At 43.5% G+C, this 57,016-nt stretch overlaps 1 protein-coding gene and 1 long non-coding RNA gene across 2 annotated transcripts; both read left to right on the plus strand.

Annotated features, from left to right (window-relative positions):
* The first annotated feature begins 23,070 nt into the window (after positions 1-23,070).
* Positions 23,071-29,593, plus strand: Tmem200c (transmembrane protein 200C). Its single transcript, XM_021218215.2, has 2 exons — positions 23,071-23,523; positions 26,329-29,593. The coding sequence occupies exon 2, from the start codon at positions 26,426-26,428 to the stop codon at positions 28,322-28,324; it is 1,899 nt and encodes a 632-aa protein (XP_021073874.1). The 5' UTR covers positions 23,071-23,523; positions 26,329-26,425; the 3' UTR covers positions 28,325-29,593.
* Positions 29,594-45,783: 16,190 nt separating this feature from the next.
* LOC115062514 lies at positions 45,784-48,607 on the plus strand. The gene is made up of 4 exons (XR_003842467.1): positions 45,784-45,844; positions 46,794-46,934; positions 47,336-47,437; positions 48,477-48,607. It is a non-coding gene; the product is annotated as an uncharacterized LOC115062514 (long non-coding RNA).
* The last annotated feature ends 8,409 nt before the right edge of the window (positions 48,608-57,016 follow it).

Here is a 57,016-nt window from a genome sequence, read left to right on the forward strand (position 1 = left end):
GGGAGGGGGGAAGGGGGATCTGGGTGAGGGGAGGAGGGGATCTGGGAGAGGGAAGGAGGGGGATCTGAGAGAGGGAGGAAGGGGGATCTGGGAGAGGGGGGGAAGGGGGATCTGGGAGAGGGGGGAAGGGGGACCTGGGAGAGGGAAGGAGGGAGATCTGGGAGAGGGGAGGAGGCAATTGTTTGAGTGAGGGTCTTGACTTTCACAGACTCAACCAGAATCAGGATGGCTTCAGAAAACCCTCATTCCTACTCTTGGGTTGGAGATGAGACTATTAGGCATTTACCATTTCTTTGCCACACTCACGGTCTTCACATTATTGCTGCAACAATGTCGACCTGCTTATCAGTTCAGAACTCCTGCACACCATCCTTCTGACCTGAAGTTCTAAGTCTGAAATGGGTTCCACAAAGTGCGGTCAAGGCACTGTTTATGGGTTGAGGCTTCTTGCTAGTCCATGGTGGCCTTGGCCCACTCCTAGAATCCACTGCTTCCTATCCTTGCGGCTTCTTTCAAGCCACAGTAGAGTAACTTCAAACCTCTGTTGAGGCTGACACTCTGCTTTGGTTATCACTTTCCCTCCCCTTTGACTCCTTAGAGGTCCCTTGTAATGACTCTGAGCATACCTACGTATTCTAGAATGCTTTCCATGAGAATCTGCCCTATATGGTAACATGTGTCCAGGTCCAGGGGACTTGGGTTGTGATGGGCAGGACCCCTGTTCTGTTCACTATATTCAACACGTATGATGTACAGGTATCCATATGCATTTCCTGTTGGAATTTAGGGACACACATACACTTCCTTTTAGAATGCAAGGTCATATGTACACTTCCCGTCAGAATGTAGACTTAGAGGACTCCATCAACTTCATGACATCCAAAGAGGGGCCGTTCAGGGAAGCTTGTCTGTATACTCCAGAGTCCACAGCACTTAGGGATTTTGGAAGCTCAGGCCTGATCCTTTTTTTCATATTACAGCTGAGTAGAGGTACTTATCCTCCATATTAAAAATATACATGGCTTTCTTTTCTACCTATATGAAGTTCAGAGAATGTGTGTGTCTGTGTTAATAATATGTGCCAATTAATAGTATTCTTTTAAGGGTTGGATGACTTCATAAAGAATATTTCTCATTTACTCTGAAAGGGAGGAGAGAAATCAAATCACATAACATACATCTCCTTTCTCACTCAACAGTACACTGTGTGCTAAGGAAGTAGAGATGAACAGAGACATGAGACACTTAGTAGGTCTATTTGAAAGTCAGGAGACAGATTTCAATAAGCCAGAATCAAGAAAACAAAATGACTGAACACTACTATCAAGACCATGAAATAGATGAAGGGCTCCAGGATTGATAATTAACTGGACTTTGAGAAAGGCCTCTCCGAGAACAGTTTCTGTTATGTGAAAGGCCAAGAGGCAACTATGTGAAGAGCCACGCAGCTTGTTGAAAGTAGTTCTAGGGAATAAATGAAAAAAAAATCCTAAGATAGTAAAGAGATGATAGTATAAAAGAATAGCAAGAAGACATGCTTGATATGAGAATGGCGTGTAGATAGCAGGTCACAGGAAGGATCCCATGACCAGTAGGTAGAAACACATTCCAATTTAGTCAGAGGAATGATAGAAAAATATTGCCATTTGTCTAATACCATCATGGCTTCTGTCCTGAGATCACCTTGGAACTGGAGTGGAAACAGGAAAGTCACCGCAGGACAGAACAGTCTCCAAGGCAAGGGGGCCGCTGAGACGACCTGAAGGGTTCTGTGCAAGATCATGGTGTGATGGTACAACTGACAAAATGCTCACAGGCTTTGTGTGGTACAGAGGAAGATGTAAGGATTCAGACTAGATTTGTGTAACTGTGCAGATGGAGTATCAAGAAGAGCAAGAGAAGAATATATTTGCAGAAGAAAGCTAGTAATTCTCCTTTGGATAATTATTATTAAATTACCTCTTAGGCAATTAAGTTTGGATATCAAGTACATTCTTCAGCAGAGTATAACAGGAGGAAAACAAATGCAACATTAAACTTGCTACACACTACATGCTACCTACTACATGCTATACTCTACACGCTACACACTATACAATACACAATACATGCTACACGCTGCACACTACACACTACAGACTATACAATACATACTACAACTACATGCTACATACCTCATAGTACAGAGTACATGCTGCGTCCTATACTATACAATACACACTACAAACTACACACTATACAATACACAGTACACACTATATTTTACATGCTACATACTACATTCTACGCACTACACAGTACACACTAAATACTACATGATAGACAATACACACTACATACTACATGATACACAATACACACTATACATTCCACACTACACAGTCTATGCTACACAGTACAGGCTACATGCTGCTCAGGTCACTCCTTCCAGAGGCATACTCCCAACACAGAACACTTCCTCATTTCCTTATCCCAATTCTTGGGATAACCACCCTTGCTTGCTAACGGAGATGCATGTGTGACCAAGAGTCTTCAGTGCGCAGTCACGAGAACTGCAAAATTCCAAACTGGTTGGGGGAACTTAGATGTCCTTAAGATTTGACCAGCACCAAGTGCAGAGGCAACATACAAAACCTAGCTTAATTGTTCCTTTTAATTAGGTTATTTTCGGGAAAAACCTTGTGACCCAGGAGCTTGTGTACAGCCCAAGCTAAGCTTATCATCCTTCTGCCTCTACTTCCTATGAATTTATTATTATGAAGGCAAGATGAGGCTAATAAGTGCCGAGTCTAATTTTTCCTTCACAGGAAGAAACATGACACACACGTGTGCCACACGGGCCAGCACTTCTCAGGCCTCAGTGTTCTGCCAATCTCTGGAGATCCACATGACAACACGAAGCCTTACCCAGGCAGTCAGGTAGAACTTGAGATTGTGTCCAACAGGCTCTACGATATTGCCACGGCTGCTGGATCAGGAATGATCCTCTGAGCAGTGGGGAGAATAAACTGCTATCATCCCACTGAACAAGGCAGCACTTCAGTAAACAGCAGTAAAGATGAAAGAGTCCCACAGATGTCCCCTTCTCTGGTGGAATCTTACACTGATGAATTTATCATACAGCACTGAATACTCATTACCGAATGTGAATTACCAGCCCATGTCTCTGTGGCTTCTTTTCCAAACAAAACAAGGGACAATATCCTGTATATCTCTGTCACCTGCTCCTTGAAACCCCATTCTTCTGCATGCTACAATGTAACTGTCTCAGGGAGCTGGGAGGTACCTAATAGAAAAATGACTGACGAGCTGTCAATGCAGGGCCCCAGGTTTGATCTCATCATTTTAAAAATCATCAACTGAAGAAGAATATCTGTTGGTTGACTACCAACAGTTTTTCTTAGCAGGGATTATGGACCAAGGGTCATTAGTTATGTGCCTATGGAAATGACAGCGTGACTTTTGCCCCAAAGCTTACAGTTTAAGCCAGATAGGTTTACAGCCACACTTCATGCAATAGAGAGATAAAGTCAATGTGGCTGTGTCAATAATCTGGGTTAATTGCATAATGGAATTCTTCTAGAGTTCAGTAATTGAATAAAGAGGTATTTCAGAGCACCTGGACCTCTTGCTGCTTCCGAATTACAAAGGATTATGGAAAACTGTATATATTCATAATGAAAACAAATTAAGCAATAATCATGAATATTATCCAAAATAATAAAGTCCCAGCGAGTAGATGCTTGGTGTGTGTTCTCCAGAACCCTTTAGTGATTGTTCTTTAATCAGTTGCTCCATCAGATGAATGCTTCTCTGCTTTTCAGCATGCGTGGCAGCATGATATTATACTTCCTTGTCTGGAATTCGCTCACAGCTGAGCACTTCCTTCAGATACCCCAGCAATGAAAAGAACATTTAGTCATGTAGGGAAACAACCTCTGTGTGGCTGCCACTTGGAATTTAGTCCTGAATTACATACTGTAATTGAAACAAGTCCTTTGTGTGAATGACCGCCTCCTCTCTAGGGGCCATCATATCCCCTCCACTCTCATGAGGAGCACAGTTCTGGCGGCAGAACTCTGAGGGTGGCCCACTGCGGGTTGCTACAATGTTGCTGCAAATGGTAATCCAGTCTCAACCTTAGCAGAGGACAAGTATCCAAGCTGAGTTCTCTGAGGATACCACTGAGTTGCTCCCCAATGATATCCTTTACTAACAATTTGTCAAAGGCTCAGTCTTGTGCTTAGTGGAGTGTTGGGTTCAGGTAGGCACACACGTAGGGGTAATACCTTTCCAGGAACTCTATAGGCCAACCAGAGGTAGCTCCCACTTGTTCAGATTATGAACCAACTCCCAGAGAACACCTGCACTGAAAAGATTTCAAAGATATTTCTCAAACGAATGCACTAATAAATGGAGGGATCATCTAAAAGGCAGCTTGGTGGGGAGCACAGACCACCAAAGTCTGTATCTTCCTGGTAAGAAAGCACTTTGTACAAAGTTACAATCTATGGATCTGTTCCTAAGCAACAGGTAATGCATTGTCTTGTGGAGAGTCCACTTTGCCTGTTTTAATGTGTACCATCAGCTCCAAGTGGCGGTGATTACAGTATTGTCCAGTAGGGAAGGTGCAGAGCGATGGATACATTGTAATCCACTGATGCTTAGAACTCTGAACTGTCTCTACACACACACACACACACACACACACACGNTTTATAATAGTTAGAAATGCCCCTGGTATAGGCCTTAAAAAAGAAAAGCACCCAGCAATTTTCTTCTGTGCCATATGTCCGGAGTGGTAGCAAAAACAATCACCAGTGTGCTGTTTGGCCATTCTGCTTTTCCTTGTGTTTCCCTGAAAGCTAAGTCCAAGGAAGAGACATGGAAGGAGGGTTGAGCAGCTAGGTAGACTAGTCAAAAGGAGGGAACACCTCTGGGTTAGATTCCAGTTTCCATGAGGACAGAGAAGTGGAAATTTTTTTCTGTAAGGGGGTTTCAATAGTGAAAACCCATGAATGGCAGCTGGACCAGGGGATGGGAAAGAGAAGAAATATTTCTTAGTGCAGTCAGGTTCCAAATGACATTACAGCATTCAACACTGTTTAATAACAATGAAATGGACTCTGATCCCTGGTTTATAAACCACAGAACTCTGCTTTCAAGGACTTATTCAACATACAGCCTGAGAAGGGACAACTAGGCTTCAGGCATGCACGTAAAGGCTAGGAGAACAGAAGCTGGGGACATGAAGCTGTCAGCAGAATCCTGGAGTCCCAAGAGATATAACAGCAAGAAACCAAAACTCTCATCCTTGAAAATTCTGTCCAGGGCTCACTGCCACACACCTTCCAAATACTGAGGCACAGCACATTCTACGGGACCAACTGCTGCGGGACTCCCAGCCCACCTGTGGCACCTCACTATTGAGTGAGATCGTCTCCACACCATGGTCGTTCACTGCCAGTGAGCTGAAGAGGGATTTAACTGTGGGGCAGCAGATCTCAGTGTCACCAGCCAGGCTGGACATTAGCAGACACTTCTGGGAAAGGGCCAGAAAGTAAATACTTAGAGTCTGGGTGCCATCCCAGAGGTGAAACTGACCATACTATTTGGATAGTTACATAACAAGAAAGGCAAAAACTAATTCCACTATGGTTTTACTGATTAAATACAACTAAAATACATCATAGCATCCTTATAAAGTCAGTCTGTAGTAAGAAGAATTAAACTCTGGGTTGGGAGGGGCAATATTTCATTTCACTAGGGTTATGAATTAGTGGTGCCTATCATGGGATGGATTTCTAGTCCCCACCAATAATATCCATAAAAGTCTGCAGGTTATAGCAAATGGTAACAGCAATGTGGACTGGCCACTCTGGCCAGACCTGGGAACTAAAACACATATAATAAGGACGACTCCCAGTATACTAAATCAGAAAAATCTGTAATATGCAGCTACCAACTTGTGTCTTAGCACAGACTGTAAGACTTCTTTCTGTTTCTGAGACATAGGAAGGGGGTGAGGTGGGATTGGAGTTGTCAGGGAGGGAATTAACTGGATTAAAGATATTAAAGATATTAAAAGCTGCCTGGCCCTGAGATGTTGACACAGAGTAGAGAAGCAGGCTAGCCTGTCACCCCACACACCGTGTCTCTCTGTGTGTAATACAGGGAGGTGGGGGTTGGGAGGGCGTCCCAGAAGGCAGTTGCTGGGGGGCCTCAAACAAAAGCAAGGAGGACCGGGATTGGTCTGGTGAACAGGGACAGGCAGGACAAGTTGCCCACAAGAACCCAGATGCAGCCCTGGGTACAGATTCCTACGTAGAGAGGTCCTGTGTCCCAGTGCAACAGAAGATGTCCACCTGCACTGCACTCAGGACCTGGGAGTCTGTGCTTCCTGAGTCAGGCTAGGCAAACCCAGTGTCGCCTGGTTTAGAGGAACATTTAAGAATCACTGGTTTCTATTGTATAGCATTGTTTCAGTTATCCTGGGTTTCTTGTTTTTCCATATGAAGTTGAACTGTACTAAAGAGCAATCATAATAAAAACTTCATGGTATTGGTAATGTTGCTGCTTCTAACTATGTCTGCATGTAGAAGAATGTAAATAGATCCATGTTTATCACCCTGCAAAAACCTCAAGTCCAAGTGGATCGAAGACCTCAACATAAAACCAGATACATGAAGTCTAATAGAACAGAATGAGGAGAATAACATTGAATGCACTGGTACAGGAGACAGCTTCCTACACAGAGCACCAATGGCTCAGGCTCTAAGATCAAAGTTGACAGATGGGACCTCATGAAACTGAACGCTTTTGTAAGGCAAAGGGCACCATCATCAGGACCAAACGGCAGCCTACAGAATGGGTAGAGACTTTCCCCAACCCTGTATCCAATAGAGGACTAGTATCCAAAATATATAAAGAACTCAAGAAATTGGACACAAACAACCCAAATAACCCAATTAAAAATGAGTTACAGAGCTAAACAGAGAAATCTCAACAGAGGAATCTCTAATGGGTGAGAAGTATTTAAAGAAATGTTCAACATTCTTAGTTATCAGGGAAGTACAAATCAAAAGGACTATGAAATTCCCCTTACACCCATCAGAATAGCTGAATGACACCGGGCACTGGTGGCACACACCTTTAATCCCAGCACTTGGGAGGTAGAGGCAGGTGGACTTCTATGTCTAAAGCCAGCCTTGTCTACAAAGTGAGTTCCAGTACAGCCAGGGCTACACAGAGAAACCCTGTCTCTAAAAAAGTAAAACAAAACAAAACAAAAAAAAAAAAACACAAAACAAAAACAAACCTCAAGTGACAGCACATGTAGGAGAGGATGTGGAACATGTGGGAACATGCATCCATTGTCGGTGGGAGTACAGACTTGTACAAGCACTCTAGATATCAAATTGGAAGTTTCTCAGAAAACTGGGAATAATTTTACCTCAAAGCTCAATTATACCGTTCCTGGGCACATACCCTAAAGATGCTCCACCATCCCACAAGGATACTTGTTCAACTATGTTCATAACAGCTTTATTTGTAACAGCCAGAAACTGGGAATAACCCATTTGTCTCTCAACTAAAGAATGGACAAAGAAAATGTGGTTCATTTACACAATGGGATACTACTCAGCAATTAAAAACAATGACAACATGAAATTTGCAGGCAAATGGACGGAACTAGAAAACATCATCCTAAGTGAGGTAATACAAATCCAAAAGGGCATGCACAGTGTGTACTCACTTATGAGTGGATATTAGCTATAAAATACAGGATACCCATGCTACACTCCACAGACCCAAAGAAGCTAAACAACAGGGAGGGCCCAAGGGAGGATGCTTGAATCTCATTCAGAAGAGGAAATAAAATAGTCATTGGAGGTTGATGGAGGGAGGAAACTGACTGAGAGAGGGGATGGGGAAGGAAACAGGATGGGAGATGTGGTATAGGGAGAGATGGGAAGAGATGGCCTAAAGACTGAATGGAAATTCACTGTGGGTGGCAGTGGGGGAAGTCATCACTAGGGTATGCTACAAACCTGGGATGGGGGAAGCTTCAGGGAATCCATGACGGTGACTCTAGTTGAGACTTCTAGCAGTGAGGGATATGGATCCTGAAGTGGCCACTTCCTGTAGCCAGTCAGAACTCCCAGGGGCAGGGTAGGAATAACAACCCACCCAAAAACCTTCAACCCAAAACTTGTTCCTACAAGAAGTGCAGGGACAAAGATAGAACAGAAACTGGGGGAATGGCCAACCAAGGACTGGCCCAAATTGAGATGTATCCCATGGGCAAACATCAATTCATGACACTATTAATGATTCTTTGTTACTCTTACAGACATGAGCCTAGCATAACTGTCCTCTGAGAGGCTCGACCCAGCAGCAGCTGACCAAAACAAATACACAGACCCATGGCCAAACCTTAGAATCAGCTCAGTAGGGAAGTCTTGTGGAAGAGTTGGGGGAAGGATTGAGGAACCCAGAGGGTAGAGGGACTCCACAGGAAAGTCAATAGAGTTAACTAACCTGGACCCTTGGGGACTTCTAGAGACTGAACCAAAGGGCATACATGGGCTGGACTTAGGCTCCTGCTCATATGTAACAGATTGGTCTTCATGTGGCTTCCCCAACAACTGGAGGAGGGAGTTACCCTGACTCTGTTGCCTGGCTTGTCCTAACTGTTCCCCTAAATGGTCTGAGTGGAAGAGGATGTACCTAGTCCTGCAGTAACTTGAGGTGCCAGGGTGGTTTGGTACCAACCTCTCCCTTCTTAGAGAAGAAAGGGGCAGAGGCAGTAGGGGAAGGGCTATATGAGGGGGAAAAGGGGGACTGGGAGGAGGGAGAGCTATAATCAGGATGTAAGCTAAATAAATAGATTAATTAATAAGAAAAAAGAACTACTGGTTTAAAGGGTCAGAGATAGCCCACCCATCCTGCTAATGCCATGCAAAGGTCAATCCCAGCATTTAGCTCTGATGTTAATCCAATGAGCTTGGGTACCTTCCCACCTGCCATTATGCTAGAGATTTAAATCAAGGACCTCAACACTTGGTAAGCAAGTGTTCTTCCATTGAACTGTACCCCATCTCCACTGCCTGTAGTTTTAAGATAGATTTACGAGGTTTGTGAAATTCAATTGAGAAACATGGCCCATCTAACCACACTTGTCCTGAGATTTTTAGACAAAAAAGAGGAAACTCCCCCTGGGAAGTAAGCAGCTCCAGGGCTGAGCTCTCAGATGCTGTGTTCAGCAGGGCCACCTGGAGCTCTCAAATGGAATCGGTGGCTTTTTCACCCCTGAACTGCTACCTGAGCTCCTCTGGCTAGTGAAAGATAAATGGAGCTACCGTACAGGAGCTGTTTCCTGATGGAATGGGCGGTCTTGGTGCCATAATCATTTTATACAATTTATAAATAACATTCTGTAGTAAACGCTCAAGAAGTGCAGAGGCTGACCTCTGGTCAGGTCCAACTCTTTCTGAAACTGTCTCAGCATCTCCAGGGCTCCAGTGGAGATAATCTTATCCAGTCTCATTGGCGGAAACTGTGTTGAGAATCAACTGAAGTTTGCCACGGCCTCTGCAGCAGACGAATGCTAAAAATTATTATTAAGCATCATTGTCCTAACAGACTGACAAGCTGATGTTTATGCTGACAAAAGGAGTGGAGAGAACCTCTTGTTCATGCAGCATCTCCCCTGGGGCTAAATAGACTGTGTCCCTGTCCATCTGGCTCCTTTGAGCATACTGACGATGTTTGCTAAAAAAAAAATTCATACAACTCTTCAGATACGCTGGATGGTAAAGCTCTGCAGACATTTTAAACACGATCCCACTGGCCTGCTCACACTATTTAGAATTCAAAATGTTGGGAATCTTAAGAGGTTATGTAACAGGGATAGGCAGCTGGGGCAGTGGGAATCTTCCAGAAGCATCTTGGGTCTCCTATTAAGAGGAACTACCTGACCCAATTAGCTGGGTGAATCCTAGAAAGTCTGAATGGCCCTGAACCGGGTTCGCAATTTTTTTTTTTTTTTTTTTTGCGTGGGGGTTTGCATCATAATTCTAAAGCTCCCATGATGCAAACCCCAACGCAAAAAAAAAAAAAAAAAAAAAAAAAAAAAAAAAAAAAAAAAAAAAAAAAAAAAAAAAAAAAAAAAAATCCTATTGCTGCTGTTAAATGGTGTCTCAGACCAGGAGTCCAGCATGGTTTGTCCTCAGCAGTACCCTAGCCTCTTGTTTCTCCATGAGAATCCTGCCCAGGGCCAGAGAGCAAATGTGAAAGTTTCAGAACAAAGACCCAGCACCTGAGTCAACAGCTTTCAAGGAAGACTGAGAAAAGTTACTTTCGGAAGAAGATGAAGGTGAAAGCGTGTCTTAGAGTTTCTATTGCCATGACCAAAAAGCAAGGTAGGGAGAAAACGATTTGTTTAGCTTACTTCCAAGTCACAGTCACCGAAGGAAGTCAAGACAGGAACTCAAGCAGGGCTGAAGCCTGAAGGCAGGAGCTGATGCAAAGGCCAGGGAGGGGTAGGGCTCGCTGGCTTGCTCCTCTTGGCTGGCTCAGCCTGTTTTCTTATAGAACCCAAAACCACCAGTCCAGGGATGACCCCACCCACAATGGGCGGAGCCCTCCACCAGGAAACCCTAATTGAGAAAACCGCTTTACAGGTGCTTCTCATGGAGGCATTTTCACAACTGAAACTCCTTCCTCGCTGATGACTCTTAAGTTGTCTCCAGTTGACTCGCAAAACCAGCCAAAACCGTTAGGAAACACATTCTCGGGGCAAATATTCCTGAGTCTGCTCTGCAAAGCTTGGAAGTGAGAGAGGGCAACTTCTTCCCCACTGCCTAGCAAACAGAAAGGAATGTTAAAAGTTGGAAGAAATAAAACCACAGGGAGCCATTGGCCAGAGACTGCGACTCTGAGAGGTTCCTTTGGTTGGCTGGTCCAGGAAGGCTCTTGCTGTGCAGCTAGAGTTGGCTTCCAAATTAGGACGCTCTTGTTGTGACCTCCTGCGTGCTGAGACTGAAGATGTCCGGGTGTAAAATGCAGGCTTTTAAAAGGAAAATAACTCTTTTACATAGGTTTGCTGGGACTCAAGAGCAAAAGCTCTGTAGATGGCCTGCACCCTCCCTTCTCTCTCCCGGTCCTCCTCAAATAAAAATCATTTTTCCCAAGTGAGGTACAGAAATAAGAACCCCCCTTCTTCTCCTCTGGTACCAGCCATAAAACATACAAATATAGCTCTTAGCTTCCTGTCACCTCACAGTGTAAAAGCTACCTGTAAAGTAACTCTGCCCTGCCCTGTTTGATTGTAGGTCCTCAAAGACCCATTCTTTGGGGCGTCTTAACCTAACCTGCATGTGTGATAGAGGAAAGCTACGCCTGGAGTCCCAGAAGGGTGAAGATGGGTCTTTCTGAGTTTCTAATCTAGTTTAAGTACTGGAAACCTTTTTTCAATATTAAAGATAACAGCCCTTTGTTGTCTCTACTGGCAATTGGCTGTTATGTTTTACTTTGAGGGCCATTAACTGGAGTATTAAAATTATAATACAGTTACAACGTCTTTTATGACTTTGATCTTGCTTTACTAGGGGGAAATCATCTTGCTACCCAGGGGTCTGGTATTATTCATCTGCATATACTTTGGTTTTGGTTTTTTTTTTTTTTTTTTTGGTATTATTTATTTGCATGTACTATGGGTTTTTTTTAAAGTTGTATGGTAATTTTGCTTTAAAATGTTTAATGTATCTAGAAAGTATATCTGGACTACACTGTTCACTGTACTGAAGAACCTGACTTCCTTCTCTGCTGTCTTCTTACTTTTTCCTTTGTGACACAGGGTTTCACTAGTAGCTAGGCTGGCTGTGAATTTATAATTCTCCTGCCTCAGTCTCCCAAGGGCGATGGATTAAAGGCCTATGTCACCATACTTGGACATAACATCTAACTGAAAGCGGTGGACAGAAGCCACGGAATGGAAGAAGGCTTTGCTTGGGCTCACCGTTAAAGAGATGTAGGCCAGCATGGTGAAGAGGGCATGAAACTGAGGTCTTGGAAATGTGTAGGAACAACCCCCTTGGGTTGGAAAGCATAAGCGGTTTTAGCCTTTCAAGGCTTGGCTCTCGAGGCTTGTATCTACCAACAACGGAGCTAAAGTCCCATGGCCTACCAAAACAGCACCAGCAGCTGGGGACCAAGGGTTTAAACGCATGTGCCTATGGAGGAATAGTTCATGTTCAAGGTAGTGTACCTTCCTCCCTATTCTAACACATACCTTTTTAAATAGTCTGTTTCATCAGGTAATCACTTCTCTAGGACAAACTTCATAAATCGTATGCACGTAATTTCATGTATTGGGGGGGGGGGGTCTTAGCTGAGCTCTGTAATGATCAAAATTTCATCTTAGAACCGGAGTACTAAGAAAAAGAAAGAATGTGTGCTGTAGTTAGAGGATGGGGCCATCTTTACGATCTGAAACCTGAGAAGCAGTGTTTGGACTTGCATGAACCCTAGGTTCTGCCCAACTCCTCAAGCTCCCGTTCTGAAGTGCTAGGAGGCAAGAGCATGATAAATCATGGATGAACCTGTCTTTGCTCCATATAGAAGAGCAGGAGACATTGGTAAGTCCCCTCTCAGAAATCAGCAAGTCTCAGTAAAGTGGGGAGGGGGGGGGCTTACAGTTACAAAGTTCTCAGGCTCTAATCCTTGTAAATTTCTCAGCTGCAGCATTTACACCATGAGTGTTTGTGGCTGGTGTGGCTGATAGCAAAACCCTTAAACCTATCTCTGCATTTGTTCGGTGGGGGTGAAGAAGAAACACTGGTCCAGATTCTCAGAACAGGGAGAAAAGCAGAGTCCTCGCATGGACTAGAAGAAAAGGAAAGCTGGGGCTGGGTATGATCCGTACCTGAAGCACAGGAAGAACAGCTTCCTTCCAGAGACAGGGGACACCAAGACTCCTCCAGACTAGAAGCAGTAGTAGGCAGGACCAGACTTGAAATCCTACGAAATTTTTTTATTCCTTACATTATAGTGTTAGAGATTGAATCTATGACTTTGCATATGTCATACCCCTTGTCCCTTGATGATTCTGTAACCACATGTATGACTGATGAAAATTAGAAATGATAACAAATGAGCACAGAAATGCTGTAAGTGCTTTTTAATTCGATGTGAGTGTGTTACCTGGCATATATATATATATATATATATATATATATATATATATATCACAGATTTTATATCTATATGTATAAATAGATAGATTAGATAGATAGATAAATAGATAGATAGATAGACAGATAGATAATCAGTAAGATACATCTTTGTATCTCAAAGTGGACTCAAAACAGATTGAGCCTAAGCCATTTCTCTATTTTAAAACAGTGCTTGTCCCTCTGTGGATAGCGAGACCTTAAGTGTAAGTAATCAAGAGAGGAATTCCCGAGGTGATCCAGCGTCTGTGTGCTCACTAATGATCAGCAGAAGGAGTAAGTAAACAGTAATCTGATGTGTGGCAACTAATGGAGGTACTGCAGATGCACTGAGCCCTGGAACTGGTGGCAAAGGATTGGCTTGAATGCAGAAAATGTGCTAGGGGCAGGGAAATGCCTTCCAGCTGGAGAAAATGCCAACAAACACCTCTGGGGTATTGTCTGGAGAAGCAACTGAGTTCATGATCTAAAGAAACATGAAAAGCAGCAGGGCTGAAGCAGACCAGGATGTCAGAGAAGAAGGGAGCAGATGGAGTTGCAATAAGATCACGAAGGTGGATGTGAAGAGGCAAAAGTGAACTGATGGCCAAAGACATAGATACCTACCAGCTTAACCTTAGCTATAACAGCTTAGACTGTGTTTTTAAAATTATATTCTTGAAAAATTGCTTGTGTTTTATAACTAGGTCAAAGTGTCCCATGACTCAGATAGAAGGACTGTGTTCTTTTCTGATTTGTAGGGGAGACATGTTATCTGACAATAATTCACATTTGTAAGGTTCTCTTCCTTACATATGTGTTATATAACTTGAAGGTCCTTGCCTTTCTTTCCATGATTGCCCATCAATTGGTGATCATCCCAGCTTTCCATCCCTAGGATAAACACCTAAAATAACTTTTAAAGCTTATTAAGAGTTTATGAAGTTGATGGAATTGGTAAGGGTTTGCCTGGGCTCACTCTCTGAGAGGTTTCAGGGACTGTGAAGTGTCATTGCTCTCAGACCGTGGTGGCATGTTATGGGGAGGCATTTGGTGAGCTCATGACCAGATGCAGGAAAAGAAGAACAGGAAGGGACTGGGTACTGGGTACTGGGTCCTTCCTTCTCTCTAGGAAGACAATCCCCAACTACACTCCATTTCTTAAAGATCCCACCATCTCCCAACAGTTCCACAGAACGGCAAAGAAGACTGTCTCACGGGGACTTTTGAGACACACTTAGCCCAGCTACAGCTGACTCAATGCAAAACCATACAAGAGTCAAATTATAAGCTGTGAAGTATGTCACCTGCAGAGGAAGCTCAGTGATCTCTAATCCAAGTGATGGAAAGGTTCAGAACAGTACAAATCCAAATCCGATAGATAGCTTCTCTGTGCTTGGGGATGCCGTGAAAATATTTTACTATGTCTTGTATAAATCAGTGTTTCTGAGAAGTAGGAGAGGTGACTTAAAGAACACTGCACAAATGATTTTCGCTTAATCCCTAGAGTCTCCATGCCTATAAGAATGTGAAGACTTGGAAGAAAGAGGTGAACCTTTGGAAGATATCTTTCATTTAATCACGTCATTCAATGCCAATTTTTAAATACCATCCATTCTTAAAATAGTGCATTAATAGATATAGAGTTCAAAAGAGTCCATCAACAAATATGCCCTTGGGTGGATTTTTCTGCAGGAACAAAGAGAGAATGAAATTATCCAGTCTGACCCCAACCTGCTATATCCTTTAAATATATAGAACATTCCCAAGTCTCTACCTTTCCAATGGGGTGAAAAGATCAGCCCAGATAAAACCACTATTTGAGTATGATTCAGAACTGTCTTAGTCAGAGTTTTTGTTCCTGCACAAACATCATGACCAAGAAGCAGTTGGCGGGGAGAGGGTTTATTCAGCTTACATTTCCACATTGCTGTTCATCACTAAAAGAAGTCAAGACTGGAACTCAAGTAGGTCAGAAAGCAGGAGCTGATGCGGAGGCCATGGAGGTATGGTCTTTACTGGCTTGCTTCCTCTGGCTTGCTCAGCTTGCTCTCTTATAGAACCAAGACTACCAGCCCAGAGGTGGCACCACCCACAAGGGGACCTCCCCCCTTGATCACTAATTGAGAAAATGCCTTACAGCTGGATCTCATGGAGGCATTCCCCCAACTGAAGCTCCTTTCTCTGTGATAACTCCAGCCTGTGTCAAAGTTGACACAAAACTAGCCAATACAAGAACCTACCTCACTTAGAGGCACAGGTACCTAACACCCCTGTCTTAGTTATGGTTTTACTGCTGTAAAGAAACACCATGACCAAAGCAACTCTTGTAAGGACAACATTTAATTGGGACTGGCTTACAGGTTCAGAGATTATCATCAAGGTGGGACCATGGCAGCATCCAGGCAGGCAGGGTGCAGAAGGAGCTGAGAGTTCTACCTCTTCATCTGAAGGTCACTAGCAGAATACTGACTTCCAAGCAGCTAGGATGAGGGTCTTATAGCCCATACCCACAGTGACACACCTACTCCGACAGGGCCATACCTTCTAATCACGCCACTCCATAGACCAAGCATATATAAGCCATCACAACCCCAGTGTCCCCACAGGCCAGTAGAGATGGGAACAGAAAGTCAAGGAACCAGCACTGATGGTGCAGCCCTGAAGTCCAAGCTGAGGAACACAGCTTCTAGACTCCAAGTTGGCTGGCAGTCCTCACTTTTGGGTTCAGCTGGGACAGTCTGCAAGTCCTTCCTTCCATTCCTTCGTAGCTGAGGAAACAGAGTCCTGTGTCCTGGTGGTTTTCATTCTCCTAGAGTAAGCCTTTAAACAGAACAGTCTGTTCTGATGAGAGATCTTTTGCAGTAACTGCTATAACATATGATCTTTCCTAATTCCTCTCCCCTAAGCGTAGGGTCATATGTGTATCTATCATAATAAATAGGAAAATTGTAATTTTCCTGACCAAAAAAAGAAAAGAAAAGAAAAAAAAAAGAAGAAAGAAAGAGCAAAAACTGAAGCTATAACACTGATTGGTATCAAATTTCCAGAATTTATCATCTTACCCTCGTTGCATTAATATTAATGTCATCAAAGTCAGACGCTGTGAGTGATTGTGAGGGATCCAAAAGAAACCTGTGACAGAGCCACTCTGTAGGACAAATACCTTAAACACTTTCGTAATTTACATATGTTCTCGGCTCTACTCTCCCTCTCTTCCCTCCTCGTCTTTCCCCACCCCTTTACCATAGCCAAACCCAAGTCCTTTTTGTAAAGATTTTTGGAAAGTAATAACCATCAGAAGTATCTTAAAATATCTCTCCAATTTTCTGCATATCATTTTCGAGCCTGGAACACTGGTGCCTTGCCACGATAGGAAGCTGCGCACGTACTTTGCTCATCAAGAAGTGAGGTTGGCATCTACGTGCCAGTAAAGAAATATTTGCAATGCTTCTCCTACATAATGATACTTCAATCTGTTTTTTTTTTTTTCCTTCCAGTAAAAAGAAGCCAGGTCAGATTGTTGTCAGTAAGATTTTATACAATTCAAAACTTAGTAGGAAAAATACTGTGATTTTCCCTTTCAGGGGAAAAATATCCATAAATACAAGTGATACAGTGAGCACATTTTAAGCATCTAACCTATCCTTTATGTTTCTAATATTAGAAGAGGCCCACTGGCTAAAAACAGTCTATACTGTTAAAAACAGTCTATACTATACTTCTTTACTGGTTTTTGTTTTTTTGTGGATATCTTGTGATACAAATCTATGAGGGAACAAGCATTTTCTTTATGACACTAACTGTGAGCACATGGTATCATCTGGACGACATCTGTACTAATACGCAATTGGTTCTTAGAGTACACATAATAATAATAATAATAATAATAATAATAAATACTTATTGTTATCGTGGTCCTTCTGTGCTATCGTAGTGAGCTTTAAGCATTAAGACTCAATAGTCACATGTTCAGGAGGAGCCAGTGATTACTCTAACCCTGCTGAGGGCTCTAGAGACCCATCCTTTAGATTCCTAAATAGCAGGTGTCACATGATAGCTCCCTCTTGACAATGCTGTGTGATATACGGAACCCTGACAGCTCAACAAATAATTACGCCAGGAGTGTGAGGCACTGAGGAGAGTCTACACAAGGGAGCCCTGTGGGTTGCCTGGGACTTGCTTAGAAGCACAAAGCAAATTAAGAAGTCTTTCTGTGTCTAAATCTCCACTGCATGCCTAGTACCCTGTGTGGTGCCACTCGGGTATAATTCTCTGTGAATGCTAGCCACCACCATCATCATATCCACCGCTAACAGGCAGCCACTGAGACTTCCCCAGTGGTCTTCAGTTTATCTGAAATCCCATGTCAGTTACAGAGTTATCTCTTTGTTTTTCCCCTTGCACTGGTTATTAATAATTTTGATAAACCCAACTCAGTTATATGCTATTAAGACCATGCCCTCTAATTATTTTCTTGTCTATGATCCTTTTAAATGTTTGTCTAATTTTCATCCTTCAATTCTCCAAATATACGTCCTTAAGAAAACTTTCTGTGAGTGTCCAGTCTAACTTATTTCCCCCCACTGTCTATTCTGACCTCTCCCAAAACTCCTTTAATTTTATTGATAAGATTTATCAAGATTCAGAATTGTCCCCTTCGCTTGCTCAAGCGTTGGCTAATACCTGCCGGGAGGTCTTGTTAGCTGTGCCCTTCCCCATCTACACCTGCTATGATGATTAGAATACAGTTGGTGCCCAATGATACAGGAGTCACAGTGGTCACTGAGAAACCACAGGAGCTACCTGAAAGCACTCCCCGGGTGAATCGAAGAACTGCCACCGGACTAGCAGTCTTGGGATTGTTTGGCTCTTTGCTTCTGAAATTCTTTGTCTGTGTCTTCTGTTTCCTGCTGTGGTACCCACAATAGCTCCTGTCACAATTAATGTTCTAAGATTGGACATATGAGTCTATGAGTCATGAGCGGCTCCAAGAAGAAGGAGCTATCTCTACTCATCTGCTATAAATTATGCAAAATCGTATGAACAGCAAGGTGGACATTAAGACACATTTTGGGGAAGGCAGGCCGACTCCGGCTGTGGTCCCTTCCTGAGGGCTTCGCTGATGAAACTCTTACTGCAGAGCTCTCACTGAGTTCGGCTTTGATCTGCTTTCAGCCTGCCGGAGCACTCCGGTTCCCATTTCAAGTCTCAATTACTGTGAAAGGCGCCGAATCTAGCTTTGATGGTGTTCATGGAAAATGGTAGAAATTTCAGGCGATTTAGAGGAAAAACCACATGAACAAAATGAGCCTACTTGTTAGAGAAAACAACCTCTAGCAGCTTTTTATGGCTATGATGATACGAGGTTGGAGACCAGGTGAAGGTCGTCCTTGACACCTGCCCATCTTCTGAGGTCAAGGTGGGAGCCCTCCTGCCTGTGCGCTGAGGACTGGGCTTGAAAGTTTGCTTCCGTACCTTCCCTCAGACCTAGTTTGGGGTTTCGACTCTTTTGGGTTAGCTCTCAGAAGGACAAGAAATGGCCTTGGCTGTGACCTTAACACCAGCAGGAGATTTACTTTGGTTTCAAAATTGAGTTCTTCAGAGGGATCTCTTGAAGAGTTTTCGCTTGCAGGACTCTGGGGGGTTGGAAGCTGAGGCAAGCCAGTCCCTCGATCACACAGCAGTGTTCTTCAGGGAAACACTAGAACACAACACCATAAGTGCTAACTCCAGGAAACCCCAGGGATCAGCAAAGCCCAGCTGTGGAAATGCTATCCTGGGACTCAACGGCCCCATTACTCCATCAGGTCTTTCTCTATGTTCTCTTTCCTATCTCTTCTGTTCTCAGGGAAACCAAATGGACATGAATCCAGAGTGTTTTCTGTCTTCTAGGGCTCCTTTTCTAACCTAGTCATGACAAATCTCAATGAAAAAAAATACACTGAGATCGCTGTGAAGGTGAAATTACAAGGTGCCCATATAAACTTGGCTTCCAGAAACAACAGTTATTTAGGGGGTGTGCACTCTGGACGGTGTTTGTGTTTATTTTGTTGTTAGCCCTGTGGCCTCCAGCTGTACGCCCAGGCACTGGTTCACTTCTACCATGTGGTTCTGTCTTGTTTTCTGTTGTCAGGGCATGAGAGGATAGAGAAGAAACAACAGAGAGGAATGATGTTTTGTTTTCTCTAGCCAGAATGATGAGTTCTTTATATTCTGGTATTATATCATCCACAGGCTTGAGAGCTTTTTCTATGACATTCCCAGACTGGCAAAATGTTCTCAATGCTCCTACACATTTATAATTTGACCGAAGAATTTTATGGGTTTGAAATCTGGACTTGAATAAATGGACATTAAACTGCCCGAGTTAATCATAAGATGAGGGAACGGGTAACACGGAGTGCTTCCACCCTACATATTGGATTTCTGGGGAATTTCTGCACATCGGTCAGGGAGACAGGAATGGTTTAGTCTAGGCAAGTCCCATGTAGATCCTGATAAATATGGACGGTAAGGAGAGTGAGGGAGTCAAGCTAGCAGATGTTAAAACCAATATGGACTTAGCTAAGTTGAATGAGTGTTTACAATGTGCTAAGCATGGACTTATATTAAAAGGAATTTATTAAACCTCATCACAGTCATGCTATGAGGCAGGAATTAGCATTGGGATCCCCATTGTGGATGGGAAAGCTGAGGGAGGCAAGATTAAGTGATTTAGTCACTTAACTTGAATAGTCAGTTAGTGGAAGAGGCTGGTTTCAGAACCGATGCACACTTTCCATAGTGTGAACACTCTGGGAGAATGAAGGTTATGTGGAGGTGGGAGCTGCCAACCTTCTGGCTTGAGCAGGCCTTCTTCTGTGGTCAGACTTCTGAAAACAAAGGAGACCTGAGTGTGTGCAAAGCATAGCTCTAACCCCATATGGAAAAGTTCAGATGCACCAGCAGTACAGCCAGGCCCATGGGTGGTGCAGAACATAGCTCTAACCCCATATGGAGAAGTCCAGATGCCCGGGCAGTCCAGCCAGGCCCATGCAGATCAAATGATCATACTATGGGTGGCTGATTATATTATATAAGGCCTTTTTTGAAGTTAAAACATAATTACATCATTTCCCCTCTTCCACTTCCTCCCTCCAACCCATCTCATTTACCCTTGTGCTCTTGCTCTCTCTCTCTCTCTCTATCAAATTCATGGTCTCTCTCTTTTTTTTCATTGTTGATATATATTCTTTTTCTTCTTCCCCTAACTACATAAATTCGACCTTCTCAGACTCTATGTTACTTGCCTGTGTGTGTTTTGGGGCTGATCACCAGGTATTGGATAAGCAGTTGGAGAGCTCCTCACTGGGTAGACTATTCCTTTTCAGTTAACATTTCTTAGTCGACTGTTACTTGTCTAGGGCTGCAGAGCACAAATGGTCCTGGTCCCAACTAAAACATCTACAGTACAACACCCGTACCCAAGGCTCAGGCTCAGGGAATAGTGTGAAGATGGGACAGGAGACTGTAAGCGAAAGTTTGCTGGGAGATTGCATTCCTAGAGATAAAGACCTTTCAAAAGAGTAAGTGGAAAGTTAGTAAAATAGGCAAGGGGGGGTGTGGCTAGATCTGTGGGTACCAAGAACTTTGTAACTGCTTCACAGAATATCTTTGCATAGCTGGAAAGGTCCTGAGAATCTTACGTGATAGTGTAATTGCAGAGGTAATAAAAAAACAAAAAAACAAAAAACAAAAACAAAAAACTTCACTGAAAACAGATAGGTGTTTGGTTTCCTCTGATATCCTGAGCTGGAAACAAAGAAAATGACTGTTACAGCGAGCAGTTCAGTTCAAAGCACCCAGGGAGCCAAGTTTGGAAGGAAGACTTTAAAAAACCATAAATAACCATAAACCATAAATATTGTTACAGTCAATGTAAGAAGCAGCTAGCTACATCCCACAGCCCCTGTGCATGTCCAGTTTCTCTAGATAGAGGTTTCTCTTCTCCTAACCCATAGAATGAGCTTTGAATGCGCACCTGGTGGCTATAATTTATGCACAAAGTGAAACTATTAATGGTCTAATCTGCCCCAAATCTTAATGTAATTCTTTAGTAGAATTCCTGTATGTATGTAGCCCTGTTAGACAGAGAGTAGGATTTGCCATTTTGTCCCTTGGCAGACAGCTCTGTAATGAAATGAGGCTTCGGGTCCAGCCTTTGTACAAAACACCAGATAGTTATCAGGGGTTTAAGAAATGCAGGGATTCTGAGCCAAAAGGGCTTTAACAAACCACTGAAGGAGTTGGGTTACTTTTCCTTTGCAATGATTTCCGTAAAAGGAGACGTTCCATGGTGGGGCGGGAAGTGTTTCCTCTGCTGTCTTTTGTTTTCTAACGTTTAATGCTGAGCTAAGATAAAGGGATGGAGTTCAGGTTGAAACCCCAATCAGAGGTCACCTTTCAAACATGCAGGTGATGGCCACCTTTAGGATTCATGTACTCTCTGTTCCCTCCCATCTCCCAACCACCTCTAGTCCCACCTCATTAATTATCATTGACCCTGTATGCTTGGCTTCTCTAATGTTCTTTTGTTCGATATATGCTCAAGATACTGTGTACCTTTAGAAAAACCCTGTGGCTAGATCTGTGGGTACCAGAGTCATCCTGCGAAACCCTGGAACAGTAAACAGCACCCACCGCAGCCGCCACTAAAAGACCCTTGCCTGGCTGCCTAATTTTAGGGAGCCTTGATTTTTATCTGCCTTTCAGCTCCTCTCTGCCTGAACCCTGGCCGTGTCATTTTAATAACTAATTGAAACCTGTCTAACTTTCTTAACACTCAGCGGGGAAATCCCATTTGAAAATTCTTTTCCCTGTCATTTCTATGTGCTTGAGAGAGAATGAAAATATGAAGATAAGAAATAGGATCTCTCTCTCTCTCTCCCTCATGTGTGCGTGTGTGTTCTTTTCTGCTTTTCAAATGACGTAGGGAGTTTGAGCAACCTCCCTACCCCCACTTCTCCTCTTTGAAGCTAACCCTGATTCCCATTCCCTAAGAACGAGTTTCTTTTGGAAGGCTTGGGTTACCCCAGAGGGTAGAGGGAGGGAACTGTAGGGCTTGCCTAAGGGAGCATCTTTCAGCCCATTCTAACCTCAGAAGAGACTCAAAGGCCCATATCCCAGGAAGCCCTTGAGGTCCCTTAAGACCAGTTACACAGCACAGTTCTGCTCAAGTGTGATAGCATTTGACAGAGGTTTATGTGAGTCCTGTGGTGAGAGCGCCTAGCTTTGTGAGCCCCCTCCGCCCAGCCCTGGCTAGGTTCACTGGGGTTACAACTTACTGTGTTCTTGGGGCATCCACGCTGCAAACTCTCAAGTGTAGGTGGGGTAGGGGGCGAGGCTATGTACACTGTAAAAAGAAAAAGAAGAAAAAGGGAGAGCAGAGGGAGGAGGGGGGCCGGAAGGAACAGAGACCTGAAAACTAATCCCTGTCTTCAGGGACAGCATCACTCAGATCCTGATGGGGGACTCCCTGGGAGGGGCTGGCGTTTCTCTGGATCCTCTTGGGTTCGGTGCTCAGACAGGTAGTTGGGGGGAAAAGAACCAAGCTGTCAGCTGAGGCTGAAGGCGGTTCAGCGGCGTCCAGCACCTTGCCTTACGCGATCGCGCCCCGACCTGGTTCAAGCACGCGGTGCAGGTGTCGCCTCCCTTGGTGCCCTTCCTGGGAAGGGGGGACAAGTCGCTGTCGAAGGGACGGACGGCAGGCTGGAGAGGAGGCGGGGGAGGGACTGGGGGTAGAGGGGGCGGGGCGGGGGGCGGGTGCCCCCCTGAGAGCCAAGCCGGGCCGGGTACCTACTGCCATCCTGCCGCAATTTCCCTGTGTCATGGCTCCGGTCTCTTAGCAACAGCCGCCAGTCCGGCCGCCTGGAGCAGCCGCCGCGGGCTCAACTCCACCCGGCGGAGCCCGGCGCGCTGCAGCCACACAAAAGAGGCGCAGGGCTGGGGAGCGCGCGGCCGCAGGGTCGGCAGTGTGAGCAGCGGGAGGGGACCGTGGCAGCGGAGGAGGCGCGCCCGAGGGAAGAAGGGCTCCAGGCGGCGCGCGGGATGCGGAGGACCTGACACTTCTTGGAAACTCTTGGAAATGGCTTCCGCCACCGCGCCTGAGGGGAGTGCGAGCCCCTGGCGCAGGTTCGTCCCCACCGGGCTGTCCAGCCGCTCTCGCTCCCGGGGCTCCGGGGCGCTGTCCCTGCGCTCCGCCGTCGGCTCGGGCTGAAAAGTTTCTCCATGGTTCTTTGTGTCTCCCGAGCTGCCCCGGTCTCCCTGGGTAAGTGAGCGATTATTGTTTGCTTAGAGTGCCTCCATTTTGAGCATTTCTGTCAATCCCCGGCCTCCGAGCGCCCTTCACTAGCCCTCCTGTCCCCGAGCCCAGGCCCCTTGGCCGGTGTTCTGAGTCAGGTGTTCTCCTGGGCGTGCTACCAGGGCTGCGCTGCCCAGAAAAGGCGAGTTGGGGATTGCCTTCACTACACCAGAGGCGGACTCGTAGCTGCTGCACTCATGTGACTAGACCAAAGCAAGGGCCAAGAGTCTCGCGGCCCTGAGGGCCAGGGTCGAGGACCTGGGTTGGGTGCAGGGCACAGCATCGCTCACAATCTGGGGCCCTAAGTCTTTGATGCCGGGCTCTATCCATCATGAGCGGAGAACTTGAATCTCTCTCTTGGAAGCAGTTGTATTTTTAGACATCTCTCATTTGATTTCCCCATCCTCCATTCCTTAACCAAGGCAGGACTCGCGCCAGGCAGCCAGTTGCGAAGGCAGACAGATCCACCGCTAAGTTTGTTTTCCTTCGTTTGGGCTAAGGAAAGCTTCAAAGGGGGGCTTTTCTGTGTCACCTGACCTCTGTCAGTATTCTGTGTCAGATCGTGATATGCTGAAGAGGAGTTCATCTTTCAAGAGAGCTGGAAGAATAATAAACTAGGGAATAATTACAAGCTATTAAACTAATTTTAAACATCTTCTGTAAACCTTGTTGAAATCTATGCCAACTTTCCTTATATTCTGCTGGATGTAAAGCTGCGTGCAGTGGAGGGCTGTAGAAGGTGCTTTCCTCCTTCACATCCAGCTCCTGGGGGCATCTCTCTTCAGAGAACCACCCTGGCTGCTGAAGCTGGCTTTGTTTCTAAAATGCCTAGACCTTAAAGTCCCTTGAAGCCAATCCAGACTTCAAGACTATTAAAGACACTGGAGCCTACAGTTCAACTAAAGCAGCGAAATTTATGTTTATACAATAAGTATAAACATGTGGCACAAGTATATTTGGTGTTTATACTTATTCTCCTGTATCTCCCAATATACTTCTCCTGTATATTTGGTGTTTATACTTACCGGTAGAGGACCTTTTTAAAAACCAGATTTTAAAGGTTTGCAGATGTGGTCTCACCATTGACTCCTCTCTAAATCATTTAGGATTTCTTTATTGAATTCCAACCAAGTTCCAAAGAGATATTGTCTCTGAAAACAATACAAAAACCTGACTGCTATTTGCTTGCCCATATGGAGAAAAGATCATAACCAGAATGATATACCAGAAGGGAATCAAGGGTCATAGCTCTTCACTTAAGCACCAATTAAAAGCGAGATTCTACCCAAATAACTTACATTTTCGAAGGGTGATCTAATCTACTACATGGACTGCCTTGAAAGGAGTGTGTGTGTGTGTGTGTGTGTGTGTGTGTGTCTGTGTGTCTGTGTGTGTCCAAAGGCCTATGGTGGTCATCTGTATCTTTAAGAGCAACATAATGCCCTTAATTTTTTTTTTAGCATCTCTGTTATAGAAGGGAACATAGAGAATGCACTCTGAAGACCCAGCAGGCCTGGAATGTTAACATTTGATAGATAACCACATATAGGCATCAGTTCTTATTCCTGCTTAGACTGTATAGCCAACAACCCAAAGAACCCCCCAGAGCTAAACCACTGTTGCCACCTCCTCTCTCTCATCCCCACCCCCACCTCCTCCCCTAAAATGACCTCCTGAGAAAGGATGGAGAAAACAGCTTTTATTTGTGGAAATGCCTTCCTATAAATCATCATTATGTAGACTGCTTTACCTAGGTAATTGCCTATTCATTTGAACACTTGGGTTCTGTAGAATATGGTTGGTATATTAATAAAGGGTCAGAAAGCTGCTGTGGTAGAATTTTCTAATATTGTCATTTTCCCACACAAGAGATAGGTATTTCTTGGGGAGAGTCCAGAGGACTTCTCATATCCCCTGATGAAATCTAGCACAAGATACCTTTAAAGGGAGTTCCTCCAGGGGAGGAGAGAAAGCCAGAAGGAAGAGCTGGGTTGCATAACAGTTACCTAAAAGGAAATATTCCATACCAAGAAGCTGTCCAGATGTTGTAAAGTGGAGATGAGAGGACAGGGAGAGCACTCTGCCTGTCTAGTGGTTCAGGATTTGAGTATCCAAGAGGCAACTTTATGGAGAGATCTGTTGTCAGTATTGAAGTGGTACCTCTAAGATTTTCTGGGCAATGAACAGTGTCAGTCATCTGAAGTCAGCCACCCTGTCCGTGCGTGTGTGGCATTTAGCTCTCATCCTGGGAAATAAATTCCTTTCTTTTTTTATACAGTAGTAACTTTCAGAACTGTTTGGTGGCTTTGGGTCCTACTTGGGCAAATTTCCTGGCTCAGAGGCCTGGCACACCAGAGGCCCCTCCTTTGAGAAACTTTTCCATTGCAGTGAGAGGTAGGGGTAGGGTATGGGGGAAAGGTTCTGACCGACCAAGAAAGTCCTCAAACATTACTTTTGAGTCCCCACATCCACAGGATTTACAAGTGTGTCAGAGCTCCCACTGGCCGCCAGCCAGGAAGCTTTCACATAGAGGTTCTTGTGGGGCATGGGGTGGGGAGAGGGGAAAGTTTTTCTCAAACTGGTTCAAACCACCTTTTTTTTTTTCCATAACACAAACCGGTCGTCTTTGGTTTGTGTACACAGCTTTGTGGGAGGGGGATGGAGACACACCTGGAGTTCCATCCAGGGGCAGGAGCAATCCTGGCACGTGGGCTCTTGCAGCTGGCCGCCAAGCCCAGCACCCTCTGACTGTGTTCCTCTACTTTGCTGCAGGAGGAGGTGACCAAGCAGCTAGTGGGCAGCTGGCGCTCCCCCCACACAAGCTCCAGCCGCAGCCCTACGGGCTAGCCTTTCATTCCACCAGTTCACCATGATCGCCACTGGTGGCCTACTGAGGATATCTGCGAGAAAGCAGGATCCTCTCAGGCCCCCGAGCCAGGTCCCTAAGCGCAAGAGGAAAGCCAAGAAGAGGCGTAAAAACGACGTGGTGGTGGTGAAAGGCAAACTGAAGTTGTGCTCCATCTCGGGGCTCATTGCCCTGTGCGGGATCCTAGTGCTGTTGGTGGGCATAGCCATGGCTGTGGTGGGCTACTGGCCAAAAGCCAACGCTGCCAACAGAGCTGGGAGCAAGCAGTTACTGCCTGTGGGCAGTAGCCATCGCATTGGAGCCGCCAGCAACAGCAGCAATGGCAACAAAAACTCAGCCAAGAGCCACTCTGGGACCCCAGGGGGTGTCAACTCCAGTTCTGTGGCTGGGCCCTGGAGTCCGCCTCCTGCAAGATCTGCAGCCACCTCCTCTTCCTCTTCCTCTTCCTCCTCCACGTCGGTGGGCTTCTTCTTCCGAATCTTCTCAGGCTACTTGCACTCAGACAAGCTAAAGGTCTTCGGGCCCCTCATCATGGGTATAGGCATCTTCCTCTTCATTTGCGCCAATGCGGTGCTCCATGAGAACAGGGACAAGAAAACCAAGATCATCAACCTGCGGGACCTCTATTCCACTGTCATCGACGTGCACAGCCTCCGCGCCAAAGATCTGGCAGCAGCAGCTGCTGCGGCCGCCGCGGCTGCGGCTTCCTCCTCCGCGGGTGCCCCCAGCTCAGCGCCCCACGGGGCAGCGCCGCTCAATGGCTTTCTCAGCTACGTGCAATCTCGAGGCCTGGAGCTGAAGCCAGGCAGCTGCGCTGGCTCTGCGGACGCATTCGGGGCTGCTGCAATGCTGGCCAGGGGCTCATGGCCCCACCCCACTGGGCTGGACGGAGGCAGCGGTGAGACTCAGGAGGCAGGGTCCCCGCCGGACCTGGCTTCATCTCCGCGCTGTCCACGGGAGCCCCCAAGTCTGACAGAGGCCGTGTACAGCATCTACCGCGAGCGCTCCAGTAGGGTTGGCCGTCGCCGGACCACAGTTGCCTCGGTGGCTGCGGCCACTGCCACTGTCACCGCGGCTGCCAGCGGCGGCAGCAGCCCGGCGCCCTGCAGCCCAACCGGGAGTTGGGGGCGCCAGAGTACCACTAGCTCCCTCGTGGGCTCCTCGCTGAGCGCCTTCGCCCTGTTGCCCTTGCAAGGGGACCGGGACAGAGTCGGGGACTCGGAGGGCGCAAGCTGCAGCTGGCATAGGTCTCCGGGGGAACGCGGCTCCCGGGATCTCCCCAGGGGAGAATTGGACCTGAGCCTGACCGACCTCCGGGGAGCCGAGGGCGGAACGCCCTGGGCTTCCTGCGAGCCGGGGGAGCCCGAGGGCGCGAAGACAGCACGCACCGCCAGGGGGCAGGGTGGCCGCTTGCCCAGGACCCGCAGGTACGCGGCCTGGCGGCGCCGCAGCACCAGTGGACTCCCGGACTACCGGGCTCCACCGTCGCCCGAGCCTCCACCCTCCTCGAGCGTAGAGAACTTGGACTCAGGCCCCTCTGGTACAGCCGCCACGCCCTCGCTCCCTGTGCTCCCCAAGGACTCGCCCCGCGTCCGGCAGGATTCCCACAGTTCTCAGTCGGATGACCAGTCCAGCAGCAATAAGGGCTACACCCCCCTGAGGGAGGCTGACACCTCTGTAGAGTCGGTCGTGGATGTGGTGGCCAGGAAAACGCTAGACTGTGAGGACGTCACAGATCCCAGTACTGAGCACAGCTCCCCTGAGGGTCCCAGTCCAGAGCCAACTAGGGCAGGGCCTCTGTGTGTGCAAAGGCAGTTTACAAACAAGGAGAAACTCCTCCTGATTTCCAGGTCTCACACCCCAGGAGTAGAAGACCCTGAACTGGAAAAGTCTTCCAACTAGGGAGGGCGGGACAGGGAAAGGAGACACACGAGTAGAGTCCCACTGGACTCTGCATTAAAAGCACCCCCCCCCCCGACTCTACCCTGATTCCCCTGTGGACAGGTCCGAGGAAACCATTCAATATCCAAAGAGCTGCAGAATGTTATCCTTGAATTACGTTCACAAGATTCCTGTAGATAACTCAAGCAATGTTTTTTTTAAAAGAAACAAAGTCGTCTTTTTACGTCCGATGGTGATTGTACGTTCGATGAAAACCAAATGTATTAAAAGATCACAATCTAGTTCAGTAGATGAAAATCCCTTAATTTTCTTAGGATCAAAATAATATATTTTTGACAGTAACTCTGTGCTTTACTCCTATGTTTTCTTTGCCCAGCCCCGCCCAGCTTCCCTCGCTCCTGTACTCTGCTGCTGACTTCATCCGTAGCTGCTTGTAAATGAATAACAAGCTTTTTATTTCTGCCCTCTTGCAGAGCCTAGAAGAGTTTGGGTCAATTCTCTTAGAATTGAACTTTCTAGGTGGAGTCAAAGCCCCAAAGCATGAGTATTCGGGAACGAGGGCTCCCTTGCCTCACCCCACGCTGATCTACAGCTGTCCAAAGGAATCTATTTTTTAAAAGGGATATTTGAATTTTGCTACCAGGGTATGTGAAGACCGAAGGGCGCCAGCAACTCCACTGGATTGTGACATTCTTAAACTTACAAGACCAAGTACACCATGCATTACTGAGTATTATCACACTTGTATGGAAAATAACATTAATATCTAAAGTCTTTTTTTTTAAATAAAAAGTTCCCAAACAGTTCAACATAATATCGCCTCATTTTGCTTGAGATCTCGTGATTCTAGAGCACAGGAAGCCCCTAACAATTTCTCTCCTAAATCCAAAATATAATATTCGCCTGTTCAGACTGTAGTTATCTTCTCCCAGAGTGACAGAGGCTCATCTGTGAAGGTGTGAGGGAGCCAGCCAACCCATTTCCAGTATGTTTTTAAGTTGAAGACAGAGGCAAGCATGTGACCCCTGTGAATTTCTCTTTTACGCAGAATGAAACTTTGAATAAATAGTATTTTTTTTCTATAATACTTGTAGTTAACCTGAAGTTTAAATTACAGGGGTGTCAGGCTTAAAAACTCCCTTCCCACCTATGATTGTTTCGCTATTTGATTTTGATTTGGGGTTCACAGTCCTGCATCTCTGGCTGACATAAGCCACACAGTCATGCTATAATAATCCTGAAATAGTTCACAACCTGTCAGCTAGCCAATTTTCAAGACCAGAAAACAAAACAATTTACAATTCTGTTCCTTCTTCTTTGGAGTGTGACCTGCGACTTCATTGCCTAAGACAAAGCCACTGCTTTTAAAGAAAACCTGGTGACAGGTGTGCTTGTATGGCTCCTTGTGCCATGCTGCAGAAGGTACATGGATTTGGGATAGAAGGAACTCACGCCATTTGCTAGCTGTGGAGCTCTTAAGGGCAGACAAATCGACCTCTGCCATCAGATCTGTAAGATAAGGTTAACAAGACCCACACAGCTCTAAAGGAAGCTACTACACAGCGGAGAGGGAGAGCAGAAGCCAGGCTTAGAGCACAGTCTCTAGTGGAGTTTCTGAAGAAATACAATTTATCACAGGGGCTATTGTCATTCAGTCTACCCTTGTGATGTATCTTCTGCCCGCTGCAGCAGCAGAAGGCCAGGCCCCACCCAGGGGCTTCTGCAATCTGGGATGGTTATTCATTATCTGCAGAAACACAGACAAATCTCTTAATCCTTTTGGGCCTCTGGTGAACGATGTAATCTCTGTGACCCCCTTCAGCTCTAAGAGCTTAACTTAAATTCAGGGTATTGGGTTTATGCTGGATACAATCTGATATTTGTACACACAACTTAGCAAAGGATATGCTCCATAAACTTCCATATAACTTTCTGTAATGAAATTTAAATGGACCTAATGTTTCCTCAAACTATACACATTAAGCTAATAACTTGAGTCTCTGGATTAATTTACTGTACTTTTCCATAAAGCAAAAGTGAGTTTCTAACAGATAAGAGACAAACAAGTACAACACCCCTCCCCCAACATTGTATCTTCATTCTACTGTTAGAGGGTACGTTGTTTAAAAGTTAACAAAAATCGGCCTGGATATTTTTTCCGTGCTGTTTCCAGCCCTCAGAAAATGTATCAAATTATAAAGTTATTCTCTCTTAGCTTAACTAAGGAGGGATGGGTAGAAAAAAAAATTCTCCTGCAAACCAGAAAATTCAGACTAAATGACTGACTGAGTGCAGTTACTGATACTGATGGGTTTATTATTTGGATCAAACGCTAATTGCCCATGTTAATTTCATATAGCGTTCCCCTGAAGTTAAATCCTTAAGCAACCTAACCTAGCTCAATATCAAGTGCTACTCTATACGTCCTGTGGTGATTCAGTCTTTCCAACTATAGAGGACAAATCTGCAATAGCAATGCTAATTTTTTTCCTTACTATGTACTGTGGGCCATGTATTTGTCTACCACCTTCCTATATAGACCAATGAACCTGTGTGGCAGCTCTGCTTCCTGTTCACAGAGAAGCAGCCTGACGTCAGAGGATGGAGCGCTTGCCCAGGGCTGTAGATCTGGTCAATTGTAAAGGTTTAACAAAGATTTATAAAGATTTAGACCTGCCTGTGAATGATGGCTTGTGATTAGAAATTCTGGACACTATTTAAATCTTTTTTTCCTTGCTTTACTTCCTATTAGATGTCCTTGCAGGGCCACTCATTTCTGCGAGGAGCCAGTCAGATAGAAAACAAATGCTTGTGCTTGAGTGCAGCAAATGACATATGTATGAATTTATGTAAGTTTTCAGAGATCTTTGGACCCAATCAGTAAGACTACTTGAAGGGACTTTCTGGACCATAGAATTCCCCACCTTTTATATATATAATAAACACAGCTTTGGAGATTTAGAAAGACCACAGCAACCTGTTCAGGGCGGAGCAGAAGTGGCAGGAGTAAGGTGCTGAGCTGTTTACAGTGACTAGCAGGTTTGTTCCCTCTCCCTTTAAATTTCTTCCCTGTACTGAGTGAGGGGTCACCACTGAACTGCTCAGACTCTCCTCTCCCTTTCCCTTGCTATACAGTAGGAATAAGAGCGGGACCTACCTCACAGGGATTAGGTACTGGCAAAATGGCTTAATCTACCTAGGAAGTGCTCATATCAGGTTTGGCACATGGGCAGTGCTGTGAATGCTTCATTAGTTTCATTTCCAACAATATCAACTGCTAAATACACTTATTTCATACGGGCTCCTTTTTTTTTTTATTCCCAGAATAATTTTAGGTTAAAAAAAAAAAATCCAATGTGTAATCAGTAGAGTACAGTGGCCCAAAGTGTGACTTCCAGGTCTTACATAACACTGCCTGGGGTTTCTCAGTCTGTTAAATAGCAATAATAATAGCATTTGACTCATAGGATTAATTATTCAAGGGAGAGCTAAATAAACTAATATACTTCAAGGACTTAGAACAATTCTTGGCACACAAAAATTTCAGTAAATGTTAAGAACTGTTATATAAGCAAAATTCAGAAAAGTAATTAGTAGTCTAAATTTATTACCCAGTTGTTAGGAACAGAGACAGATTTATTGTATAGAGAAGTCTTAATAACTTAGGTGTATTGGAGGGAATATATCTTCAGAAGCTAAACCTTGAGCAAGGATGTGAACTCCTTGTGGCACAGGACCGTGGTGTTACATAACGGTGGCCGAGTGCCCAAAACCCATCACTACATTTGGCTGCCATTTGTTCCCCAGTGCATTGACTGAAGCTGAGCACGTCCCAGAGCCCAGTGAGCTTCTGAGGTCACAGCCTGGCCATCAGAAGACCTGGGGTCAAGATCAAGCGCTTGGGTCCACACAGACGTGTCCGCTGCTGACCTTTAGTCACCATGGGTTTCTCAAAATGATGAATTTTTAATTTTTTCCAAGCTGAAGGACTTAAAGCAAAAACCCTCTTACAATATCAACATGAAATCAGTATATAAACTTGGGTTCTAATTACATGGTATTTTGCCAAGACATTAAAAAAGCTACTTCCCTCTAATTTATGAAGTAAGATCTTGTATGAATAAATGTAGCAAGATGGTGCATATTTTCCTCATTCATAACAAATAAAATGTAAACCTAGTAGTCACTGGCTTTGTTTTGTATAGAAGGAGATTTATATTTTTGGAAGTGCTAGATTCAAGGATTAAAATTCAAAGTTATGTTAAGTTATTTAACAACTACAGCTCTGAATGTGATCTGAGACTCTCTTCCTCTCTAAGGAACTTGTCTTTGAGGATTTTTGAAATCTTCAAAAGGAAGTTAATTTTTGATGGATATTGATATCATGCTTTTTAAGATTAAGCCTCCACAAGCCGGGCGTGGTGGCGCACGCCTTTAATCCCAGCACTTGGGAGGCAGAGGCAGGCAGATTTCTGAGTTCGAGGCCAGCCTGGTCTACAAAGTGAGTTCCAGGACAGCCAGGGCTACACAGAGAAACCCTGCCTCAAAATCTCAAAAACAAACAAACAAAAAAAAAAAAAAAAAAAAAAAAAAAAAAAAAAAAAAAAAAAAAAAAAAAAAAAAAAAAAAAAAAAAGAAAAGAAAAGAAAAAGATTAAGCCTCCACAAACTGGACAATATAACTACAGTCAGCTTCCTGCCATTTTCCAAAGGCAAACAAACAAACAAACAAACATATCAATCGGAGAGAACTCATCTTTACTGTGTGCCACCTGGCTATCATGATGTCAGAAAAGCGCAGGGCTAGAACTGGGTTCAGCCAGGACCGAAGCATTTCAAGAGTTACCAATCCCTCCCACCCTGGTGACATAGCATCAGGTCTGAGCTATCTCAGGAATTATCACTGACTACCACCCAGCTGATCTAGTTGCCTCCCCAGAGCCAGAGGCCTTTTTAAAGCTTCCACCATCTGAAAATGCATTGTTATTCGGTGTTAAGTGGACACCCATCCCGACCCCTTCCCTGGTGCCAGCTGTGGCTTTCTGTGACCATTAGGACATGGCCAGCCTCCATGGTCAGATAATGCACTGCACTATCAATCAGGTGTATTACTTCCATCTCGGAGCTTGTATGCAGGTGTAGCTGTGCTTCTGATCCCCTCATTGAAATTGATAGTGAGGTCTGGCAGCTACAGGAACAAGGGAACATCAGGTAGTCAGGCCCTGGTGTGAACTAGGAAAAAAAGGATCCTGTGGAGAGGCAGGAAAAGATGAAGTTAGGTGAGCACCTCTACCTCTAGAAATGATTTTATCTCAAAAAAAAAAAAAAAAAAAGATTACTTACTCTGCTTTAGGGGTGAGATGTTGTTTTGCACAGACAGGAGTCGTGGAGTGAAGATATGAAGCTGTTTCTATTCCTTAGAAAACATCCTTACAGAAAATACATGACTAGACATATGTGGGTGTTCCGCAGCGTTTAAGGAACACAGTGTAACATAGTGCTGTCAATATGAACACATTTGATAGAAGTAACCTGATTCCGTCCACTAGTTGAAAAAAAAGAGCACGGGACCTCACTCCCAAGCTGTTGTTTGGAGACTGGAGACTCAAGGAGGATTTTAAACTAACGTAACTTACAGAGGAAGAAAACCTGGAGTTATCATCTATCCCTCATCGACAGCAAACAGGGACACAATCCGACTTTGTTCTACTGCCAGCCTTGAGTCTTTCTTTGCTTTGTGAACCTGTTTCCCATCCAATTTTGTAGAAACACAATCTTAATCTGAAAACAAAACAAAACAAAAATCTGTAGGAACAACTGGGGGGCCTCAATCCTTTTGGGGGGGGGTAAACATATACATTGTTTTCAGCCCTGCTTAAATGTATCCTGGATTGCTTTGGGGGATGTTGGTCCTCACTGTGCTACTCTGAGAAGATAGATGGAAATGAAAGGTACAATGAAAGATTAGCTCCTACCACCTACGACAACTTAGTCGGATCCTTTTTGAGACAGGCAATTTCAATATAATGTTAAATCGCACAAAATAGGAATGTGGGCCTTCTTCCTGAATCTTGATTAATGCAGAGAGGTCCTATAGGGGAAAAGTGTCAACCAGTCTGAAAAATGGCAGAACACTGTGCTATAGTAGATTATTATAAGGCCCGTTCAGATTTCTTTTCCTCGTTTTCTCTACATGAAAGACACAGTGGCATGTTCATTTTAGAAAAAACAAACAAACAAACAAACACTTTTGCCTCTATATTTATAGATGTAGATAAATAGATATCTCAAGTATATATAGCAGACATGTATTTTAAACTGGAATCAAAGTGACCTAGATATGAAAACACCCTAAGTATTAATTCCCCACATTAGATATTCAATGAGTCCATTTATAATTGGCTTCTACTAATGGGGCTTAGCAGCATCAATTGGCCTAACCTTAACAAGCCACATCCTTAAGCTGCCTTAACGAACAAGAAGGATTTTGTTGAGTTGTGTGTGGCTTGAGAATTACACTGAATTTTTTAAAAAAATTAAATTTTGAAATCGTTTTTTCCTCGGTGCATGTATAATGTGGTAAAACTGGGAAAGGATCTCTCACTCGCCACAGTTGGTGTCATTTCCAGCTTGGGGCTGGGAAATACCAAGTTTGCTCAAGTGCTGTGACACAGCACCCGGGCTGGGGACAGGGCCCACTTGGGGCTGCCCCATCAGGCTGCAGAGTCTAGGCATGCTAGCTGATGTATTTCTATGGCTTTCTAAATAGTTTTCCCAGCCTTGTTCATGTCAAAAGAAAAGATACATTTTGTTAACGGCGAACAGTGCGTTGCTGCTTTCTCTCACATGCATATATTCTTAGCAAAATGAAAGCTTATTTATAACCCAAACATCCTTCCGCAAATGAATCTTCTTTGTGGCCTAGCAGCAGACGATGCCTTTTGGTTTCTAAAGAGCCAGTAATTTAGGGTTAGCCATTGAAAAGCGATTCTTCCAGAACAATGCAGTAAACACAGGGCTTAGTACTTCGTTTACCTGAAAGCTGCAAGAAGAGATATAAAGCCAAAAATTACTTTTCCGACACAAATACTGCCAGTGTAAAGAAAAGTGTCTTAGTTTCTGTGTGTAGGAATTCTCCATATAATTACTTAGTTCTTTGTGACCTTTTTAGTGCATTGGACAGACAAGCAAAAACTAAATGGTGCTTATTCTTTTTGTAAATTCATGAACACGAGACTTGTGAAGGCATTCCCAATTTCAGATAAAATCCAATAGGTAATACCAATTAAAGTTTTACTGTCAGAGTCACTGATAACTTTTTTTTTTTTTTGAAGGGCTACAGTTATTGGCCAGAGGTTTAAAACTTAGAAATGGTGACTATTACTGAACTTGATAGCAGCATCCTGAATGATGTCTGTTAACAGACAGAATCCTCATGAAGGCTAGGAAGACAGCAGGGACTGAGCTGATGATTAAATGCTAATCCCTCTGCTTATGTAACCACAAGGCTCCAAGTGTTAAGAGCACTCAACATGACTTGAGAGTGTTTATTGGATCGGGCTGTTTCTCCCACTTATATTCTTAATTTCATTTCGGCTCCATGCCTGAGAACATTTCTTGATTTATGAGTCTTGTCCAGAATGACCTCTGTAGAAAAACAGTATTATATTAATACTAATAAGATAAAAGAGACCAAAGAGTAACTTAGGAAAGCTGTAAATAACATGGATAGATAGATAGATAGATAGATAGATAGATAGATAGATAGATAGATAGATAGATAGATTCTGCAGCCTGATAAAGCAGCCCCAAGTGGGCCCTGTCCCCAGCCTGGGTGCTGTCTCACAGCACTTGAGCAAACAGTATTTCTCAGCATATATATATATATATATATATATATATATATATATATATATATATCCATGTTATAAACAGCTTTCCTAAGTTAGATATATATCTTAATAATAATACATTGACCAGCTACTTACTGTCTGCTGATGTAGATCCAAATCACGATTAAAGTTCATGTCCTCAACATTCTCAGAGCGACTTCCTTCTGTTTTTACAGTATCCTCTGACTAAGTCAGAAGTGTGGTGATAAATGTCTTCCACTATCTGAAACAAAAGCCAGCCTTGATTAAGTCAATGGCAATTAAACCTAACACTTAACAAATAAATTGGATAGAGCATCTGGCTAGCCTTTAAGTTTAAATCATCTTCAATGGAAGTATCAAATTATAGTAAAACAAAAGACCTCAAATGGTATAAACAGAGGAAAAAAAAGCTTACTTCAGGCTTCGTTGGAGCCACAAGCTAAAATAATACAAGCTGATGTGTGGCAACTTTTAACCCAGCACAATTTTAGAAAATCTAATGGTTTCGTAAAATATGGCATGCCTTAAAATGTTAATTAAATTGATTTACATAATGGGTTGATATATATAATTACTTAGCCATGCTACCATGGTCTTTTGGAAAGAAATTTAAAATTCCACTCGTGAGAAAGGCTGTACTGAATGATAAACTCGGGAATGGAGGCTTGGATAAGCAGTCTTTCCCAGTCACCAAAAAACGAGGTGACAGACAAGTGTCTCAGGCTATCTCACTCATTGATTTTAGTCCCATGGGTTAGAAAGCCCATGTTTAGCAGCAATAAGAGTTTGAACTCTCAATGGCTCCTCTGTGGCCCAACATCTGCTAGGAGATAAAATTTGGACTTGGATCTCGGAATAATCCAACCCTGTGTCTTTTGATTGGTATCCACTCTTTACCACCTTGAAGACTGCTGAAAGAGACAATGGTTGAGAAGTACCATGGCACACACTGAAATCTAGAATTTATCAGAAGGTCTGATGCTGAGGAGTGTCGGGTACTGATTAGGCCTTGGCCTGGACTTGTAGAGTTGGGAATCGAGCCACAGAAAACAACACAGGAAGGATTCCAAGGATTTTGAGTTGCAATGGTCGTGGGGTAGGGTCCTGTTCACGCATGCATGCTGTGAATGGGCCACTGGAATGTGAAACATGCCTTGAGTTCTGCAAGTGCAGGTACTTTAGAGATGAAGTCGCACAGCGTAGTGATGAAAGTTTCGCTTCGTGCCCTTGGTGGGACTGGCAGGGGCTTCTGTGCCAGAGTTAGTAGCTTGAAGGAAATCGACAAATCCCAAAACATAAATATGCATCGTTGGGTGACAGCCCACGCTTGAGAATGAACCTGACTTCATGTGTACTGCCAAAAGCACACACAGGAAGACTGATGACAGATTCAATAGTTCCTATATTGCATTTTGCTTTTATAACAAATGGCTTATATTTTCATTATACCTATTTACAGTGAATATTACAGTCATAAATGGAAACCCATGTGCTTCAGAGGCTCTGGACTTCAACACAAAGACTAATAAGACAAGAGGTTGAGAAGAAAAAAAAATGAGAGTACTAAACAAGCATCATGAGCACTGGAATTAGCTTTAAACTAGATTTGCATAATTAAATTTAAATACAATAGGGCTAACTCATTCTGTAACTAAGATCCTCAATTTGCATATACAGGATCCCTCATATACAGAAATGATCAAAATAATTCCCGAAGGGGTTGTATTTGCTCTCAGGGTTACTGATTTTTGTGAATTGGGGGCTTGATTTTTATGACAAGAGCTTGCTCTCACTGAGAAACCCAGGCTGGCCTCCAAAGGCAACCTGTCACAGCTTCCCAAGTGCTGGGACTACTGCTATGATCCGCCACTCTCTGATACAATCCACCATGCTGAGGGTATTCTTAAGGGAGGATTTGCCAGTGTCTAAAGATCTCAGAGTGGAACCAGATGTTCACACACCTGGAATGAAATAGATTTCCCCTGCCTTGCTCTTCAGCACTAGTTTCTCCCTGACAACCAAAGCAAGTTTAACCCTGCCCGCAAAATTAGCAAATCAAATACAGCAGCACTGGTTGCCCCACACTGAATTATGCCTTTGGAAAAATCATTTAAATGTATCATTAGTATTTACTTCCATCCTGGGTCGCTTCAGCCACAGTAAATGGTTTAAGACAAAGTCTATTGGCATGAAAACGTTGGTAATTTCACCACTGACAAAGAACAAATAGATTAATTTATATTAAAAAAACATCTACCTTGTTTAATCTTTCCTGAGCATCTGAACTGGCCGTTGCCCAATCTTTCTTCATTGAGTTGGGACACTAAATCTCCAGTAAGCAAGCAATTCAAAAGCGTATTGAATTGAAGAGTATTTGAAATATACCGACACCTCGTTTTCAGACTGATTTCTGTAAAATCGCTTTCTTATGCTTTTATCCCTAAATGACTAGTTGTCTTATTTTATTATTTTTGATATTTGGAGTTTGTTCACACTTTCTGATTTCCCTGCCTCTCTCTCCCCCTACTGGTGAGTAGGTGAAAACACAGCTTAACATGGAAAAAAAAAATACCTGTTTCAATGAGTTGCAAGCTTCCTCCACTATTTTTATTATTATGATTACTATTATTGCAAAATGAGACTTAAATAATCAAATGTGACTCCTTTCTCCATTATTTATAGCAACAATAAAGACTCTATGAAGTTATCTGTGTAGCTAGGCCACATCGTGGGAGCATGGATAGATAGCCTTTGTAAGATTTTGCCAATTTCTCTTAACTACAAATACTAACTCCAGCTTTATGTTCCCCCACTGTTCCTCTTATTTGTCCACTTTAAACAACACACATTTATCATAAACATTATGGGTTTTATACCTAAGATTTAAGAATGAATATATTGTGCCAGGCAGATTGCCCAGTCAGTAAAGTGCTTGCCCCATAATCATAACAAAGACCTGAGTCTGATCCCCAGAACCCTAATACCTAATGTTGGTGCCAGTGGTGTGCATATGTACCCCAGATCCAAAGATACAAAGGTCTCTGGGCCTGCTGGACAGTCGGTGTGACCCAGTAGGCAAACTCCATCACACTAAAGGATCCAAAGCAGATGAACCGAGTTCCCGAGGATGGCAACTGTGCTTGTCCTCCACCCTCACATACACGAACACATCCATGCACATACACTAGTATACTATGGGCTCCTGCACCTACACATACATAAGGACTCAGTTTTAATGAATGATCTTATTAACTGGCCGTACACCTTAGCCTTGAAATGGTCAATATATTCAAGTGAGGGGCACTGCTACACAGTAGCAGTTCTAGTATGTGGCATTTATAAAGAAAGGATAGTTGTCATTAAGAATATACATTTTTCAAAGCAGATGCAGTTAGAAAAGGAAAAAAAACAACAGAACAAAAATACCAAAACAAAACAAAAAAGTTTACAAAGCACATAGAGTCCTGTGTTGTGTGAGCATGGGGCCAGACCTGCAGTGCGGTGGATGCTCCCAGTGACACGGATTTAGCCTGTCCCATCAGGTGTCATTTGAAAACTGCTTCCTGGTTAGGAGTGGGACTTTATTGTCTGTTGTAGTTTCTTTTTTCTTTTCCTGCCAATTTTCTTTTCTTTTCTTTTCTTTTGGGGAGAGAGAGAGAGAGAGAGAGAGAGAGAGAGAGAGAGAGAGAGAGAGATCCTAAAAATATTTTCAAAAGAATCTACATTTTTAACTCGGGAAATAGATGAGGAGCCCTACCTGAGAAGATTTTTCAAAGAATAAATGTTATAAATCACACCATACCTGTTCTGTTGTCTGGCATGAATGTGCTCATAAAATGTCACCAATTTAGTACTGTTAGCCAATGAGGTCATTATAACCACTGTCCACTGTGGTCATATTGTTAGCTAATGAGGTCATTATAACCACTGTCCACAGTGTACTGTTTCTGCACAGCTCTGACCTCCACAGGTCAACCCTGAGTGTACAGTGAAAGAGTTGGGGCTCTGTCAGTTCATGTGGGGCCACTAGTCAGAAAAATGGCAGCTACGGAGACAAGAAAACCTGGTCCCCGCGTACCTCAGAATCCACGTCTTCATAGCTCGTCCAGTGGCCTTCCTGATTTTGCTTCTATCTTCTGCAAGTAGCTTTTGGTTTTGCTTCATTTTGTTTGTTTGTTTTGCCAAAGTCTAATTCAGAGTCTTACAGATCCATATATTCTGAGAAAATAAGTCCAGCGAAACCAAGGTGGCATAATCTGAATAAACAAACCAAAAAAAGAATCAGAGCCCATGTCAACTTGTCGCCTACATGCACCCCTTAAACCCTACTTAATTTTCATAGGAAAGTGTGGTAACATCATGCTGAACAGGGCGGGACTCTTGTACACATGAAACATGGCAACATTGTATAAAGAGGAAAGGCTGCTCTATTCTTGAAGGATGCATCCTTTCATAGCTGAGTCCCACCCAATTCTCTGCTAGGAGAGAGAAAAATAAAGAAAAAGAAGATTCCATATTCCATTGTCCCCTTCACTTTAGCATGTTCATTGCCTGCTTGTTATTATGTTTCTGGTTGGTAACCCAAGCCTTGTTCTCAAAAGGCATATCCCAGGAGCCATCTCGCTCAAAACTATGGAGGTGATTTACCTTTTCATTACAGAGCTGGGGAAATTACCCACACTCTGTAGTAGCGATTCCCCTACTAGTAAGAGCTAACAGTTCTATGGTAGCTTCCTTCTTTGTCTGTAGGGTCTGAATGGATAATTCACAAGGCCAATAGCAATCTCTCCCATATCCATACCTGGTCCCAGCGTACCTGAGTATGTTGATGGGAACATGCTAGTGCTAGTCATTTGAAAGCAAAATGCTTCTGACTAAAGATATAGAAGAGATCACATTTTCTAGTCAACAGCTTGAGTAGGTGTATCAGCTATCAGGATGCTCCAGGGCCCCACACTGTAGCTACCACTAGGGAAATTTACATTACTAAGTCATTGCGATAATAGTAAGAGGAGCTTTGCACATTTATCCCCCTTGGTTATTGGATATCAAGGCTGGCCAGGGGAGAAAGATCAACATATCCTGGCTGGAAATTCTAGGAAGGGACCATTTGTAGAGCTCGTTGCTTCAGCTTCCATAGTGTGACCCTACAGCTACAGTTGTCCATCCCGTAGTTCTATGTGGCCAGCTGTTCTGTTGACAGAAATCAGTGAATTTTATAAATATGAGCCCACTGGCAAATGGTATAGAGCACCATGATGTTGAAAATCCAATCAGAAGTCCCCAGGTGGTGGTTTTGTGTAGAGGCTGCATTTAAGGCAAGGAAGACAAGCAAGCCTGTGATCAGTGGGAAAGCTGAGCCTGCCCATCCCATGACAGAAGCCACCCACTGTCGCCACCTGCTGCAGGCTCACACCATTCGTGACCCATTGGGAAGAGCTGTGGACAAGGAATGACTGAAATGCAGAAACTGAGTCATTTGCCTGCATGGAAATGAACTTCTCTCCTGGGGCTGTCTCTTGGTAAGATGTAATGTGACACAGAAACATCATTATATTCTGTGCATGTTCCAATTGACTGGTATACATTAAATAAGTGATAAATGCAGAGGTACAACTCCAGTCATCTCTCATTTCAGGCAAACAGAACAACTGTTGCACTGTTTGAAGTCCCACCACAGTAAATGTCCCTTCATCAGCATCCCTTGGGTCACCTTGGAGTCAGGATACTTTTCTGTCTCCCCCAACCTTTAAGCAGTACCAGTGTGTTGTCCAGAAGCAGGCCAGAGTTTTTCTCAGTCATTAACTGGGTCATAGGAACTTTATGGAGGTGTGACAGTGTATGCTGACCCTATCAAATGAAAGGAAATAGCTTTTGGCTAAAAGTCACAGGGAAACATTTGTCAATAGCTGCAGATAGGCAGGCTGCTGGAGAATTGCTAGCTAGAACCAACCTTTATTTTTGTTAGGATACATGCAATGGCATTTCATTTTCTGGTAGCAGTTATGACGTGATTAGAAGTATATATTTTCCAGAATAATCTTGAAGACAAGTGGCAAGAACTTTCTGTTGTTATCAATAATAATATACCAAGTCAAAAAATAGCTTAAAATCGCTTATTTAAAAACTCTCCTTTAGTATTCTTAAAACTTGAAAAGCATTTATATAATCTATAAGTAGGAAGGAATTGTAGAAATAAGAATTACATAGTAGCTAGGTGTGATAAAACAGGCCTATAGTCTGAGATACTTCAGAAGATGGCAAGTCCAAGGTCTGCCTTGGCTATAAAGTAGCTGGGGTAAACATATGAAACTTAGTGAGACCCTGTCAGGAAATAGGGATATAAACTAGCCTGTGGATACCTGGGAACAGGACTGAGGATGAGGGATGAGAGGCAACGGATCACAAGATGAATCCTAGGAGATCAGACTCTGGAGACCAGCATCAGGTTGCAGATCTAAGTTTATTGCCCAGAACATAAGCTTCTATACAGTGTTTGAGCCAATCCCAAGCTCCCAAATCCTCAGCCAATTTTATCTTGCCACGCCATCACTGCGTCCCAATGAAAGCCTTACCTGATGAGGTAACTCAGAATGTGTGTGTGTGTGTGTGTGTGTGTGTGTGTGTGTGTGTGTGTGTGTGTGTGTTTGGGGGTGGGGGACATATCACCAGTTAGGACTTCCATGAAGACTGAAGCATCCACTGCCCTGGTCTTGACTCCCTTTTGCTGTCTCATCTGTATTCTGGGAGCCACCTTAGATCTAGCGCCTTATTCTCCACCCCACTTTTCCCTTCACTGGGTTCACTCCACATGGATGTAGTTCAGTGGCAAAGCATTAACTTAGCATTTACCAGAAGTTAGCTCCCAGTACTGAAGAAAAAAATTTACAGCAAAGAAGGTGTGGTTTGTTCTCAGAGATTACAAATTATTAGATGGAGTCATTTCTGTGTATCTCATTTTTTTTTTTTACTTTCTTTCTTTGTGACATGATTACACAGATAGAGAGCAAATCCATACAGAGAGGCACTGCCTCACCTTGCAGTCTGTCAACTGAAGAATACAAGACAAGAATGTAGACATTTTAGCATGAAGGGGGAAACAGGTGAGGTTTGGTATAAATGACAGCCAGCGATCACCTCCATGTCTTATTCCTTCCCTTGACCTTGTTCTGAAATGCTATGACCACAGATCATTTTCTTTGATCTATTAACTTGACAGTTTAAAAATATATCTCTTCATAACAACATTTTTGAATAGCCAAAAGGTAGATAACTGAAGTGTCTGTAGACAGAGGTATGGATGAACAACCGATGGTAGAGTATAATCCAACATTTCAGAAGGGGATTTGGTTTGAGCTACAACATGGGTAAACCTTTAGGATGTATGTGCTCTGTGGCATTGACCAGTCACAAGAAGGACAGGTGCTGAATGACTCAGACAAGATTAGATCAAGCATATCTGCAAGGGCGGTAAATGGATTAGGGGTGAGTGGTAGCTGGTGAAGATGGAATGGGGGAAGGTTAATAAAATGGATTTGGAATTCTAGCTGAGGATGCTGGAAATGCTATCAAGACCGGTGTTAGGGTTGAACAGTAAAACTGTGCTCAGCATCACGGGGCTGTTGATGCAGTAAATTCTATGCTAGGCATAGAAAATTTCACCTCAATTTTAAGAATGATCAAGGCTTGCTAAGCAAAGGTCTCTTTCAAATGAATTAAGCCTGATATACCCTGTTAAGTACTTGAGTACTGGAGTGGGAGTCGTGACTGAAGTGACAAAAGTGAAGGTTGTCAATCCAGGGCAGTGACCACTGACCCCAAGTGAGCACCTTAATGTGGGTGACAAGGTTTAGCAATGTGTTTAATTCCTCAGAGGCTATCCACAGAATCTTGGGAAGTACAATGGGTAGAAAGTATTTTTTGAAAACCACTAGAGACCACTTGACATGTGCACCCTTATGAATACTGTTAACAGCAGGCACAGTGTCTGCTAGATGCCATATCTGATTTAAATTCTCAATGATAAATTATCAGTCTATAGGTGAACTCCAACACATGCTTGCAAAGCTTTAAATGTAAGTATGGGGAACCAGCACCCAGGAGTCTTTGATGGTAAATCATGTAGTCAACTGCAGTCCCTAAAGGAAGGTCTGAAAGTCTTGCCACAGAAGTGCTAGAAGCTACACTTGTTTCAGGTTCCTAGGATACTAATCCTCCTCCTCCTCCTCCTCCTCCTCCTCCTGCTGCTGCTGCTGCTGCTGCTGCTGCTGATGATGATGATGATGATGATGATGATGATGATGCTGTTGTTGGAAAAAACAGCACTACCACCCAGTTCCCAACTTCCTTGATTTCACTCTATTTCTCTTTTGCTTGTTAGTGAAGGACATTGAGCTATAATTGAAAAGCGTTAGATCACTGATGGCTCCCTTGCTGTGTGCTTACAGGCGTGCCCCTCTTCTTCACACTGCCTGTGAAGTTCAGTGAAGGGAGAGAGAAGAAAGGGACAGCCACCACTCTTCACAATACCTACTTAACACAACTACTTGACAAATTGATTCTACTCTCTCTTAGCAAATACTTTCATAATTGACTGAGACATTTTGAGAAAAAAATACTTTACAAGTTATAATCAATAGTCACTCAAATAGAAAGTGATATAATGAAGTTCTTACAGAGCACAATGCACTGAAAAGTCCCTTTAATTTCACTGTAATGGGATTCATCTCTTGTAGGCATTTCTTGTCACCCACTGTAAGTTCACTACTTCTAAGTGGAGGAATACATGCTCAGCCTGTATTGAATGATGATCATTAACTTACAGCCCACTGTAATAGACACATACTTCCCTTTCCTTTGAGAATTTCCAGGGATATTGATATTCATAAAGAAAAAAGAAAGAGTTAATAAAGTGTGGATGATGTAGCCTTCTGTGTTCCATATTTCATGGTTTCTGATGCAATAACAAGGCATACTCTAGGGCTGGAGATCAAGTTTAGTTGGTAGAGTACAACTTAAAATATGCACAGCCCTTAATCTGATCATCAACACCATGTTGTGGTGGTGCATGTTGTAACAGCTAAGTGATGTAGAGTAACAAGTATCTATTAGTTACATTGTAACAAGAATTCTATTAGCTACATTGTAACAGGAATTAGAAGTGATGGCAGATGGTCTAAAAGTATACTGGAGAAGGTTCACAGGTCACCAGCAGATTCCATGCCATTGTATTTGTATAAAAAAGGAATAGCATGACTTTGGAATTTGGTATCTGTAGAGGTCCTGAAAGCTGTCCCTTGTACTGAGAGACATTTTACATTATTATTGACTATTAGCCATAAAATGAAGCTCTTGTCCGTTGCAGCATTTAAAGCTATCTCCTTACTGGTTGTAGCTGGTTTCTTCTGCAGCTTCATTTGAAAAAAAAATTCATCTTAGTAAGATACCACAGATGATTCTCTTTAGCCTAGCACCTGCCTCACCTTACTTAAAATCAGGAATTGTATAAAGATGATCAGACCTGGCATTAGAGAAGTGAAATCATTCATGATTTGTTTTCTTTTCTTCCAGTCCCCTCCAAGATTGATTCCAAAGCTATAGGCCCCTGGACCAGGACACCAATGTTCCCTGGGGAATGTATTAGAAAGGTAATCTCAGGTCCTATTCTAAGTTTACTAGCAATACACAGGAAATGGGGCCAGAAACTTGTGTCTCCAGCAACTTCATAAAAACTCCCAGGCAACTCTGGTGCATGCTCAGTCACTAGCCTTGGCCAGCCATCTTTTAAATATATGATGCTTTGGAGTCCAGAGGGCTCCATCAAGGAACAGGAGGAAGTCCTGAGAGACTGTCATAAGAGCGCTCCTCTTTTAAGGCTCCTTGAACCCATTACAATGACTCGTGCAAAACAGAGACCTACATGAATGGCAGGATGCTGAGGGACCCATTGGTCACAGGATCCTGCAGATCAAGACATACTTTACGTCACAGCCCTGTGGGTAGTTCTCTTCCCAACAATTACATCACCCTGAGCATGCAGACACAAAGCAATACGTTTCTAGTGTGCTAGCCTTTTCAGCCTGACACAGCCAAGCACCACTATCTGTGTTGCAACAGAAATGTCCTTTCTCGTTGCTCCAGAGGCCAGATGACAAGAGAGCAAGGATCTAAACAAAGTGATTTCCCCAGTGATTTCTCAGTGTCTCTCAGGTGGCTGTGGTTTCAAGTGTCCTCACAAGGTCTGCATGCTGTGCCACCACCCCCAGATCTCTTCCTTCTGTCAAGGTGCTAGTGGCTTAGGAGGCCCCGTTTCCCTTGCTAACCTTTATAAGACTGCTGCATTCGGAGAGACTGGGAGTCGGGACTTCAACCTCCACAAGCAAAAATTCAGTGTTTGCACTGAGAAAGAGCTGAGTTCTTTCAGAGAAGCCTTCCACTAGCTCTGTTGCCTGCACATTGCAGCCCCTAGAATCTTCCCTGTCCACCTGATGCACCCAGAGAAATTAAGTGAGGCCCCGGGAAGACAAGGTTGGGAACTGTGGACCATCTTTAGCTAAGCAAGTCACTTCTCTCTGGATTCTTGTTTTCATTCTACAGTATAGCACACAGCTCTCATCCGAGTCACCTGTGCAAGAAGTGTACCTGTGCTCACTTCCTTTGTCTCCAAGAACAGAGAGCAAACCCACATTCCTGGACACTTCTCAGGGGTCCTGCTTGCTGCAGTAAACATTCTGTGAGGTAAGTGTTGCCCATCTTCTCTTCCTTGGAAACACACTTCTCTCCGTGTTCGCTTGAGGCTCCGCCTCGCTCCATGTTTGCGTGGGGTTCTGCCTCTCTCTGTCTCCATATTATCACTTTACCTGTGGATATTATAGGGTTACTGTGTTAGTTATCTCAGATCACGTTGACAAAATGCCTGGGAGGAGGAACTGTAAAGAGGAAGGGTTTATTCTGGAGTATGGTTTTCTGGAGCACTGTTCCAGCATGGTGGGAATGCATGCATGGTGCTGGAGATCTGCAGTCTGGCTTGCTTTATCTTGCCAGCACATGGGATGCAGAGGGAGGGCTCTAGTAGAATCAGTGGGCAGGTTAGCTAACCATCAATGTCTACTCCCTAGTAACCCATTTTATCTATCTAGGTCCTACTTCCTAAAGATTCTACAACCTCTCCGAACAACTCCACCAAGGGCAGACATTTACATTCAATTCCCAGCAAAGTCATCGTCTTGTTAGAGCCCCTGGTAAGGATTTTCATGTTGATATGTCATCATTCTGTGGAACAACTGTCTTCCTGGCTAAAAGTTGGTACGCTATGAAACATTTCCATCTGGGAAGAGGAGAAGTTCATACAATGTAGTAGGCTCAGATTCTCATGTCATGCAAACATCTGAGTCGTGCAGCTTTTGAAAAGTATCTCTTAACCCTTTCAGCATTAAATAGATACACGAGAGATCCAATGTGGCCTCTGATATCAAGTGTCATGGAGGTGAATGACATGTGGGTACAGTGTATAACTCCTGAGAAGGCAAAGAGTATTATTTAGAATCTGAGTATGCTCTCGCCCCTCAAATTAATATGATACTAAAAGCAAAGCTTTCAATCACTTACAAGTTTTTTTTGAAAACAAAGGTATTATAGACTAATATTGAAGGACAGTTATCAAGATTCATATGGTTAGGATGACAAACCTAGATCAAAGGGTAGCTCTAGGTAACAGAGAAGAGCTGATGAGGGGGTGAAGAAGAGAGAATGAGAAAAACAAAAAAACAAAAAAACAAAGCAAAACCACTTAGCAGGCTTCAAAAAGAAGCTCCTATTTGCTTTAACTATTTCCATAGCTGCTACATTTCCGCTGAGTCGTGATTATTTATAGACAACCAGAAGTCTTTTCCATGTGTAGGTTCCAATTAAATTCTGGCAGTGCTTCATCAGAACCACAGAGGCAGTGTGGATACTGCTATGTTAGCATTACACATATTTAGTGAAACCAGGAAACAGCACCCGAAGCTTGGGTTTTGTTTTGTTTTTTTGTTTGTTTGTTTGTTTTGCTCAATGAAAAATAAATATTGGGAACCTTTTATTGATAAAGAAAGCTGTGAAAGAGGCCGAATAGGAGACTCAGAACCATGACAGTCTTTGTGACAGCTCTCACAGTTGGCCTCCATGTGTGCCCAGCTCCTCAAGCAGGAAGTGCCACCCAGATGTTATGTTCCTGCTTTGTTGAGGGGGAAAAAAAAAAGGTCTTTTCTGTGGGCTATGAATTTTCTCTGCTTCTCACAGCTCAGTGATTTCTGGCAACATCAAAGAAATGATACAACAAATGGGATGCTCTCTGAACATAAAGATGCTGGATCCTTCCGTCTCTTTTAGGAAATAATGTTGTCAGCAACACCTCTCAGTCGAGATTACCATCACCACAAACAACCCTAGCCCTCTGAAGAAGAACTGGCTGTTACTGCATGGGCAGAGATGGCACTGCCAACCCAGAACATACTTGGCATTTAAAAACATTAAAATCTCCCTTTATTTTGTAATGATTGCCGCATCTCAGGTATTTGTAGAAAGGCACAATGAAGAACTCGATGAAAAACCACCCATGCTTGGAAGGGATAACTGCTTAAAGAATAAAAGGTACTCAGAATAAAGTCACAGGAAATGTGACTACACAAAAGAAGCCCACAAACCACTCGACTTTGTACTGTCAAAGGTGTGAGTGAACAAAAAGAACACATCAAAACTCAGCAAGTGTCAGTGAGATGGCTCTGGGCAGAAGTCCCTGCCTCCAGGCCTGATGACTTGGTCTTGATCCTTGGGACCTGTATGGTGGGAGAAGAGAAACCTCCACACGTGGGCTGTAGCACACCCCCAACAAATAAATGAATGGGGAGAAAGACACGCTTTGCACAACGATACTTCTGTTTCCACCAAGTCCCATGTTACAGCCAGCTACATACAGGTCAGTGAATGTTACTGGGAGAAGCAAAGGGACTGAGGACTACCTACTGCTTATGAGTGTCTGCACGTTACCATGTTTGTGTGTAGCTCTAGGGCAGTCTTATGAATCCAACTACAAGCTAGTATGAGAATGTGGTACTGTGACCTGAGTGACCCCAGAAAGAGACATCCGTTCTTTCATGTTTGATTTTACTTTTTGTCTGTAGTGCTATGTGGTATGTGCATTTGTGTCTGATTGTATATGCACAGGGCAGAGGCCAGCACTGAGTGTCTTCCTTCTGCTATTATGCTCTATCTCATTTCGTTCTTTCTGAGGCAATTTCTCACTGAGCCTGGAGCTCTTTGTTGGCTAGACTTGCTGGCAAGTGAGCTGTCTCTGCATTGCCCTAGGCTTACAGAAACATAGCCACACCTGGCTTTTATGTGGGTGGGGTAGACCTGAACCCCGATTCTTAAGCTTGAGCAGCAGACACTTTCACTGGTAGAGCTAGATTCCCAGTCTTCACTCAGTTGTTTTTTGTAACATAGATGCCAAACTTATGCTCTTTCTGCTTCAATAATCTGAGTGCTGTGATTACAGGTGTGAACCGCCACACCCAGATTACAGGTGTGTGCCACCACACCTAGATCACAGGTGTATGCTGCCACACTAGATCAGAGGTGTGAGCCGCAACACCTAGATCACAGGTGTGAGCCACCACAGCTATATTACAGGTGTGAGCCACCAAAGCTACAAGTGTGAGCCACTACAACATCTAGATCACAGGTGTGAGACCCCACATCTGTGTTATAGGTATGAGCCACCAGACCTAGTTTACACGTGTGTACCGCCATACCTAGATTACAGGTGTGCACTAGCGTATGAGGCTTGGGACATGAATACAGGAAAGCAGACTTGAGTCAGTGTGGTACTGAAAAGTGGGCAGTTATTAAAAAATAGATACTAAAACATTAAATATATTTTGAAATATGTAAATTTTACATTGTATATAAATATATAATATGAACAAACAAATACTTAAAAAATAAGTAAAATCAACACTGGTAGTGGGATTAGCAATTCAAATAACAAGTGGCCATTTTAAATTCCTAGCTAGGGGTTTGAATTTGTTATTCCAGGTAGCAATGGGTTGTTTGGGTCACGCTGGAGATGACCTCACTCAAGGCCCTCCAAGCGCTGTCCATTGGCGTAGCCAGAAAATTATGGCAAATGACCAGAGAACAATGCATCCAAAATGTTGTTTGTATCCTCTGCTTCTACTGACCAAACTGACCAAGTTCTGCAGGGAGTTGTGGAAGGAACTCCCTCTGCAGTGGTGAAAACACTATGGCCCAAACTGGGCCTTGGTATTGCGTTTCACTCTTTGTCTTAAACTGGTACCTAGTGTTCTGAGGAGAGGAAGATGACTAAAGGTAACAGCAAGGTGCACAGGGACAGCCTCCAATAGATTAGTTTGTGGTTGTCACCTTCTGTCCTCCCTCATGTGGCTCTGGGGGAGGTGTGTGTTGTGATTTGACCTAAATGCACTTGGAGAATGAAGGGGATTCCATAGCTCAGGACATCTGTTCTATCCCCCCATGACAGTGCCTTAGTGACATCTTTAGGATGTGTCCTAGGCAATGTGAGGGACTTTAGGAAGGAGGAGCATAGAAATATTGTCTACAGTCCTGTCCAGGAGATGGCTTCCATCCCTGGGGAGCTAGCCTCCTGTGGTGGTTCATACTGTCAGTGTGACAAGACCTACAATCAACTAGGAAACAAACTTCTGGGCATGTCTGTGGTGGAGTTTCTAGAATGAGTCAGCAGAGGTGAGAAGACACCTTAAGTGTGGGTGGTTCTACTGTGTTGGATGGAATGAATGGGAAAAGGTTAGCTGAGCACCAGGACTAATTATTCCCTGATTTCTGACTGTAGATACAATGTCAGCAGCCACTGTAGACTGCTGCCACCACAGACTCCTTAGAAAGAGGGACTTCAAGGTGTGAGATATCCAGGTGCTCTCTCCACTGTCTCTTTTCCTCCCTCCCTCCCTTCTTCCCTCCCTCCCTCCCTCCCTCTCTCTTTCTTTGTTCCTTCTTCCTTCCACCTTCCTTTCACATTCCTTCCACATTCCTTCCACATTCCTTCCTTCTTCCCTTTTTCCTTGCTTGTGTTATGTATTTTCTTCACAGTAAGAAAAGTAACCTTTCTCACCTTTCCATCTTGGCCACTCCCTTCCTGTTTAGGCCAGCACTTGTTCCATGGTGCAGCATAGCACATCAGGCTCAGACTACCCCACCTTTATCCTCGAATGCTACTGTCTACTTCATACCATAGGGACTCATTGACAACTTGCCCCTCAGACATCTGGTGTTGTGGTGCCAGTGTCTTCTTGGTCCTGTGACTGCCACATGAGCAAGGAAGCCTCTGCTGATGAGAAGTCTCCATGTGAAGTGTCATGAGCCACAAGCCTCTTTTCCAGCTGTGTTCACAGCTGTGCCTTGGAGTTAGGACCATTCCAAGATAAGGGAAGGGACACTGGAAAGAAGCTGACAGATGGGAAGATGAACAAGGCAGAGACTCCAGCTGTTGGACCACTTGTTTGAGGAAGTGAGAGCTAACACGGAGCCTCTTGCACATCTGCATGGTCCCTAGAGGCAGGTTACTTTCAGCTCTCTAACACACCATGAACTTCTCAACCATGATCAGTCAGCTGAGATTATTACTGTTATGATAAAAATATTCTTATCTGGGGTTCTGGAGTCAATAGCTTTAGACACACAGATATTTGATTGCTAATTTGGTTTTTATCAGGAAACTTACTGTTGGGTCATTTTGGTTTCTGGGTTGAAGACTTTTGCCCACTTCAGGTCCCTGGACAACTCATCAATGCCTTTAGCAACAGAAGAAACACACAAGAGTCCTATAGTGCCCTCTGGTGTCAACCAGGATATGGTACACTGCAGTTCTTAAGGAAAATGTTGGGGAGTGGGGGGGATGAAGCAGAAGACACACGATTATTAGGAATGACATGATATGTTTATTAATTATTAATATCTTATAATTATTGATGTTGACACTTTGTGAACATGCAGAAAATGGTGGTAAATTTTGTACTTTATGAAAACAGAATGAGGCTGTATATATACTCTTGTTAATCTTTTCCTTAACAGACCACAAATGCTTTTTTATTTTGTGGTCAGCTCTGTAACTGCTTGTACAATCCATGGCACTTCTTATGCAACAATATCAAAAACACCTAATATTTACTGAATACTTGCTTTACTCTAAGAACTATGTTAAGTACCCAATATAGATTATCTCATTTTATATTCACTACAGAAAAAAGCATTATGATTCCTATTTTATAGAAGGCATTGATGTCAATATTTTACAGGTTTGAAAATTTTCCTAAGAGCTGGAGGCATGGTCAAACACTGGTTTCTTACTTTACTATGACCTGGTAGGTTAAATTTATTGTTGCCAGGTTTATTTTCTTTAAGAACTATAAACCCTCATCTCTCTTTCTCAAAAATGTGTGGCCACAAATTTTCTTCCTTATTCTTTAATATAAGATCCTCCAGTCCATTCATGAATGAAAAGATAATTATTTTAATAATTTTACATTTACAACCAAGCTTTTCTCTAAAGGTGTTCTATTATACACTAAGTATAAAACTAGTGGGTAATTTGCTTGCATATTCTGTTTAAGGATGTAGCAGCTTGGGTAAGAGGACTCCATGCTCTTCCAAAGGACAAGAGTTTTGTTCCCAGCACCCATGTCAGGTGTCTTAAAATCACCTGTAACTCCAGTTCCAAGGGATCCCATGCACTCTTCTGGCTTCTGCAGGCACCCTCATATGCATGAATAACAAAATACATATCAGCTTTAATTTCTAGTACAATTAAGATACACAGGAGTGCACCATGACAGAATGAAATTAGTGTGATACAAATGTGTAAATATGTATATGCGCATTAGATATTTTTGTATGTGTATGTTAAAATGCCTGACAGAGGGACATAAGGAAGGAAGCTTTATTCTGACTCACAGTCATGATGAAGCAGTTGAGGTACATGAGCTTGAAGCAACTAGTCACATTCCACTCATAAATAGAAAGCAGAAAAGGATGCATGGGTGCCAACGATCAGCTCACTTTCATTATTTTATACTCCAGGACTATTTGCCAGGAGAATGTTCCTGCCCATGATCAAGACAAGTCTCCTCAGGTCAATCCACACAATCAAACTCATCTCCAAGAGCCCATGTACCAGGTAATTTTAGGCTCATTCCAGTTAACACCAACTATTGCTTAGACGGATTGACAGACCAACAGAAAGACACACACACACACACATACACACACTATACAGACTGAGTTTATACAGTCAACTTTCAGTATATATGTGGGTTTCACATTTGTAGATCTTAATAACAGCAAATCAAAAACATTTGGAAAGAAGTTGTTTGTAGTGACCAGGTATGATTTCTTTCTTCTCATCATGCCCGCAAGCAATACAGGAAACCTTTGAAAAGTATTTACATTGTGTTATGTATATGAGTCATCCAAAGATGATTTAGGAAGATAGGAAAATTTACATAGGTGTATATGTAAATAAGGTACAATTTGCATAGTGGCATCTTCTGAGCTTGTAACTCAGATCAGAATGTCTCTGGAACCAATGCTCTACAGATAACAATCTTTCTCTCTCTCTCTCTCTCTCTCTCTCTCTCTCTCTCTCTCTCTCTCATCTCTCATCTCATCTCTCTTTCATCTGCGTGTCTGTATCTCTGTGTGCATGTGAATGTATCTATGTGTAATATCTTAATTAAATAAAGCTTTTCTTCAGGTCAAAATGATTCCACAGAGTGTAAAGGTGTCCTAAGACCAAAATAAGCCTAAACACACTTCCATGCTGGTGTCCCTCCATTACATCCCTCTTGTACTCAGTTTCTCTGTCCACAGAGGCCATAGAAACTATTCTCACCCATTGAATAGGTCCTTTTCAGATCCATCCCTTGCTAGCACAATTCAAGGGAGGGTGATAATTGTAAAGATGAAAGACATAAATTAATGAAGTAGAAAACAGACATGAGTCATCAGTGACAAAAGCTGGCTCTTTGAAAAGGATGAATACAACAGCATAACTCAGAGGAGATTCATCATGGGGCAAAAGAGGCAACCCACACAAGGATGAAAGGGATACAAATACAGACACTTCAGAAACTCAATAGTTAAGAATGTTCAGCAGCTATTATAAAGGCCATTAACTTAAATGTTTACATGCTACAGCGATCAGTCTCTATTTGTTTACTTTGTTTTTTTTTTAAATTTTTATAGATGTATACAATGTATCTTAATTGCATGGGCCCTTCCATTCTCTGTCCACAGCTCTCTGTGGCTCAGTGTTTCACCTCCAAATTCAAATCATCCTTTTTTTGTTTTGATTTCTTATGACCCTCTGGGTCCAGTCAGCATTGCTGATAAATGTATAGCTGTGGCTGTGTATTGCCCACTGGGGTGTGAGCAACCTGATAGTGGCCACCCTTCAAAGAACAGTAGCTTTCTCTCCCATAGCAGTCATCTGTTGTGTGTAGCTTTTGCTACCCTTCCTAAGCTCCAGGAATGGGTGGTGCTATCAGCCCCTACCCAGCTTCCCTTGACTTCAAGGATAAAAGACACACACGCACGCACACACACACACACACACACACACACACACACACACACACACAGTAGTTACTTTTCAACTTGTCTTTCGACACTATTGGTGGATCCTACTATCTCCTGCCTAGAGAAGCATACTTTTAACAATATTTTTTATCTCTGCTCCTCTTACCTGCCCTAAACTTCAGTTGCTGATTACATCCTCAACCCCCTGTCTTTAGGAGTGTCCATAGCCTGTGACTCCATCTGAGACCTCACATGTCTGGTCAACTTTACTCCATCAGAAACCTGAAGAACTTTCTTCTTTCCCCTTGCATCTCCCTTTTCCTCCAGGGACGCTGAAGTCCTGCATGTACCTTTAGCCCAGCAATTGGCCCATGGCTTTCTTTACTGACAGATCAAGAACCAATTGGGGAACTGAATTTTAGCATCAGAACTTTCCCTACTCTGCCAATCAACTGCCTATAGTTTAGTTAAGAGTGAGGTCCTGTTGGCTCTCACTGACTAATGCAGATCCAACTGTGAGACCTGGGATCTGAGGACCTTAAAGAATGGGGTAGATATAGTCTAATGTTGTAGACAAATTTACTTCAGTTTCAGCATACTTTTATACATGAATGTAACAAAGAAAGAAATGGTCCAAAGAAAGTTTGAGTTCAAAAAAACATGATCAGAAGGACATGTAAATAAATGTTAGTAAGAACATACTAAATATTAATAGAACAGCCCTTTCTCAGGACAGGACACACCAATTTAAAGACAATTGACATGTATTATTTCTGGGAAAGCCCAAAAGCAAAGCAGAAGACCAAATCTAGATTTAGGGTCACTGACCAGATTGGGTTTTATAGCTGTGTTCTGACATCCTACAGGAATAAACGTATCTTATAAATTGAATGTAAATGTGTGGCAGGATTTTCCCTGTCCAATTACTTTAAAATATTAGTGCAGAAGGAGGCCTACGATTGGACAGGAAAAAGGAGGAGGAGCTAAGAGTTACAGGGACAGAAAGTGGCTCAGGAGGGAGAGAGGAAGCAAGATGGACAGCGGACAGGATGATTTAGAGCCAGCATGGCTTTGAATAGCCACAGATAGATATGATATTATATAGGGATAAAATAATTGGGGTAACTTGTCTAAGGTAAGCACATTGTATCACTATCAACTGGCATAGAAAGTATCTTGTAAATTGAGAATTTATTGATAAATAAATCTGACTGGTTAACTATTAGCTTCAAGAGTTTTGTTTTACTGGGTTACTAGAAGGTGGGACCACCAACCACAGGGGGATTATGGCTAAGAGGGTATGGGCGGCACTGAGGCAGTGAACCAGAGCTGGGAATACCGAAATCAGTTGCTGCATGGGGCTAGCCATGGAGTGTGGGAAATTGGCAGTTCATTTTTAATATTTCTCACAACATAAATGTTTACCATCAAGGGATGCAAAACCATGTCCAAGGGGAACAAAATGTACCTGAGATAAAACAACATCCAACTTTTTCCCCCTGGATCCTCTTTCACTGTTCCCTGAAGCACTGTTCACCATATACCATCGTTTTGATAGTGTCCCCACAGGGCCTGAGATCCCCTCTTCCTGCCATGCTAGATGATTTGACTGGTTTGGTTCTGTGCAGGTCACCATGGGATGCTGTGAGTTCATGTGTGTGTGTGTCACATTCAAGCTGTGGCCCGAAGATGGCTCTTCACACCACCCCTCTTTCCATATCCCCTCTGGCTCTTATGGTTTTTTGGGGGGTCCTCCTTCCAGGATGAGACTTAGGGTTCTGGATGGAGATAGCTTAGATTTTCTTGACTTTCCAGGGTCTTGGGGTCCCTCAACTTGGGTTCCTTTTCTGCCAGTCATAAACTGTTTTATTTATGTGAAAAAAAAATAACTTCACTTTACCCCAGTTTCAGTTTGTGTTTGAGTCTCTGTGAGACAAAGTTTGTTGGCACAGCACAGCCTTGGAAGGAGGTAACTCTTTTTTTTTTTCAATTTATATTAGGTATTTACTTCATTTACATTTTAAATGCTATTCCCAAAGTCCCCCTGTACCCTCCCCCCACTCCCCTACCCACCCACTCCCCCTTCTTGGCCCTGGTGTTCCCCTGTACTGGGGCATATAAAGTTACAAGACCAAGGGGCCTCTCTTCCCAATGATGGCTGAATAGATCATCTTCTGCTACATATGCAGCTAGAGACACGGGCTCTGGGG

Source organism: Mus pahari, chromosome 18, assembly GCF_900095145.1.
Source record: "Mus pahari chromosome 18, PAHARI_EIJ_v1.1, whole genome shotgun sequence".
NCBI classification, from domain to species: domain Eukaryota; kingdom Metazoa; phylum Chordata; class Mammalia; order Rodentia; family Muridae; genus Mus; species Mus pahari.

Excerpts from the sequence above, each read along its gene's own strand:
- Tmem200c (XM_021218215.2), top strand. The coding sequence starts at position 26,426 with ATGATCGCCACTGGTGGCCTACTGAGGATATCTGCGAGAAAGCAGGAT.